The sequence below is a fragment of the Prionailurus bengalensis genome, chromosome X, assembly GCF_016509475.1.
Source record: "Prionailurus bengalensis isolate Pbe53 chromosome X, Fcat_Pben_1.1_paternal_pri, whole genome shotgun sequence".
Taxonomy (NCBI): domain Eukaryota; kingdom Metazoa; phylum Chordata; class Mammalia; order Carnivora; family Felidae; genus Prionailurus; species Prionailurus bengalensis.
The window spans coordinates 99,543,900-99,604,847 of record NC_057361.1 but is presented as its reverse complement, the minus strand read 5'-3'; the positions used below and the strand labels follow the sequence as shown (position 1 = coordinate 99,604,847).

Here is a 60,948-nt window from a genome sequence, read left to right as displayed (position 1 = left end):
ACCCCTTTTTTGCCATTTTTTGAAGTCTGTATCAAAGGTTGATGCAGACTAGGAACAGAAAATCCTTAGCATGTTCTTTCCTTTCTTTGGCATGTGTTAAATCACTTCCCTCTTGTGCCACCACTAGACAGTCTCCATATATCTATTTTTAGCACTTAGGGCAAAAGGTCAGCAATTTCTTTTTTCTGTAAAGGACTAGATAGGAAATATTTTAGGCTCTTGCTGGCTCTATGATCTGTCCCAACTACTTAACTCTTGTTTTAGCACAAAAGCAACCACCAAAAATATGTAGATGAATGCGTATGGCAGTATTCCAATAAAACTTTCTTTATAAAAATAGGCAGCTGGCTGGGTTCAGTCGACTGACTCTCCTTTCCCAAACTCTGCTCCAGTTCATCTGAATTCTTGTAGCATTGTCCAGTACTGTGGTTACATGTGCATCTGTGTTATCTCATCTCATTCTTATTACTTTATTTCCCATGCTTATCTTTCCCTGCACTCCCCCAACTTTGCGATTACTGAACCAGTGTGGCTCAAAGCAAGAATTATTATCAGTATGGGGTGCCTGGGTGGCTCAGTCGATTAAGCATCAGACTTCGGCTCAGGTCATGATCGCAGTCCATGAGTTCCAGCCCCACATCGGGCTCTGTGCTGACAGCTCAGAGCCTGGAGCCTGCTTCAGATTCTCTTTCTCTCTCTCTCTCTCTCAAAAAAATAAACATTAAAAAATTTTTTTAAATGAATTATTATCAGTAGCAATGAGAAGAAAAGCTAGTAAAAATGAGATAACAGGGACAGCCAGATGCCCGAGCCTGGATTCTCCCCTTGCATACTTTTGGCTTCTGTAATCTTGTTTGCCTCCTGTGTCCACCATCTTCCCAGTTAGCACCACTGTTAAGGGCCCTGTACCCCTTTTCTTTTGTCTCTCAACACCCTACCATCCCAGCCATAAAGGAGGCTGATGCCAAGGTTTGAGGCTCAGCCTTTGGAGGTGACTCCACTGGGCCAGCACCAGTGCTCAATAAACAATCTTTTCCTGATTCCCCAATTGCGTGTGGTTTGTCTCTCCCTGGGCACCGAGTATTTGCTGTAACATTTGGTGCTTTGGCCGGGAAACTCAATAGCTGCCTTGGCCCCTTGAGCCACCGTTGGTGGAGGCTAGTGGAGAGGCCACTCTTCAAGGGCTCTGTGACAGAAAGGAAGGTACAGCACCACTGATTTCACTGGATCCCAACCCTCACTGGGCCTGGCAATAGTTGGCCCCCGCTGTGCTCAGACAGACTCCAGTGGGAATCAGAAAATTCTGCCAGGATAGGACATCAGATCGGGTAAGTGTCCCTGGGGACCCAGAACCAAGTTCAGGCCTGCCCTAGAGGTGGAAGGGTAGTCTGATCACCTCCCAGCGACTCAGACACCACATAGGACAGGGAAGACCTGGGTGGAAGTCTGCAGTCTGAATGTGTGTGTGAGTGCCCGTGCTCCACGGTCTTGGCTACAGAGCCTGAGTGGGTCCTACCCTGCAATTCCGTGATGACCTCATATGGCTCAAGGCAGAATCAGGTCCGCACAGGCCTGATCCGAGTTAGGGGTTTATACTGACCTGCCAATGCTAAGAGGCGTCTAAATCCCCGCGAGGGGAGCGGCCAGGTGGACAAAGTGACCTCTTCCCTCGTGTTTGTCCTGTGACACCATACATTGGGAGGGATCTATCTAGGATACCAGGATGGGGAGAATTTCCTCAAAACCAACTGTTTTTGAATGTATGATTAAGAATTTTAAAAAGATGGGGCGCCTGGGTGGCTCAGTCGGTTAAGTGTCTGACTTCGGCTCAGGTCATGATCTCGTGGTCCTTGAGTTCAAGCCCAGCATCAGGCTCTGTGCTGACAGCTCAGAGCCCGGAGCCTGTTTCGGATTCTGTGTCTCCCTCTCTCTCTGACCCTCCCCCGTTCATGCTCTGTCTCTCTCTGTCTCAAAAATAAATAAATGTAAAAAAAAAAAAGTTAAAAAAAAAGAACAGAAATAATTTTAAAAAAAGAATTTTAAAAAGAGATTTTCAGGTGACTATGGGGTCAAATTGACCCCCGGGAAGTTACACACCCTCTGTGAATTAGAATGGCCCATGTTTGGTATAGGCTGGCCCCCAGAGGGCACCCTAGATGTCCCCAAAGTCTAAGCTATTTATAAAGTAGTTAGTGGAGACCCTGGCCTCCCAGGTCAATTCCCATACGTTGATCAATGGCTGGAAATAGCCCAAATCAAGTCTTCTTGGGTCCAGTTCTGTGTTAATAATAAGGGACGATGTAGGGTCTTAGTGGCACAGGCCAAGAAGACTTCACAGCAGAAAAAACTGTCCCCCGTTCTCCCAAGAAACATCAGAAGTCCCTCCATTTCAGCCCCATATGCCCCAACATCCCATCAATTGAGGGAGGGGAACCTCGCCTGCCTGATAGTCCACCTCCGTCGGTCACGCCTCTGCCAGCAGCCAGCCCGCCCCAACTTGGGACACCTGAACTGGTAGGGAGATGTCTTAGGTCTGTGGCTCAAGGTCCAAGGCCCCCAACGGCAATGCAGATGCCACTGTGGGAGACTAGGGGTCCCCAGAGAATAGGCCCCGATGGGACCCTACAAGAGGGGGATTGGTTTTCTACTACCAACCATTCCCCACTACTGACCTCCTCAACTGGAAACGCCACATGCCACCCTACTCTGAGAAGCCACAGGTGATGATAGATCTCCTAGAATCCATAATCCAGACTCACTGCCCTGCCTGGGTCGGCTGTAAGCAGCTTCTGCTTACCCTTTTCAACACGGAAGAGCACTGACGAATTGTCACTGAAGCCAGAAAATGGCTCCAGACTCAGGCACCAGATGGGAATCTAGAAGTTGAGGCTTGAGTATGGGAAGGTATGCCCGAAGAGGAGCCCTGCTGGGACCCTAACACAGAGGTGGGAAGGGCCAGATTAGGAAGATACTGACCCGCCTTCCTCCAGGAGTAGAAGCAGGGGCCAAAAAGCCCACCAAAATGGCAAAGGTATCTGAGGTCCTACAAAAGCCTTCAGAAGAGAGTCCAGCTGATTTCTATGAAAGATTATGTGAAGCCTTCAGAATTTACACTCCATTCGACCTAGAAGCATCAGCGCATAGTCAATGCTGCCTTTGTGGGACAGGCCCAAAGTGACATTAGACAGAAGCGCAAAAAAATTGGAAGGATTCCCTGGAAAAAATCCCACCGAATTATTGGAAAGTGCCAATAAGATTTCTGTAAACTAGGATCAAGGTGCCAGAAAGGAGGCAGACTGAAGAATGAAACAAAAGGCAGCTCTTCTGGCTGTGGCCTTGAGGCAACCACCCCCTCCAGAAGGGCCTCCACAGAAACCATGAGGGATGCAAGAACAAAAAAGTAGGGCCCCACAGGGACGGGATCAAGGAATGTGGACACTGGAAAAATGAATGTCCAACCGCCAAAAAGGGAAACCAAAAACCTCTTCACTCAGATGCTACCAACCAGAACCACCTAAGGCTGACCTGATCGGACTGACAGGAGTGGACTCTTACTAGGAAAGACTGAACTCTAGCTAACTAGGCCCCCATGAGCCCATGGTCAAAATGAAGGTGGGGGACCAAATAATAGACTTCGTGGTCGACACTGGGGCTGAACACTCTGTGGTGGCACAAGGTGGCACCTCTGTCAGGTTGAGAAGTCACCATTGTAGGAGCCACAGATTTGCCAACAGGAAGTTAAATATTTGGGCTTCACAATTACCCAAGGCAAACAGAAGTTGGGAGCCGGAAGGTAACAGGCAATCTGTGCCATTCGGGTTCCCGCTACCCATTGGCAGATCCGAGAGTTCCTGGGAGCAGCAGGATTTTGTTGAATATGGATCCCAGGTTTCTCAGAGTTGGCCAGACCTCTATATGAGGCGCTAAAGAGGGAAGAGAGAGCACCCCTTTTCTGCGGCCCTAATAATAAAAGGCTTTCATAAAGACCATAAAAACAAAACTCACGGAGGCACCAGCCTTGGGACTCCCAGATCACGAGATTTCAACCTGTTGGTACATGAGAATAATGGGGTGGCCCTGGAGGTTCTCACTGGGGAATTTGGACCTTGGCAAAGACCAGTGGCATACCTTTCAAAGCAGATTGACTCAGTTGCGGCAGGGTGGCCTCCCTGTCTGAGGGCCCTGGTAGCCACCACACTTTTAATCAAGGAAGCAGACAAACTCATGTTGGGGCAAACCTAAATGTTAAGGTTCCCCATTCTGTTATTACCTTGATGGATGCCAGAGGGCGACACTGGCTAATGCATGCTCAGATGACACAATATCAGGGACTGCTATGTGAGAACCCATGAATAAGATTGGGAGCCATAACATTTATCCAAGGGATATAGGTGTGCTGTTTCAAAGGGACACATGCACCCCCATGTTTATAGCAGCACTATCAACAATAGCCAAAGTATGGAAAGAGCCCAAATGTCCATCGATGGATGAATGGATAAAGAAGATGTGGTATATATATGCAATGGAGTATTACTTGGCCATCAAAAAGAACAAAATCTTGCCATTTGCAACTATGTGGATGGAACTGGAGGGTATAATGCTAAGTGAAATTAGAGAAAGACAAAAATCATATGACTTCACTCATATGAGGACTTTAAGAGACTAAACAGATGAATATAAGGGAAGGGAAACAAAAATAATATAAAAACAGGGAGGGGGACAAAACATAAGAGACTCAGAAATATGGAGAACAAAATGAGGGTTACTGGAGGGATTGAGGGAAGGGGATGGGCTAAATGGGTAAGGGGGCACTAAGGAATCTACTCCTGATATCATTGTTGCACTATATGCTAACTAATTTGGATGTAAATCTAAAAAAAAAAAAAAAGATTGGGAGCCATAACAACTATAAACCGTGCCACTTCCTTGCTCACAGCAGCAGGGACCCCAGAGCATGATCTTCTAGAGGTACTTGATGAAGTCTATTCTAGCTGACCCGACCTATTAGGCTCTTACAAACCCTGACCTCATCCTGTACACCGACGGCAGCAGCTTCATGAACGAAGACAAAAGATATGCTGGTTATGCAGTAGTCTCTGATTTTGAGGTCATAGAAGCAAAGGCCCTTCCACAAGGATGGTCAGCCCAAAGAGCAGAACTGTAGGCCCTAATAAGAGCACTAGAACTCTGCAAAGACAAACAGGCCAACGTATACGTGGACTTGAGCTATGCCTTTGCCACTCTACATGTACGTGGGGCTCTATACAAGGAGAGAAGACTTTTGAGTGCAGGAGGAAGAGAAATAAAAAATCGGGAAGAAATCATAAAACTATTAAGGGCAGTCTGGAAACCAAGTCATCCACTGCAAGGGACACCAAAGAGGAAAGGACTCAGTGTCGGAACGTAACAGACGAGCTGATGCTGCAGCTAACCAAGCAGCAGGAAAACAACACCCTCAAAAATCATGCTGGCCCCGGAACTGCCCGCTTCCCCAAGGCACACAATCCAAGAAACAAAATGGGCACAGCAGGAAAAAGGAGGCCAGACAAAAGAAGGGTGGTGGGTACTTCCAGACCAAAGAGTCTATATCACCAGAGCAGCGAGCCCACTAGGTGGTTCTCCAGCAGCCTGAGCTTGCCCACCTAGGAAAAACCGCCCTTGAAACCTTACTGAGCCCTTACTATGTAATTGCTCGACTCCCATCACTCTGTGCCTCAGTCTCTCAACACTGCCTCCTCTGTGCTCAGAATAATTCCAAACAAGGCCCCAGTGGGCCCATGGGAATCCAATGCTGTGGTCAGGCACCCTTCGAAGATTTAGAGGTAGACTTTACCAAAATAAGACCCAGCGGATGATACAAATATCTTTTGGTATTTATCTGCACGTTTTCGGGCTGGGTTGAAGCCTATCCCACACACACCAAAAAGGCAAGAGAAGTAACCAAGGCCTTGCCAAGGGGTATCATTCTCAGTTAACCAGAGGCTCAGACAATGGCCCAGCTTTCATGGCTGAGGTGGCACAACAAATAGCCAAAACCCTAGGTATCCGATGGAACTTACAGCCTACCAGCCCCAGAGTTCAGGGAAAGTGGAACGTATGAACGGGACCCTTAAATCAGCCATGGCAAAACTATGTCAGGAAACTAACTCGCCCTGGCCAGATACACTACCCCAGCTCTTCTGTGAATACACTGCACACCCTGGGGAAAAAACAGAGGATTCTCCCCATTCGAGATCCTACATGGAAGACCCCCTCCACTAGTCAAATTCAAGGGGGACCTGAAAGCTAGGGAATTGAGAAATACAAAAACGACTAAACGGACTAGGGAAAACTGTATTTGAGATACACAGATGGGTGACAGACAGGATGTCTATTTCCCTAGGAATAACTGTACACCCCCACAAACCTGGGGATCAGGTTTGGATAAAAGATTGGAAAAAGGAACTGCTTAAACCTACCTGGAAGGGACCTTCTTGTGCTAACCACACCCACAGCTCTCAAGGTGCAGGACTAACCTGGATCCACCATTCTGGAGTAAAGGCAGCCCACCTGTCACCTGACAACCACTTGGAATGAAAAGTAACTGCTAACAGAATGATCCTCTACAGACCACCCTTAAGGAGACAACAGACTATACGTGGCTGGCAGCCAACACCTGAGAACTCTCTCTGTAACCAGAAGCTTGAAGAAATCACCACGCAACTTAAGTGAACTATACCAAATCGTTCTGTCTCAGATTTCATTGTCATCCCCACCTATTTCTCTTTCCATACTCATTGCTATACTCTTTGCTGTAGGGCTGGACCTGCTAACTGCCCAAAGGAGAGGACTGTGTCTCTTCCGAAATGAAGGTTGTTGCTTCTGTGTCATCCAATCAGGGAAAGTCTGAGGTACAGTCCAGCAGTTAAAGGAGTGAATCAACAAAGGAAGACAGGAACTAGCAGATTCATGGAACTCTTGGAGCACCATATGGATGCTCCAGTTGGACTATTCTAGCTGTCGCTACTCTCCTTTGTATGATGAAGAACCCTAGCTGCCTCACCCCTTCCTTTGACGTCCCTGTCCAACAGGAGGAAGCCAGAATGGTCTTCGCCCCTCCTTTCATTCCCTGGGCCCCACAAACTGATTTTCTCTAAGTGCTACCGCAGCTGGAGAATCAAGAGGGGGGAATGAAAAGAAAAGCTTGCTAGTAAAAACAAGATAAAAGGGTCCAGCCAGATGCCCGAGGCTGGATTCTCCCCTTGCATACTTTTGGCTTCTGTAATCTTGTTTGCCTCCTGTGTCCACCAACTGCCCAGTTAGCACCACTGATAAGGGCCCCTTCCCCTTTTTCTTTTGTCTCTCAACCCCCTACCATCCCAGCCATAAAGGAGGCTGATGCCAAGGTTTGGGGCTCAGGCTTTGGAGGTGACTCCACTGGGCCGGCACCGGTGCTCAGTAAACTGTCTTTTCTGATTCCTCAAGTGCCTGTGGCTTGTCTCTTCCTGGGCGCCAAGTATATGCTGTAACAGCCACAGCTCCAAGTAGGGGATACGAGTAAGGCCTGGTGCTAAGAAGCCTAGGAATTACTGTACCATAAATGAGACTGGGATGTTGCCTTAATTCCCCTCCATAGCACTCCAGGGGGATCAGTTAGGACAAACTAAACTATTCACTGACAACTAGTTTACTTGCTGATCCTGAATATGTCTTAGTCTTTCTCACCTTTAGGATTTAAACATGCACCCTAGTTTCCTTCTCTGTGCCCCTTGCCTCCTCCCATTCTCCTTGCCGGGTTAATTCCCACTTACCCTCATGGATTTAAATTGAATTATTTTCGGGGCACCTGGGTGGCTCAGTTGGTTGAGCTTCCGACTTTGGCTCAGGCCATGATCTTGCAATTCATGAGTTCCAGTTCTGCGTCAGGCTCTGTCCTGACAGTTCAGAGCCTGGAGCCTACTTCAGATTCTGTGTCTCTCTCTCTGCCCTTCCCCTGCTCATGGTCTCACTCAAAAAATGAAATAAAATGTTAAAAAATTTTAATTAAATTACTTTCTTTGGAAGCTATTTGTAACTCCTCACGCCCACCTTTTCTCTACCCCACCCCACCCCACCTTCCTAGGCTGTGCAGGTGTCTCTCTTTTGTGCTCCTAAAGCAGCTTTTATCACTCTGTTCTCTAATTATCTGCCTCACCCACTAGGCCAATTGAGAACTGTTTGAGGGCAAGGGTTGTCTTTGTATACTCCGTGACAGGTCCTTAGGCAAGGCTTGTTCAGTGTTTGTCTAGATTTGGCTAGGAGAAGGAACTGGTTTCTACCTCTAGTGAAGATCAGCCATTGGGCTGAGGGTCCAGCCAAAGAATGGACTGATTCTCTAGAACCAAATTGCTACTGTCTCCTTAAATGTGCATTGCTTGCTGCTGGATCCTGCCTGAACCGAATCCAAGCTTGGTCTCCTATTGGGCTCTGTGATTTGGCTCATCTCAATAAAGGAGTTATTTTTTATTCCTCACTTTTTTTTCTTCTGGTGAGTGGGACCCTGAACGTCTTTTCCTAACTTGTCTATTACTTGAGACAATTTTATGGCATGTCTCCTTACTAAACTAGAAATTACAGGAAGTACCTTATTTGGGTTTGGAGAAAAAGTGTGTTTGGTTTACGTCTGTGTGCTTCGTGTCCTTGGCAAGTCATTTAAACCTCCTTCTCTGAGTCTGTTTCTCATCTGTAAAATGGGGATGGCACCTGACCTATCTCACAGTGTGGTTATGAGGATAAAATAAGATTGTGTGTGAAAGTGCTTTGAAAAACTGTAAAATCAACCACAAATGGAATTTCGTATTAGTTCTGTATTCCCTTATGACATCTAGCACCATGCCTTGCCCAGAGTAGTTGCTCAATACATTTTTGTTGAATGACCAAATGAATTGGCAAGAAAAATAATGCTATTGGTGGGAATAAAGGACATTTAATGGAATCAGGAAAAACAGATCACTTGGCAATAGAAACATCCATATGGTGAATAATTCAGAGTTGGGCATTTATAGATAGTCCCAAATCTACATTCTCAATGTCTGGTCTTTGTTTTGTTTATAAAAAATATTTAAATTTCTTTGAATAAGCTTTTGGCAGCTGAGATAAACTTGACTAGATCTTAAATATGCAGTCATCACAAAGCAGGATTGGCCCCAGGCAATACTGTGAGGTCAGCAAAATGTACTCTCAGAAATCTTTCCTCCCCTGCTGGTAACTTTACCCCCCCCCCCCAAATCCCCCATTGCAATGCCTCGTCCTTGTTCTGTTTACCTCCAGGCATTTAGGACTTTTGTATTATCCTTTGTTCCCCAGAACCATTCACCTTAAAGGGTCAGGAACTGAGTCTCCCTGGCAAATTTGCATTTGAAAAAAGGATTCTTAGAGAAGGAGACTATTTTTATCAAAAGGAATGAATAAATAATTGTGAAATTTCGGGCATTAAAGAGTACAAAGGCTTATCAGCTTCATTCAAATCATGATGGTACTTAGTTCATCTACAGCTGTGGTCTCAATCTTGGAGGTATGTAGATTCACCCTGAGAACTTCTTAGAAATAATGATAGTTGAGGCCCTACTCACAGAGATTCTAATTCAGTTGGACTGGTTTCAAACCTGGGCAAAGGTGTGTTGTTTTTTTTTTAAGTCCCCAGGCAATTCTGTTGTTTACTTGGAGTTGGGAACCACTGGTTTAAACCTAAATTGGCCTTGCTGTGGAGAAAAAGAAAAGCCAAATGCTATTGGAATATCAAACCTTGAAGCGGGACGGGGTGGGGGGGGGCGGGGACTATGATAGTCATTGATAAAGTGAAGGGAAAGTTAAAAATAGGCCCAGCAACTCCACAATAAGCAAGTGCATGGCAGCACCAAAGAAAAAAGTCATCTGTGGTTGATCCAGTCCCCTACCCCAAACCCACAGGGAAAATGGCCTGGCCCTAACTTTCAGTCCTGAAATCTGCTTTCCAGATGGTTCACGGTAGGACTATAGGTAAAATCTCTGTGCTAAGGGGCTAAGTCCTCAAATGTTTGATGTACCCAAGTCAGTAAGTCTTAAGTTGATGAGATAATTTTACATAGAAGATAAATGATTTTGTTAAAAATATGAGATCTGTGTTATATTTATTTACATTGCACTGAGCACCACAGGTTTAGCATTTTTTATCAAGTTTCTTGCTTTATAAAGCAGCTCTAGGAGGCGTGCCTGAGTGGCTCAGTCGATTAAGTGTCTGACTTTATTTTTTAATTTTTTTAACGTTTATTTTTTTAAATTTTTTTTTTTTAATTTTTTTTTCAACGTTTTTTAATTTATTTTTGGGACAGAGAGAGACAGAGCATGAACGGGGGAGGGTCAGAGAGAGGGAGACCCAGAATCTGAAACAGGCTCCAGGCTCTGAGCTGTCAGCACAGAGCCTGACGCGGGGCTCGAACTCACGGACCACGAGATCATGACCTGAGCCGGAGTCGGCCGCTTACCGACTGAGCCACCCAGGCGCCCCAAGCGTCTGACTTTGGCTCAGGTCCTGATCCCATGGTTCGTGGGTTTGAGCCCTACGGCAGGCTCTGCTGCCAGCTCAGAGCCTAGAGCCTGCTTCTGATTCTTTGTCTCCCTCTCTCTCTGTTCCTCCCCTGCTCACGCTCTCTCTCTCTCAAAAATAAACATTAAAAAAAAAGCAACTCTAGGATGGGCAAAGGGTGTAGTTGGATCATCTTTGCTTAAGCTTTGACCTCCCCAGTCGTCTCCTAGCAGCCCCTTGCTGTTGAGAGCATCACAGAGCCCTTATTATGACATCATGTTGACTACCTCACCACTGCCTGGTTTAACTTTTCTGTACTTCCCTGCTTCAAAGATGGTCCTTCAGAAAGGCCGATAGGCAGCATGGACTACGTTTTACCCACCAGTTGTCTTTTCTAGACACATTCTTAAACAATGCTTGCTGCAGAAATATCTTTAGTATTCTCCTGAGCAATCACTATCTCCTATTTAAGGAAGATTCCACCTGTGGACAACAAGGCTTCCATGGGTGTCTATCACTGACAAATCGCTGCTCTGAGATGTCTGGAGAAGACACAAAACAAAGTAACTTGGGGAATTCCCATGATCAAAAAAGGGAATCAGGTTATACTCTTTTTTAAAGTTTTTTAGAATTTTAGTTATTTTGAGACACAGAGACAGCATGAGCAGGAGAGGGGCAGAGAGAGGGAGAGAGAGAGAGAAAGAATCCCAAGCAGACTCTGCACTATCATTGCAGAGCATGATGTGGGGTTAGAACTCACGAACTGTGAGATCATGACCAGAGCCAAAACCAAGAGTCGGAGGATTAACTGACGACTGAGCCACCACAGCACACCTCTCTTTTAGAGACATGCCTGCCAAAATAGGGGAATGGACATTAGAAAAACTTGTCCTCTGTTTTTGTATATCTTTCTTTATACATGTTTACCTTTATAAGAAGCTACAGGTTTATTTATTTGCTTGATTAAAAGAATACCAGTAGTAACTATACTTCATCTGGCAGCACTGTAAAGTTTAATTAATGTTTCTAAGGTATGAGTTGAACTCACAAGATGAAAGATTCTATATATATGGAATATGTGTTAAGTGCCCAATCTGGTTTAGTCTGATAATGGCCATAATTGTATGGTGTTCTACATCGCAGTCTTGATTATTGTGGTTTCAGTGAGTTCAACCTTGAGAAATGTATTTTAATGTTGAGAATGTGTTTAACAACGGTTGGCAAATGTTTGGGTGTACTTGATTCTTGATGTAAAAGATGTTTTACAAAGAAATATGGAAGGTTTTTCTTTTTAAATTGGTTCAAGGGTCCAAGAAGACACAAAATTCTGGTCCTCACACATCATATAGTAATATCTAAGTTGGTTTGTGCCACAAAATCTAAATGCTAAATAAAAAAAAATCATTATTATTATTTTTTTTTAATTTTTTTTCAACGTTTATTTATTTTTGGGACAGAGAGAGACAGAGCATGAACGGGCGAGGGGCAGAGAGAGAGGGAGACACAGAATCGGAAACAGGCTCCAGGCTCTGAGCCATCAAGCCCAGAGCCCGACGCGGGGCTCGAACTCACGGACCGCGAGATCGTGACCTGGCTGAAGTCGGACGCTCAACCGACTGCGCCACCCAGGCGCCCCCCAAAAAAATCATTATTAAAATTACATCTCCATATTAAGATATGCTAAATATGTGAGGATTGAGCTGGCACAAAATAAGGTTGTTAAGATATCAAAAGGAAGATTCGTGTTAATCACCAAGATAAAAAAGAAAAATATTTTTCCACAAAACTCATTTAAGGATATTTCATGGAAAACTTAAATAGTAGGTAGGACTGCTGGGTCATTCAAAGTGAGCTAGTGCTCAAGAGCCAAGGATCTGTGCTTTTAGAGCTAACATGTAACTTGGAAAACCGAAGGGCTTAGATAATCTTGTCAGATTGGGAGCTATTATTACCAGAGTATAGTTGAATATTAACAAGACTCAGCTATGCTTTATGTTAGTATAAAAGTTTATCTTTGTATGGCAAAAGCAGTTTTCTACCTTTATGTCCATTCCCTTTCTGTTGTACTAATATTTGTAATTTTAAAAATAGCCAGCACTTCCATATACCCTTTAGGAAATATAATTACATGAATTAAAACAAGGCCCATTTTTTTGGTCTTGAAAAGTACTTGGTTAAAATGCAAATCCTTCTAGAAAATGTATCAATTTGGGCCATTATCAGCTGGCCCATCCACACACCCTTCTAAGAAATTATAACTACACAAATTGGAACAACCTTGTTCATTAAATCCGGAAAATTAGCTAATCTTCCCTTGTAAAGATGTAAAGACACGGCATTATTTTCTCATTCAATGAAATTTTCAGTATTTACTTTGCATTTACAGTTGTTCAGCATCATGTGAAATATGAGACACACTAAAGGAAGGTTTAATGCTTTAGGATACCTTTCCTGGCTTTAAGAGTTGACAGTCATTTTAGGCAGTCAGAACAGAATGGTACATTCAAAACAGATAGGAATCCATTCCCCCTCTTTTTGGCCTCCATCTCTGTTCTCTATGGTCCTAGGGCCTAAGTTCCATTAGAGCCTTGCTCTCAGCCAATTGTCATCAAACAGCATAAAGCTGATAGTGGTTCCAGGTGGTACCTCTTCTAGAAGGATTTGCATTTTAACTAGACTTATGAAGATCTAAATTTATTAAATAAATAAATAAATAAAGTGGGCTTGTATGACAGCTAGAAAATTGATTCATTCTTAGAGTTCTGATTTGTCTCTCTAAAACTATTCAGTACAAACTGCTTTTACTCCACCCACAGTCATGTTACTCCCCTGCTTTTAAAAGCCTAGCTTGCTCCCTCCTTTCCTTGCTGTCTAACCTAGCCCACAGAGTAGACCAGATTTTTGGCTTTGTGTGCCAGAGGAGGGAAGGAAACATTCTTCCTCTACCCTTCAAGGTCTTCCAGCTGGATTAAGAATTAAATTCACAGGAGACAGATTAATAGGAGGAAAAAAACCCCAAAGTTTTATTACGTGGGCACAGAGATCTCGAGAAATGACCAAGGCAGGCAGTTCTTAATACATTTTAGACAATGAGACAGTAAATTTGTGAGGAATTGAAGGGATAAAGAAAACAGGTGTTTGAGAGCTTTAATTAAATTACGGAATTCTAAGCGGAATTTAGGTTGAGGTAGATTAGAAAAACGTTGGTTTCTGCAGCTTTCTCAGCTTTACTGGTGATAAGGATGTCTTTTTCTTAGTACAGGGAGCATATTTGCCTTATGGGAGATTTGTTTCTTGCTTTCAGGGGGACAGAACAGGGTCTGCGTGTTCTTGTGCCAGTGGTTTCCCAAGTAGCTTCAATTCAAAATAATCAATATGCCATTGTGTTACATTTTGGGTGGACTGCTCTTGGCCTCTACCCAGGCACTCTTGAGCCTCATTTTCCTTACTTCTAAGGACATCTTACTTGGTAGCTTCATTGCACTTTCCGTATTTCCATAAATAGGCCAGGCCCTTTCACAACTCCCTGCTTTGCCCATTTGCACTGCCCAGAATGCCTTTGACCTTCCCCCTCTCTGTCTTTTTGGCAGTTCCCACTCTGACACCCAGCATAAACAATTCCTATGTGAAACCGATTATTCCAAAATTCTTCCGAATTTCTTGATTCACATGTTTCTGGAGCACTTTGTACATATGTTATACAACTGTTAGGGAAATTAGTTTTGTAACCCTTTTCCCCTACTGGCTTCTCAATGGTAGGAACCTGATAACATGTGTGGCATAAAGTCTTTCAGTTGGATGTTTCTGCAATTAGAATGATCAACAGGTTGGCAGATTGAGTTTTATTTGACATTGTGCCCCACCCCCCCATGCCCTCAGGTTAAACAAAAACTCTCAGCAGGAAATTTACAAGGTTAGTGCTGCTAATTTAACCACATTTAGAGGTTTGTTCTTAAGAGTAATCTATTTTGGAATTGGGGCTTGTGGAATATATTGGTAGAAAACATTGATTTTTGCCAATATCATTCTTCCAAAATGTATTCTTTGAAACAGTTCTGAATTGAGATTTGGTAAAAGTCGCTTTGTTTGGTCTGTAAATTATTGGATTAATGACTGAGGAGGTCGTTGTGTATTGTGTGTGTGTGGGGGGGGGTGTTAGTTACCTGCTTGTTTCTTGGACCTTAGAATGCACCCTAACTCTGGCCAGCCATCTTAGAAAATGCTCCTGGTAGGAAGGTAAAAAGATTTTACAGCTACGTTACTGAAAAAGGTATCAAAATTCAGGCCCTATTCAGTGTTGGGTCAGCAGTGTCCTTGACATAAGAGAAACAATTTATAGCTCAATCGAAGCAAAAACTCATTTTCTTTGTATCTAACATCTTTTTCCTTTCCTATTTTAACGTCAGGACATTCCTTCTTAGCAGCAGGCATAATGCCATGATCATATTTTCCTTCATTTCGGGTTACTCCCCATGCCTTACAACCCCTCCTTATTCCTTTATCTCTTTCAAAGTTTCCATTCTCGGTTCCCTTACTTTTTACTCCCTCCCTTCCTGTCTTCCTCCTCCTCTTTTTTCCCAGCTAGCTCACCCCGCCCCTCACCGTCACCACCTTCCCTCCCCTTCAGGCTCCTTCCCGCTGCTTCTCCCGCCACCTTCCCCCTACCCCGCCCGCCTCGCGTTCAGAAAGCTCCAATCAGGAGCTCGGGAGGTGTCTGGAAAGCCCGCCCCCTCCTCCCTTTCCTCTTCTCTTACCCCCCTTTTCTCCCTCCCCCACCCCCCCCACTCAAGTCCTGCGGACCTGGGGGCTTCGGGATCTGGGCGCTATGAAAAGTGTCTGCCCAGTCACTTCCGGTAAGGGCGCTGCAGCGCGAAGCTTCCCGCGGGACCGTTAAGGAGGGGGTGGGAGTTACCGGCGGACCGGGGGAGGAGAGTGCTGCCAAGGAAGGGGAGCGGGAGAGGGAGGGGGAGGAACAGCGAGAGCTAGGGAAGGAGCACGAGCGTCTTGGGCGCCTTAGCTGCCGCTTTCCCGCCGCCTCCCCAGGAGCCAGCACCCCCGCCCCTCGGGCGCCTTGCAGTGCTTCTCTCCACCCCCCACTCCCGAGGACAGACGCCGCCCCTCCCTCGCCGCCGCGTGACCGGAAGTGGCGCCATCTTTAGCCTCTTGTGCTATTGACAATAACAAGCCTTGGTTCTCTCCCCCTCCCCCCTCCCCCCAACCACGGCATCTCCCCTCCCAGAGAGAGGGAGAACAGGAGGAGGAGCTGCAGCCTCACAGACTCACTGAGTCGCTCCAGCAGAAAGGGGGGAGAGAGACCGAAAAGCAGGGGAGGGGGACGGCACCGCCGTTTACCTGTCTGCCGCCTCGTTCGCTCTCCCCCCTCGTTCTGCTCACTCCTGGTGTCAGCCTATCCGCCTTCCCAAACCCTCCCATTCCCCCGGTGTAGCCCCCCCTTCACTTTCCTTCTCGTCCTCTGTGTTTCTCCTCTCTTTCTTCCCTTCCCCCTCTAGCATTGCCACCTTCTCTCCTACACGCACGCAGGCATATAAACGTAGGTTTTTGATGCTCCTCTGCCTGTTGACCCCGCTATTTTCATGTTTCCAACAGGTTTTTCTTCCCCCAATCCCTCAGCTGCTGCTGCTGCTCAGGAGGTCAGATCTGCCACTGATGGTAATACCAGCACCACTCCGCCCACCTCTGCCAAGAAGAGAAAGTTAAACAGCAGCAGCAGTAGCGGCAGTAATAGTAGTAACGAGAGAGAAGACTTTGATTCCACCTCTTCCTCTTCCACTCCTCCTTTACAACCCAGGGATTCGGCATCCCCTTCAACCTCGTCCTTCTGCCTGGGGGTTTCAGTGGCTACTTCCAGCCACGTACCGATACAGAAGAAGCTGCGTTTTGAAGACACCCTGGAGTTTGTAGGGTTTGATGCGAAGATGGCTGAGGAATCCTCCTCTTCTTCCTCCTCATCTTCACCAACTGCTGCAACATCTCAGCAGCAGCAACTTAAAAATAAGAGTATATTAATCTCTTCTGTGGCTTCGGTGCATCATGCAAACGGCCTAGCCAAATCTTCTACCACCACTTCTAGCTTTGCTAACAGCAAGCCTGGCTCTGCTAAGAAGTTAGTGATCAAGAACTTTAAAGGTAACCAAGGCCAAAATCCATAATCACCTACTAAGGATTTGACACTTGAGCGGTCACGTGCTCTGTTTATGTTAATATATTAAACAGTATAGAGGTGGCCTAATGTTTTATGCATAATCAATGAGGTGGAGGGAGGTCCTTTTTTGGGTGGAGGGTTCATTTTCCGGGGGTGGTTAGTATCCTTGTGCTGAAGCATACACCGAGTGTTTCTGGGCAGTATTTTGAGGTCTGGCTCAGCTTCTTCTATCTACTGTTACTCATTACAATACTGAGAATCGGTATGATTGATCCGGATTTTACAGGTGAGAAATTTGTATTCTAAAGAGGTTTATTTATTTCAGGTGCATAGTGAGCTTTCGTACTGGTGATTTTTATTTTTATGCTTCAGTAGGCCACATTTTCTAGTCCCTAGAAATGCAGGTAGCAATGGTGATCTTTTCATGCTCAGTGAAGATTTATAGTTAGATTTGTAATATTGAACATTATATTCTTGAAACCCTTTGTGGAAGCAGTATTTGGAGAAAAATATTTATGATCTCTGCATTTCTTTCCAAAGGTAGGGTTTGGAAGTCAAAAACACTGTGTATACAGATAAGTAGTAACTCTGTACCACTAGTTTAAAGATGGGAACAATTACTACATCTTTTTTTTTTTCACTAAAATGGGTTTTAAAGTACTGACCTGCAGTTCAAATTTAGGAAAATTTGTTCATTTTACATTTGAGATATGTGATTGAGAGTATTATGGATGCACTGATGTATATAAAATCAACCTATTTTGAGCTGAATTACTTTTTTCTGTTAACTGTGTTTCTAGTTTTCTGACTTAGTTTTTCAACACCCTTAACTGGCAGGTAATAGCTGCTAAGAGGTTTATTAAATGGAGAAGTAAATGAATGAACTTAAGTAATATTTACCAGATAAGTGCCTTGTGGGTAAATATTAGTATTCAGAAAATTAGCTTCTTGGTGCTTGTGTTTTCAACATTAGTGTGAAAATCAAGAATATGCTCTATTTTGTCTAAAGCAGAGGGTTATAGTGTTTATTTTTAACCTTCTCTTTTTTTTTCTGTCATTCCTCTCCCATCCCCAGGTTCTCAAGAGTGTTGTAATCTTTCTGGTTTAATAGTATACTTTTCTGAAGTGAATGTGAATTGTAATTGACTAATGTGTTCACTGTTCCACTCCAAGTATATGGATGTAATAGCCAAGGATTTTTAAAGAGATGAGCTTTATCCCTAATTTCATTTGCATACTGGTTTCAGAGATTTTGTTTGGGTTTTTTCTCTCCCTCTTAAACTAAAAACACATTAAGACATTTGAATGTTTTAATTAAAAAAATATTCCTTGTTGGTCAATGAAGTTTAAATTAAGGCCCGGGTTAAGATATTCCTTTCCACTCTGAAAATGCTACATAGGTTTTGGAGTCATTTGGATGTTTTAATTTTTAAAAATTTTACTCTGCTCATAGATGGAATTTAAATTAAAACCTGAGTTAAGATGTTTCTTTTCATTTGTAGATGCTGCATAAATTTATGTGAGAGTCAAACAGACTTGGATTAGAATTCCAGTTTTGCCATTGATTAGCTATGATGACCTTGGGCAAGCCTTACTAAATCGAGTCTTCTGGCCTCAGTTTCCTCTGTTGCAAAATAGGGGTGATAATACCTTCCTTAGAGCGTTGTTAGGAAGATTAAGAGATTTATAAAGTACTTGTACATAGTAGACATTCAGTATTTCAAATCTCAGGTACAAAATGCATGTCAACTGACTTGCTAGGTTTTACATGTCCTCGAATAAGATCAGGATTGTTATTTTTTTATCTGTGATTCTTGAATTTTTATTTTTTGAAGCAATACAGTCAATAGAAAAAAAAAACTTCACCTAAAGGTGAATTCTAATAGGTGAGTCAAAATGACGAACAATATTCTGGCATTTCAAATTTTATTCTTTATGCTAAGCTTAAATACAGTAGTTACTTTATTTTTTATTTTTTTATGTTTATTTATTTTTGAGAGACAGAGCGTGACTGGGGGAAGGGCAGAGAGAGAGGGAGACACAGAATCCGAAGCAGGATCCAGGCTCTGAGCTGTCAGCACAGAGCCCAACACGGGGCTCGAACTCATGAACTACAAGATATGACCTGAGCCGAAGTCGGATGTTTAACCTTCTGAGCCACCCAGGCGCCTCCAGTAGTTACTTTAATATTTAGATGTAATAATTATAAAAATCAAAATTTACTCTTAAAAAGCAGTAATACTATTATTGCACTTTTAATGGATCCTTTCGTTACCATATACTATATATTCTGACATCAACTTTCTACATATTATCTAGATAAGCCTAAATTACCGGAGAACTACACAGATGAAACATGGCAGAAACTGAAAGAAGCGGTGGAAGCTATCCAGAATAGTACTTCGATTAAGTACAATTTAGAAGAACTCTATCAGGTACGTGTTAATGTGGATAGCCAGACTTGGCTAGCATATATTGAGGTGGGATGTATATGGATTTTACTTTGAAATGAGTCCTTCTGTAGACTTTTGGTTCTCTTCTAATTACAATTTCTTGATTAACTTACGCATTCTTTTATAATCAAACCACATACTCTGACATACTCTGACATTCTGACATAAACTATGAGTACAGTCATATTGGTATATTTCGGGTTTATTTTGGACCCTTCCGATTAGGATTTACAGTAAGGAGTACCTTGGTATAATCAAGGTTTTACCTATAATGGAATCCTATAGTCTAGATCCCAAAGATGATATCTGGTAACATCATTCTGTTGTGGCACTTCTTGCTAAGTGGTGTTATTTGCCTATAGGAAGGGCCTCAAGAAATGCAGATACTCTGTATTTTATCCTTCTTCCTTTGTAGTAGTAGACTTTTGCCATTTCTTTTTCTTTTGAGAGAGAGAGACAGAATGCGAGAGGGGGAGGGCAGAGAGAGAGGGAGACACAGAATCAGAAGGGGGCTTCAGGCTCTGAGGTGTCAGCACAGAGCCTGATATGGGGCTTGAACTCCAGAGCCGTGAGATCATGACCTGAGCCGAAGTCAGATGCTCAACTGACTGAGCCACCCAGGCGCCCCGCCATTTCTTTTTCTTGCTCTTTACGTTTGTCTTATCTTCTGGACTGCAAGACCATCCTTAGCCAAAAAAATGAGCAGCTGATTGTAGTCCAGTGACTTCCTCTGAGGTTCAGGTTTGTTTCTTTTGCTTAACAGATGGGTCTGTATTTGAAGTGTTTGGTTTAAATATACTATTAAGGGCAATTACTGATTTAGACTTCTTACTACTAAGATATTTTTCCCTACTGTATTTTTGACACAACCACTTCAAGAAGTTATTTTCCATTATAGCGTCAGCAGTTGCATATAAAAAAATATTTCAGAATCTAGTAGCTTGAATTGTTTTTTTTATTTTTAATTTTTTTAAGTTTATTTATTTTGAGAGAGCACGCACACACAGGGATGTGGTGAGAGACAGGGAGAAAGAGAATCCCAAGCAGTTTCTCTGCTGTCAGCGTTTAGCCTAACTTGGGGCTCAAACTCACAAACCATGAGATCATGACCTGAGTTGAAACCAAGAGTCGGGAGCTTATCCAAATGAGCCACCCAAGCACTCTTAGAGTCTTTTATATTGATAAATACCTTGTAAGAAGTTAAGTTGGTTCAACTCATCAGAATTTGTAGTTTTCATCTATTGACTTTAGTTGCAGAGGCTGTGTAGTAATGGACAAACACTGGGTTAGGAGTCAGGAGACAGATTTGGGATCTGGTTTTGGCTGCTATCACCTTTGTGATCTTGAGCAAGAAATTAGACCTCTCTCGACTTCAGTTTGCTTCTCTGTAAAATAAGGGAAAGAAGAACTGTCCTATCTACCTCATGGAGCTACTTGTAAGAATCCAGTAAGATGTGAGAAACACCTCAAAGCACTATGATCTAGAAATATAAGATGATACCACTAGTACAGCTTTTTCATAAGTCACAGTGTGCCTTTTTCACTTGTAATAAGCCAATTAAGATCACCAGTTTCTGTTGCTTTGAAAATTGAATGAGTCAGTGCATGCAAAACACTCAGAACAACGTCCGAACCATAGTAATAATGTTATACAGTATTCTAATCCTTATAAAGCTATGGAAGTATCAGATAGTGGTGGTAGTAGTAGTAAGTTATTACTTAAGAATGAGCCCACCTTACTTGGCTTTGTTGGTATATTGCACATGTGGCTCCTGAGTTGTACAATATTAAAAGTAGAATTACGGAATTGGAGTTGGAAGGGCTTTAAGAGATCAGATCATGTAGTCCAATAGCTTTTTTCATATAGTGCAGGTGTCAGTCTACAAAGCAGGTGCATCTTTTATTATTTCATTTAAGCATTATAGAAGAAACCTTTTGTGAAGTGGATAAGGGAGTGCTTATTATTCCTCTGTTGATGAGGAAACTTGAGTCTCAGGGAAGTTAAATAATGAGATGCCTAAGTTTCAAGTCCAGTGCATTTTTACTACTATGCTGCTTCACTAATACACCACAGCTCTTTGAATACCTCTGTAGTGCAGTGTTTGAGGCAAATAAATACTTCACTTTAGGGAAAAAACTTTGTCATCAAAGAAGGTAATTTTTTCATTCGTGTACGTATATGGTGTTTATTTGGATATGCTGGTGTACAGCATCTTTAGTTTCAATAATGTTATTTTATATATTTTGTATTTATGGCAGATTGTGATTGCTAATGAAGCCTATTTACTTTACCTTGAATATTTTTCTAGAGTTTTGGGGTTCAAAAATATTTCTCCTGGGGCGTCTGGGTGGCTCAGTTAAGCGTCTGACTTTGGCTCAGGTCACGATCTCAAGGTTGGTGGGTTCGAGCTCTGTGTTGGGCTCTGCGCTGAGCCTGCTTTGGGTTCTGTCTCCCTCTCTCTCTCTGCCCCTCCCCTGCTAGCACAGGCGTGTTCTCCCTCTCTCTCTCTCTCTCTCTCTCTCTCAAAATTAAAGAAACATTAAAAAATTTTTCCTGATAAATTGATTCTGTTAAATGTCTTTGTTTCAGGAGCTCATAGCTTACATTTTTTCTGTTTTTCCTTTCCTGTATTTCAGAATTATTACATGCTATTGTTCAATTGCATTTTTTTAGCCTAAAATCAGTGATACAGCTTTTTAACTCTTTGCATTTTTCATAGTTCTTTACTATTTCTGCTTTAATAAATTGAAAAGCATTTGTTTATAACTGTTTTTGTTTTTGACTTTAATTTTATAAATGCTCGTTTGGATCATTCTCAGAAAGTTTATTTTGAGATGTTCAAGTTCACAAAAAGATAAAAAGATAAAGGGAGTAAAGTTCATACCATCTGGATTTCAGGTGCTTGTTTAATTTTGACTGGTTGAAATGTAAATTAAAAGTACTCTCCTAAAAAAAAAAGTACTCTCCTAAAATTGAAACCGTAGAAGTATGTAGTATTACACCAAGCAAAAGTTCACCAAACCTCTCAGTCCCCCATGCTATCCTTTGTATCTGAAGTAAACACTTATTTGGCATATATCTATGCAGAACTTTTTTCTCTGCACGCAAACGGTTTTAAAGCTTAATCATAGAAGTCCCTAGTATGGATGGCATGTACTGCCTCCCTGAGTTTTTAGTTTCTAGAACAGAATATGTGGTTCTGAGTGCATTTGCAAGAAACAAATGTCTTTTAAGGGTGATTTTAAATGAGAATTGTACTTGAGTTTAAAAATATCTTTCCTCGACAACCTTGAAATCCTGGTGTGAGGCAGTGGTTGGTTAATGTTATTTTAGTTTGGGGGATTTTTTTTCTTGTTTGCTTATTTTTGATTGACTACAGATAGGAGTATGGTTAAGTGCAGTGACTTTTGAGTTGATCAGCCTGATTTAGATTAGAGATCTGCCACTCATGATAACTTTGGGCAAGTTACTTCTCTAAGCCTTGTTTTCCTCATTTGCAAAATGGAAGAGTAACATTATCTTTGTGTTAGGGTTGTTTAGTTGTAAACAAAATACTGCAGAAAAACTGCTTGTTACAATGTCTACTGTTTGTTGGTGTCATCATTGATAATGATGATAATAAATGAGTCTTTTAAAAAGATATCTTTATTTTTAGATTACCCTTTACTGTACAGCTCTAAAGCCACATGTTATAAAATTCTAAATCCACACTGACTCAGAACAGCTGGCTGATAAATAGATTACATTCCAGATACGTGTCAGTAGACATCATTAGCCAAATTGAAAGAATAATAAAGAGAGGAACTCTCTAGGAACAAGTATTTTTTACTTCTCAAGAATATGTCTTGTTTTTTACATGTGGTATCTTATAATAGTTGGAATTTTGGGTGTTTTAAATAATGGGATTATTTTTATTACGTACTCAGCCTTGTATAAGTAGCTGTATAGTCTTTTAAAATCAGCTACCTTTTTTGGAGCTGGCTGGTAGTTTATATATGAAAATATAACATTTATTCTTAATATAAATGTTTATTTTATTTGAAGGCAAGTCTAGGCCATACTTCAATTCTGATGGAAATAATTTTATGTATTATTAATAATAGTGCGGGGGGGGGACGCCTGGATAGCTCAGTTGGTTAAGCGTACCACTCTTGATTTTGGCTCAGGTCATGATCTCAAGGTTTGTGGATTCAAGCCCCATGTCTGGCCCACTGCGGACAGTGAGGTGCCTGCTTCAGATTCACATCCTCTGTCTCCCTCTCTCTGTGCCCCTCCCCTCCTCATGCTCTCTCTCAAAAATAAACTTTTTTTCTAAAGTGCGACTACAAATTCTTAGTCCTTGATAATTTTAGTCTTATTTAAATCCTTTTTTATTAGCTGTAAAAAGAAAAATAATTTAGGTTTCATGTCTGGTTTCCTTTCTGTAAGTTCTTAGTTTTTGATGTATTTTGAGTATCTTATTGTAGCCATTTTTCCTAAATGTAAAAAGATAAATTAGATTTTATTGCTGTATCGTTTGTTGAAAACTAGGTGGTGTGTTTTCCTTTCTTTAAATATATGGTTTAGGGGCGCCTGGGTGGCGCAGTCGGTTAAGCGTCCGACTTCAGCCAGGTCACGATCTCGCGGTCCGGGAGTTCGAGCCCCACGTCGGGCTCTGGGCTTGATGGCTCAGAGCCTGGAGCCTGTTTCCGATTCTGTGTCTCCCTCTCTCTCTGCCCCTCGCCCGTTCATGCTCTGTCTCTCTCTGTCCCAAAAATAAATAAACGTTGAAAAAAAAATTAAATATATGGTTTGAAAAATAACACCCAACCCATTAGGCCGACGACCAGAGTTCAGCACCCTGTGGGAATTTAATATCTTTCTTGGTGTCTATCGTTGTTAAATGAGAAAAATTTCTAGATTTCCTCCCTTACTGTGTTTATTTTTGTAGTTTTTGTATTTTTTATTCTTATTTTAGTCCTCTTCATTTTTTTATTCTAGTCTTACTACTTACCTTCATTTCTGTTCCTTCTCTTGCCCCTTGTGCAATCTTATGTGCCTTTGCTGTCTTAAATCCTGTATTCCCCAAAGCATCAAATTTCAGGAACTATAGTTTTACATTTTGTTTGCTACATGTTTACATTTCTTTGGAGTGTGTGGTTTTGTTTGTTTCAGACAAACACTTTTTTTTCAGACAAACATGTTTTTGATGTGATATGTATGGATTTTGGAGGGGAGGGGCTGAGGTTTTGGGGAATAAAGGTTAGAAACTTGTTAGAATGTTCTATTTTATATCTGACTACATTGAAAAAGAATTAAAAAAAAATTTTTTTTTAACGTTTATTTATTTTTGAGACAGAGAGAGACAGAGCATGAACGGGGGAGGGTCAGAGAGAGAGGGAGACACAGAATCTGAAACAGGCTCCAGGCTCTGAGCTGTCAGCACAGAGCCCCGACGCGGGGCTCGAACTCACGGACCGCGAGATCGTGACCTGAGCCGAAGTCGGACGCCCAACCGACTGAGCCACCCAGGCACCCCTGAAAAAGAATTTTTAAGGCAGCATATTTACCAGTAATGATTAGGAGCTTAAGTAAAAAGATAATTTTATTTAAGAGACTTTTAAAATGATCTAGAATCTGCTTGATATAAATAGTTGCATGTGAAATGAGATAAAATAATACTAAATACATTTGTAATAGTTCATTTCAAAGATCTGGAATAAAATAGAGCTTATCCCAAACTTTAAGTAGTTATTTAACATTTTCCTATTCATGTTTCTATCCCAGTACTTAATAGGGTACAGAACACTTAGTTAAATAGTTCTTGTTGAATTAGTTACTGCTTACTGTGTGCAAAGCTGGACAGATGCCATGGACATAAAAAGATTACTTAGGCCTTTTTCCTAAGGTGCTTATATTTAAGTAGCTTCATGAAATGAGTAGTTTGTGACCAGCATTTAAAAACATTTTTTTAATGTTTATTTTTAAGAGATAGATACAGCATGAGCGGGGAAGGGGCAGAGAGAGAGGGAGACACAGAATCTGAAACAGGTTCCAGGCACTGAGCTTGTCTACACAGAGCCCGACACGGGGCTGGAACTCATGGACTGGATGGTGAGATCATGACCTGACCTGAAGTTGGATGCTTAACCGACTGAGCCATCCAGCACCCCCCCCCCCCCGGCCATGACCAGCATTTTTTAAAAGACATGAAATAGAAAATAATCAAAGAACATCACACATAGTAACAATAAGTGTAGTTTCATGAAAATTTTGTTTAAGTTACATAAATTTATGTATAATGGATTGTGACATACAATATGTTTCTTAACTGTGGCTTGTCAAAAATTTTTGGAAGTCCCTATTTTAGGCACACGTGATTGCTCCAAACAAACCTTGCTTTAAAAAGTAAGGAAAGCAGAGTGTTTAGATGATAGTATGTGTGGAAGATCATAAACAGACATGAGACTAAAATGGTAAAATTGAGCCTTGAATGCCATGCTGAAAAGTGGTAGTGGGGAAGATAGGGTTTATTGGGTAAGGCAAATATTTTAAATTTTTTGAGGACTTAATGTATTCATCTAGTTCAGAATCCAAAAAATAATACAGAACATACAGTGAAAAGTTTCACTTCCACCCTATCCTCTACCCACCCCCCCAACTCAGTTAGTTCCTCTCTCCACAAACACTATTAGTTTGGGGAGTATCTTTCCAGCAGTGTCTCATGTATGTAAAAACAACTGTGTGTGTGTTTTATTTGTTTTGTCTTTTTTACGTAAATGGTAGACCATGAACCACATGGTTTAGTCCTTTGTATATTTTTTTAAAGATTAAAAAAATTTTTTTAGTTTAGAGAGAGAGCGTGCAAGGGGGGAGAGAGGCAGAGGGAGAGAGGGGGGAGAATCTTAAGCAGGGATCATGACCTGAGCTGAAATCAACCGACTGAGCCACTGCGGTGCCCCAAAGATAGATAGATTGTTTGTTTGTTTGTTTGTTTATTATTTCAATGTTTATTTTGGGGAGAGAGAGAGAGAGAGAGAGAGCGCGCGCGCGCGCATGCATGAGCGGGGGAGGGGCAGAGAGAGAGGGAGACACAGAATCTGAAGTAGCCTCCAGGCTCCAAGTTGTCAGCACAGAGCCCGACACGGGGCTCGAATCCAAAGACTGAGATCTTGACCTGAACTAAGTCAGACGCTCAACCGACTGAGCCACCCAGGTGCCCTGCACCAAAGATTTTTTAAAGTAGGCTCCATGCCCAATGTGGGGCTTGAACTCATGACCCCGAGATCAAGAATCACAGTCTTCTTCCAACTGAGCCAGCCAGGTGCCCCTAAAGTTTTTTTTTTTTTTAAGAATTTATTTTTAAGTAATCTCTGCACCCAACATGGGACTTGAACTCACAACCCTGAGATCAAGAGTCACATACTCCACTGACTGAACCAACCAAGCACCCCAGCCCTTTGTATTTTTATACCTATTATGGGATTTCTTTAGAACAGTACTAGAGCTTGATGAAAGGTTGTCAGGGAAGGGAAATGACTAGATCTGGTCTATATATGTTGAACAGTCAAAGTTAACTAAATTAGAGAAGCAGAGTGTTCTCTTCAATTTGACCTTCAGGACTCACCTTAGATCCTTAGATGCTCCCTTTCCTGCCTTTTTTATTTTTGCCTCTTAACATTTTAAGTTACTTTTCAACTAAACATGGGGGAGATGGTAAAGCCCGGCTAAATTCTCTATTTCTCGCTATTCCCACTAGCTCTTCATTTTCTTTTGGTCTTTGGGATTCCACCTCTTTATCTCTTAGGAAGGCTTTTCTGACTTGCCCCTATCCTAAGGAGACTGGGTTAGGGCCTTGCCTCTGTGCTTATCCTTACCATAGCACCTAACAGTGTTTTGTAATTATATGTTTTCTGGTCAGTTTTCTCCTTATGCTATAAGCCCCTTCTATGTGCAAGACACATTGCTAGTTGTAAGTATGTTGGTTTTTGAATATTTACTGTATTGCCTGGTTCAGAGCCCCCAAAACATTAATAGAATATGTGGATACATAAGCACATGATCTCTTTTTCTCATTAGGGAGAATTAGGGGATAGATATACTTGAAAAGGTAAAGTATTGACTCAGTGACAGATCACTGTGTTATGATTGGTGACAGTGCCAGGTGAGGCAGTTAGGGAAAGCTTATTGGAAGAGGTGGGACCTAGTAAGTCATAAGGGAATATGATATCTTGTGTGAGAAATACAGCAGGAGGGAATGGGAGAAGGAGGAGTCGGAGAAGTACTGGAAATGGGAAATGTGCATAAGATGAAGTACAAAGAATCTAAGCAGGGAAATAAATGCTGACAAAATGAGTCATTCAAGAGGAATACCAGATACAATGAGATTACTAAAGGAGGAAGGGGGAGAATCCATAGAGAACCAATGTGAACAGAAAGGCTCATGAAATAAGCATAAATACACCCTTTAGGTATTTGTGGCCTACCCCAAGGCCACTTGGAAAGTGGCCAGGGGAGACTGAGGCTTCTTATTCAGCCGTAGCTACTGGATCTAATTGGCCTGCTGTTTCCTGGTGAGGTGCCGTGACTTTCCTCCAATGAAATAAGTGGTTTTCTTTAAGGTTTCTTTTCATTTACTAATTTATTTACTGGACCTGCATGCTGGGAATGTGACTTAAAACTACATATTTATAAAATTCCACTCCAACCAACAGAACTTGGAGTCAATTTTAATGGATTTTCTGCCTTTTGTTGTGGTGAGGAAGGAATCTTGGTGTTATGTTTAAGTTATTACTAGTTGGAATTGTAGATTATATCAGAGTTCATCCTGAGAGTTTTTACCATGCCTGTTGTTTTAAATTTGAAAGCCTTTGATACACATAACAAGAAACTCATTGAAATCTGAAGTTTGTCCTTTTGGGATCTGAGTAAAAAAGGAAGACCAATTCAACTATTAGAATGAAGAAAAATACAGTCATTTTGGTTATAATTAATGTTTATTCAGTTGTGCAAATTAAAAAAAAATTCTGTATTTAAATATTCTTAGACTTAAATATTGGAGAAAAGTATTTGGTATTTACCTCATACTCTTATAATACTGCTAGCAGTAATGTTTCTGTTGTTCTGCTTAGGATGACTTTCAAAGAAAGTACAATTAAGTTTTAATTCATTGGTGGTCAAAGTGCCCAACTCATCTGATAAACAACTGGTGAAATTTGTTTTTAAAACTCAAAATGGAGGGCACCTTGGTGGCTCAGTCATTTAAGTGTCCAACTTCGGCTCAGGTCATGATCTCAAGGTTCGTGAGTTTGAGCCCTGCATCAGGCTCCGTGCTGACAGCTCAGAGCCTGGAGCCTGCTTCAGATTCTGTGTCTCCCTCTCTCTCTGTCCATCCGTCACTTGTACTCTGTCTCTCTCGCTCAAAAATAAAATTTTTTTTTAAAATCTCAAAATGGGATTCTGCTTATGAAAACAATGAGCATTTTAAACAAGAAAGCATTTATATATAGTAGTTGTTACAAATTGGATGTCTCCGTAGGGGGAGAACTTGACTTGATTCCCTGTGTCCTTAACCTGAACAGTATATAATATAATAAATATACTGGTGGGGATTTTTTTGGGGGGGGAGGGTGGTACGTTGGTTATGAAAAAGTTCACCTGCATTCATATTTTATTTTACTTTATTTTTTTAATCTTTATTTTTGAGAGAGAAGGAGAGACAGTGTAAGCGGGGGATGAACAGAGAGAGAGGGGGAGACACAAAATCCAAAGCAGCCACCGGGCTTTGAGCTGTCAGCATAGAGCCCAACATGGGGCTCGAACTCACGAACCCAACTCATGAACTGAGAGTTCATGACCTGAGCTGAAGTCAGACACTTAACCCACTGAGCCACCCAGGCCTCTTCCTTTGTGTTTTAAATGGATGAATATGGGGTGCCTGGGTAGCTCAGTCGGTTAAGCGTCTGACTTCAGCTCAGACTTCAGCTCAGGTCATGATTTCATGGTTCGTGGGCCCCGCTTTGGGCTCTGTGCTGACAGTGCAGAGCCTAGAGCCTGCTTCAGATTCTGTGTCTCCCTCTGTCTCTCTGCCCCTCCCCTGCTCATGCTCTGTTTATCTCTCTTTCTCAAAAAGTAAATAAACATTAAATTTTTTTAATGGATGAATAAACTTTTTAAAATAAATTGATGTAAAAATATTAAAATAGTAAGAATTTGAGGGTTTCCTGGGTGGCTCAATCAATTAACTGACTCTTGACTTCAGCTCAGGTCATGAATTCATGGTTCATGAGTTCAAGCCTCACATGGGGCTCGTGCTGGCTGTAGGAGCCTGCTTGGGATTCTCTCTCCCCTCCCACCCCTCACCCATTCACACATGCTCTTTTTCAAAATGAAAAAAAAATAAAAAAAACTTTAAAAAAAAGTTCAGAATTTGATGTAAGTAATCGAGAAATCCCTACCCCATTTTTCTCCTTAAACAAGTATGTGTTTAATCTTGCAGGCTGTGGAAAATCTCTGTTCCTACAAGATTTCTGCAAACTTGTACAAACAGCTGAGACAGATTTGTGAAGATCACATCAAAGCACAAATTCATCAGTTCAGAGAATATCCTTTTAAAAACCAAAAATACTGTTTTTTTACCTTTGACCTCTTTTCCTATCCCTCACTATTTAACCCAACTTGAAGTGGAATGCCTGTGTTTTATAGATTTGTTAATTTCATTTCTAGAGAAAGAAGAAACAAGTTTTTGACTTTTCAGCTTTAATTAGGTTCCAAATTTACATTGTAGTATAAGTTTACTCTTGTCCTAACAAATTTCCATTTTAAGAAAAAATAATCTGAGGGAAATCATAAACAACACAATGCTCACTTATATGTAAGACTTGTTCTAAAAGGTATTTTTTTAGTGGGATCTAAAACTTTTTTACAGTTTAATAGCATTTTCTATAATAAGACAAATGTGCTCTTCTATTGCTTATTACTTGTACTAAGCACTTAAAAATATCCTTGACATATTTCATGGATTCATTGGATAGTGTTCTTTTTCTAAAGAAGATTGATAGATGCTGGCAAAACCACTGCAGACAAATGGTAAGCTGGAAAAATATTGTAGTTAAATACATTTTTTCAAATACATGGATGTTTTAAAAGCTTTGCAATGTTTGGGGGATAGCCTCAGTATCTGCTCTTGTTCTGAATTGAAAACAGATTTTGTTTGAGTTTTCTACTTTAAAACTGCTAGTTATAGGAAGACCACAAGTTTAGAATGATTTGCACCTTAGGATCATTTTTATTTTTGTCGTGCGTAAACTAAAAGTATTTGTATGACTAAAAAAAAGTAACATTTTTGTCTGTTAGTCTTTTTTTTTTTAATTTTTTTTTTCAACGTTAATTTATTTTTGGGACAGAGAGAGACAGAGCATGAACGGGGGAGGGGCAGAGAGAGAGGGAGACACAGAATTGGAAACTGGCTCCAGGCTCTGAGCCATCAGCCCAGAGCCTGACGCGGGGCTCGAACTCCCGGACCTCGAGATCGTGACCTGGCTGAAGTCGGACGCTTAACCGACTGCGCCACCCAGGCGCCCCTGTCTGTTAGTCTTGATGGATATCTCACCCACCTACTCGATTACCTGTGAAGGTGCCTGATGCATTTTAGTTTATTCAGATCAGAACTTTTTCCTTTTCCCTAATCGTATTTATTTTATACCTTTTAATCGCAAATTAAAAATTTTAAAATCCCCATACCCAAAACCCACATGTGCAATTTAAGGCAGTTTCACTCTGAATGGGCACTATTACTGAAGAAGAATTGCATGTGTGTCTCTTTGATTCTGTTTTTATTTTTGGTTACTTCTCAAGTTGCAGAGAGGTCATAGGACCATTCTAAGTGTCCCTTTTCTAGAAATTACAACAAGGATTAAGACAATAGAATAGTTTAACAAAAATGGCATGGGCATATTCTCAGGTAGATTTCTTTATCTGTGTGTTTGATTCTAGTAGTTTATGTATAAAAGTGAACCCTGCAATTTTATTCTTATTTTATCAAGAGCAAATATTTCAGCTTAACAAAATATAAAAATTGGTTTTCTTTTTCATTGGCAGATCATGATTAGAAGCATTTTTTTGTTTCTGGATAGAACTTACGTTCTTCAGAATTCAATGCTACCCTCGATTTGGTAAGAATGCCAGAAAAAAATTACGAAAAGATTTGTTACAAATGATAGTTAAATCTTAATTACACTAATGGAAAGAGAGTAAGTGATTCTGTGAACATTCTCCTAAAAATTCACATTTGGCTTCTAGACTTGTATTTATAGCAGTTTTACCTTCTTAATTAGTTTTGCCTATGTTGGAGATAGCTCGCATTCCTTGAGCATATGATACTTTATAAAGTTTTTTTGTTAGCCAAGGGATTAAAGTTTGCTCTGGACTGTCTTATGAGTGTGCATTATTTTGTTGCTTATCAAGAGTTTGCTCATTATCTTTTAACTTTGTTATGGAAAATTCCATATATGAAAATAGAATAGTATAACGAGCTCTTTCCCCCACCATGTGCCTAGTATCTGCCTGCAGTAATTATCTGGAGAGTTTACTGATTTTTGAGTACTGAAGCTAGATTACAAATGACCAATTAGCCTTCATTACCAGTACAGTGAAAACCATTTTATATCTTTGAACTAATTTTGTCTCTTGATTTGACCAAGGAAGAAATCCACCAAAGGAAATAATACAACCAAACTTAGTTACGGAGGAAGACAGGAATTTAGCTTCAATTCTCATTAAAGGCAATGATTTTCCTGTATACATTAATTCTAATAATGTTATGTAAAATTAAATGTGTGGATTTTATCTTTTCACAATTGCTGCTTCAAATCTGGGGCCCTCATTAACATGTGGTGAGAAGTTAAGCAGGTTTCTCTAGAAGTGGTATCGTTGTCAATTAATTATATATGTTTTTTATTTTAGGGACATGGGACTAGAGTTATTTAGGGCTCATATTATAAGTGATCAGAAAGTCCAGAATAAGACAATTGATGGCATTCTTCTCTTGATTGAGAGGGAAAGGAATGGTGAAGCAATTGATAGAAGTTTACTCCGAAGCCTTTTGAGCATGCTGTCTGACTTGCAAGTAAGTTAACTTACTTCACTTACAGAGCTGATTGCTATTCCTAGTTTGATGTTTGAAAACCAGATTCATGGTGCTATTCACATAGAGGACATTTAATAAGTATTGAATAAATGAACTCGTTTGTTTTGATTCCCCCCCACTCCCAGATTTATCAGGATTCTTTTGAACAACGGTTTTTGGAAGAAACTAACCGGCTCTATGCAGCTGAAGGCCAAAAATTAATGCAGGAAAGAGAGGTACTTAAAAATCATGATTAATAAATCCACTGTGTCTCATAATAGACCTTACTTTATAGAGCATAAGCTGCCTTTTGCATTTATCTTCTGAACATTGTGACGCTTTTCTCTCACTTGGGTTCTCCTTTCTTTTCTCTCTCCTTAAAGGCCAGAATTCTGGATCGTAAACTACCTATAATTTTACATGTTTCAGTCCTGTCATTCAGGGCTGTCCCCAGGGTATTTTGGATTTGACATTTTCTGAATGATTTATGGGGAGGAAAACAATAATATGAAAAACTGTCTTTGTAGGTTCCTGAATATCTTCATCATGTTAACAAACGTCTAGAAGAAGAAGCAGACAGACTTATTACTTACTTAGATCAGACCACCCAGTAAGTATTATATGCTCAGTCTAATAGACTTTAACCAGTGTTGTTGAATCACTTAAGGCACTAAGCATCCCCAAACCTGTTAGTACCCATTTTCAGGTGTGATTTGAGATTTTTAACAATTGTTTTCTTAATGTAAACTTCAAGTTATTTTTCTCTAGTTAATTAGATTTAATCAAGGGTTGTCTGCATGTGTTAAGGATGTAATTTAAAAATAGTATTAGAGAGGTGCCTGGCTGGCTCAGTTGGTAGAGCATTCAACTCTTGATCTCAGGGTCATAAGTTTCAAGCCCCACATTGGACGTAGAACTTACTATTTTTTTTAACGAAAAAAATACTAGGCTGATTAAAATTCAGTAGGTATGGGGCATATGGGTGGCTCCATTGGTTAAGCTTCCAACTTAAGCTCAGGTCATGATTTCATGGTTGGTGAATTCAAGCCCCGCGTCGGACTCTCTGCTGTCAGTGGGCTCTCTGCTGTCAGCGCAGAGCCCGCTTGGGATCCTCTGTCCCTACCCCTCTCTGCCGCTCACGTGCGCATGCTCTGTCTCGCTCTCTCTCTGTCAAACATAAACTTTAAAAAAATCAGTAGGTGTTTGGAGGAGAAACTGTTTCTGTGCTTTCCTAAATATTAACCACCAAGGAGTTCCTGTAAACAGCATGGATAACTACCTTCCTAATAAAAGCAGAGAAACTTGGAAAAAGCCAGCCACGGCAAGACCATGGAAATACTTATTTAGTGATGTAAATCAAATTCTGAAATAATGCACTTTTTCTTCTTGCATAAGTAGAGTGCCTCTGAGCACCAATAAATGTAAATGTAGGATAGGAATATTAAAATTATCATAAAATAAGCTATATGTGATTTTTCCACCCAAAGAAAGGTTTTAAATTTTCAGGAAAGTCCATTGGCGGTAATTCTAAACTTTTTCTTTCTTGTAGGAAGTCATTAATTGCTACTGTAGAAAAACAACTTCTAGGTGAACACTTAACAGCAATTCTTCAGAAAGGTAATTGACAATTTATAAATAAAGAGATTACATTTTAAATGGTAGAAGCAGACAAGTAAAAAATTTTTAAGGATTACCCTTTTAAAAGCTTGATGCTGTGTGGCTGCTTTTCTGAGGATGGACAAACCCCTTTTCCCTATTCATCATTGTAAACTTTCAGGAGGTGCTTCTTGCCTTAATTTAAAGATACAGGAACTGAGGAGGCGCCTGGGTAGCTTAGTTAAGCAGCTGACCTCGGCTCAGGTCACGATCTCACGACTCACGAGCTCATGGGTTCCAGCCCTGTGTTAGGCTCTGTGCTGCAGCTCAGGGCCTGGAGCCTGCTTTGGATTCTGTGCTCTCCACCACTCCCCAACTCATGCTTGCTCTCTCTGTCTCTCTCAAAAATAAACAAACATTAAAAAAAGATACAGGAATTGAGAATGAGAGGGGTCCACTAACACCAGCAAAAAAAAAAAAAAAAAAAAAAAGGCAGTGGGAATTCTTGACTTAATTTGTAAGACTATGGTAAGATTCCTTTTTACACTCAGGTGTTTTTATTCATAGCATATAAAACCAAGCACTTCTAATCCCAGGTGATCTTGAGGGTATACCCTGAATTTTATTTTGACAGTGCCAGGAATACACAGGTCTTACCTTTCTCTCCCAACTACCTTTTGTATAAAATGGATATATTTTAGAACTTCAAAGCAGTTACATATTAGTTCATTCTGAAAATCAAATACAGAACCTCATTTAAACTTGGCCTATTAGGGGCGCCTGGGTAGCTTAGTTGGTTAAGCATCCAACTTTGGCTCAGGTCAAGATACCATGGTCTGGGAGTTCGAGTCCCGTGTCGGGCTCTGTGCTGACAGCTTAGAGCCTGGAGCTGGCTTCAGATTCTGTGTCTCCCTTTCTCTCTCTGCCCTCCCCTGCTCGCATTCTGTCTCTCTCTCTTTCAAAAATAAATAAACATTAAAAAAACACTTAAGCTTGGCCTATTAATGCATGGTTTTTAAAACACCACAGACTGTATCCAGTACTCTGAAAAATATGTATACTAATTAGTGCCAGATATAATATGGCTTCCACACACATGTGTGAGTTATATTTAAGTAAATTTAAGTATATTTAAGTAAATTTAAGTAAATCACTTAAGTATATTTAAGTATACTTAAGTAAATCACTTATTACAAATTGGTTTATACCTCTGATCTATGCTAAATGGAACAAACTGTTGCATAATTATTTTTGTTTTTATATAGACTAAAGCTCCCTGTATTTAGTTTTCATTTGGAAAGGTGATTTATCTATTTGGATTGACTAGAAAACAAGTGTCCGTTAAAATTCATAGACTGGTGATAGTTTAGACCACTATTACATTAATAATTTAACTTAATTTTCATTAAAATGTCTGACATTTTTGGTAACTATTTTTAATGCCAAAATATTTGAAATTCCAGGTTTAAATAACCTCCTTGATGAAAACCGAATTCAAGATTTATCTCTCCTGTATCAGCTCTTTAGTAGAGTTCGAGGTGGAGTTCAGGTTCTCTTGCAACAGTGGATTGAATACATTAAGGTATTAACAATTAACCTGTGTTTTTTTCAGCTATTATAATCTATGCAAAATGCATATCAGCAAGTATTTCTTGTTAGATCCAATTTTTTTTAAGTAATGGGAATTTTGAAGGCGGTAAACCTGAGAATGATAGCTGTGTAACAGATCAGCAATAAAAGTTATCTTCCTGATGTCTGATATGATTTTTAGCTTCAGTACTTAGAATAGTGAATGTGGGGAGTGGGGGCAGGCAAGAGGATTTTTGTTTGGGTCCAAAATTTCTTTCCTTTCTTCAATTTTACACTGAAGCCAGATTGCTATTTTTTAAAAAAATTCAAACCTGACTTTAAAAGTAGGAACAAAAGCCCAGAGACTTACAATAATACTCCATTATGATACCATATACCCAGTAAGTCATTTCTTATTTTGTGACTGTAGATGAATTGTATCAGTCTGCATGTTTTATCACTTTAGTTTTTTCTTTTCCTGACCTCAAAAACAGCTTTACTTTAATATTTTGATATTTAAAAATGTGTGTACTTACTTAAAATATGATTTGTGGATTGTTTTCATCAGATAATTCTGCTAAAAAGTGGTCATTTTTATTTTTAGGCATTTGGCAGCACTATTGTAATTAATCCTGAAAAAGATAAAACCATGGTTCAAGAATTACTGGATTTTAAAGATAAGGTTGACCATATAATTGATATTTGTTTTCTGAAAAATGAAAAATTCATCAATGCCATGAAAGAAGCATTTGAGACATTCATTAACAAAAGACCAAACAAACCTGCTGAACTTATAGGTATTTTCCAGTATTTTTTTTCTGTCTGTTTAATGTTCTTTTATTCATAAAATTTCAATTAATTTGAAACTTTGACAAGGTTGTAGTTGATTCAACACCTCATTTATTTGGGGTTGATTAGGTGGCAGTTTCTAAGAACCTTATTCTAAGGAATAAGTCCTTCGAGGTAAAGAACATAAGTCACATGTCAAACATGATGTTCTGTCTTGGTAAGATCGTACATTGGACCCTATTTACTTTTATTTACACTAAGCTTGATACCTGTTTTTTAATCCTGTAGCAATTTAGAGGTGGGACAGGGTGCTACTTCTAGAGGCCCACACTTAGGGCTACAATAAAGTCTAGCAAGAAATTATAGTTGCTGGTGAGAAAGGAAAATGTCCAGGACAGGGGCACCTGGGCGGCTCAGTTGGTTAACATCCAGCTCTTGATTTTGGTTCAGGTCATGATCTCATGCTTCCTGAAATTGAGCCCTGTGTCAGGATCTGTGCTGACAGTGTGGAGCTTGCTTGAGATGCTCTCTATCCCTTTCTCTCTGCCCCTATCCCATTCATGCGGGCACTCTCTCTCAAACTTAGAAAAAACGCCCAGGACAAAAATAATCTGGTCATCTGGGTCCATTTAGTGTAAGGATATGATATATGGCAGTGTTTCTCAGGTTTTCCTACCAAACTACCCTTTAGTGTCAGGAGAGGTACTCTCTGAAGGTTTAGGGTCCTCTGCCAAAGGGATGAAATTTCGTTGATCTACTACTTACCTTTAAATTTTTTGGCAGATTTTGCCTTTTACTCTGTGTCTGGTTTGTTTTCATAAGTAGCATTTAAGATTGCTTGACATCAGTATAAAATGGACACTCAGAAGATGTGCCAGGTCTTTCAGTGGCTTTTTTTGGAGATGTAATTGCCATATGTTCTATTAGTTTCAGATGTACAGCATAGTGATTCAACATTTGTATGCATTGTGAAATGGTCACCACGATAAGCCTAGTTACCATCTGTCCCCTTGTGAAGTCAATACAGTATTTATGGACATTATTTATATTCCCATGACTTTTTTAATAACTGAATCTGTGTTTCTTTATCCCCTTTACTCATTTTGACACCCCCAACCGCCCTTCCTCTGGCCACCACCAACCTGTTCTCGTATTTGAGTCTGAATTTTGTTTTGTTTTTTAGATTCCACATATAAGTGAAATCCCATGGTATGTGTCTTATTTCTGTGTCTTAATTTCACTTAGTGTACAGCCCTCAAGATCTGTTATGCAAATGGAAGAGTTCATTCATTTTTATGGCTGAATAGTATTCCATCACACACACACACACACACACACTCTCTCTCTCTCTCTCTCACTCTCTCACTCTCGCTCTCTCTCTCTCTCAACCTTCTGTATCCATTTATCCATTGATAGGATATTTAGATTGTTTCCCTATCTTGGCTGTTGTAAATATGCTGCAATGAACATAGGGGTACATGAATGTTTTTGAATTAGTGTGTTCATTTTCTTCATGGTGGGATTGCTGGATCATATGGTAGCTCTATTAATTTTTTGAGGAACCTCCATAATATTTTCCATGGTGGCTGCACTGGTTTACATTCCCACCAATAATGCCCGAGGGTTACCTTTTCTCCAAATCCTCACCAACACATTTTTTTGTCTTTTTGATACTAGCTATTCTGACAGATAAAAGGTGATATCCCATTATGATTTTGATTTGCATTTCCCTGATGATTAGTGATATTGAGCATCTTTTCATGTGCTTTTTGGCCATCTGTATGTCTTTGGAAAAATATCTATTTAGGTCCTCTGCCAATTTTTTAATTGGATTTTTTTTGTTAACTGGGTTGTAGGAGTTCTTTATCTATTTTGGATATTAACCCCTTGTTGGAAATTGGTTTTTCTGTATGGTGTAAATCATGGTCCAATTTCATTCTTTTGCATGTGGCTGTCCAGTTTTCCTAATACCATTTATTAAAGAGACTGTCCTTTTTTCCCATTGTATGTCCTTGCCGCCTTCGGCATGGATTAATTGACCACATAAGCATGGGTTCATTTCTGGGCTATTTATTCTATCCCATTGATACGTGTGTTTGTTTTTATGTCCACATGATACTGTTTTGATGAGGGATTCTTTTGGTTTGTTTTTTTAAATATGGAACGCTTCACGAATTTGCGTGCCATACTTGGGCCATGCTGATCTCTGTATCCTTCTGATTTTAGTATATGTGCTGCTGAAGTGAGCATTGATTACTGTAGTTTTTTTTAATGTTTATTTTTTAAAAGAGAGAATGTACGGGCATATGCGTGTGGTGGAGGGGCAGAGAGAGACAGAATCCAAAGCAGGTTGTGCACTGACAGCTGGATGTGGGGCTCGAACTCATGAGCCGTGAGATCATGACCTGAGCTGAAGTTGGTTGCTTAACTGAGCCACCCAGGCGCCCCTGATTAATGGTTTTGCAGTACAGTTTAAAATCAGGAAGCATGATGATACCCGTGGCTTTGTTGTTCTTTCTCTAGATTAGCTATTTGAGATCTTTAGTGGTCCCATACAAATTTTTAAATTATTTGTTCTAGTTCTGTGAAAAATGCCATTGGAATTTTGGTAGGGATTACATTGAGTCTGTAGATTACTTTGGGTAGTATGGATGTTTTAACAATAGTAATTCTTCCAATCCATGAGCACAATATATTTTTCCATTTATTTGTATCGTCTTCAGTTTCTTTCATCAGTATCTTACAGTTTTCCACATACAGGTCTTTCACCTCTTTTTTTTTCAACGTTTATTTATTTTTGGGACAGAGAGAGACAGAGCATGAACAGGGGAGGGGCAGAGAGAGAGGGAGACAAGATCGGAAACAGGCTCCAGGCTCTGAGCCATCAGCCCAGAGCCCGACGCGGGGCTCGAACTCACGGACCGTGAGATCGTGACCTGGCTGAAGTCGGACGCTTGTCACCTCTTTGGTTAAATTTATTTTTAGGTATTTTATTCTTTTTGTTACAGTTGTAAATGGGATTGTTTTCTTGAGTTCTCTTTCTGATAGTTTAGTATTAGTGTATGGAAACACGAGACTTTTCTATATTTTGTGTCCTGCAACTTTACTGAATTCATTTGTTTTAATAGCTTTGTGGTGGAGTCTTCAGGGTTTTCTATATACAGTGTCATGTACAGACAGTGACCATTTTACTTCTTCCTTTCCACTTGTATGCCTTTTATTTATTTTCCTTGCCTAATTGCTGTGACCAGACTTCCAATATGATGTTGAATGAGACTGGGAATAGTGGGCATCTTTGTCTTGTTCCTGATCTCAGAGGAAAAGCTTTCAGCATTTCACTGTTGGGTATGATACTAGCTGTGGGTATGTCCTATATGGCCTTTATTTTGTTGAAGTACATCCCCCTACACCCACTTAGTTGAGAGTTTCTGTTGTAAATGGCTATTGAATTTTGTCAAATGCTTTTTCTACATCTAATGATGATCATATTATTTCTCCTTTCATTTTGTTAATGTGAGTGTATCATGTTGATTGGTTTGTGGATGTTGAACCGTCCTTTCATCCCTGAAATAAATCCCACTTGATCACTGTGTATGATCCTTTCAGTGTATTGTTTTTTTTTTTTTTTATTTTAACAGTTTTTATTTTTTTAATGTTTATTTTTTGAGAGAGCGCAAGTGGGGGAGGGACGGAGAGAGAGAGAATCTGAAGCGGGCTTCAGGCTTTGAGCTGTCAGCACAGAGCCCGACATGGGGCTCAAACTCACAAACCATGAGATCATGACCTGAGCCAAAGTCGAGACTCTTAACTGACTGAGCCACCCAGGCACCCTTCAGTGTATTGTTGAATTCAGTTAACACATGCAAGCTCATCTACCTGTACTAGTGAGCTATGTGGAAAGTGCAGTGATGATTCTAGCACCTTGATCTTCAGGGAGTATATTACCTGTATCTCTTTGCCCCCAGATCAGCAGACATATCTTCCACGTATAGTCTAGGTGCTTTTCAAAAGGCTGTTTTTTCATTGGGTCTTGAGGTGAGCCAGGCTACAAGGAGCCCTCCAAGAGGGGAATCCCCATTTCCTAGAGTACTTTGGGATCCCTGGAAATCACGTCTGTTGGTTATTTAATAATTTTTTAAAATGTTTATTTTTGAAAGAGAGACAGAGCACAAGCGAGGGAGGGGTAGAGGGAGAGAGAGACAGGATCTGAAGCAGGCTCTAGGCTCTGAGCCGTCAGCACAGATCCCAACGTGTGGCTCGAAGCCACAAACCGTGAGATCATGACCTGAGCCGAAGTCAGTCGCTTAACCCAACTGAGCCACCCAGGTGCCACAAAATCTGTTGGTTTTTTAAGTCAGATGTTCCCGGGGCTCATCTCTCTGCTGCAAATCACTGAGGCCAGGGTGCCCGAAGTAAGGCACCAATCCCTTGTTCCTCCAAGAGAAGCACCTGACTGGTGAAATCTTTCCCTATTGTGTGTTACAATATCGTGTCTCTGCCTCTCCTACCCATCTTGCTGTGATCCTTTTATCCTTTGTTGTAGAGAGCAGTTCATCCAGTTTTCAGATGTTTTTCAAAACAAAACGCTCCACGGAGCTGTAGCTGGGGTCTGTTCATGGGAGGAAGTGAGTTTAGGCTGTTATGCTGCCATCTTGGACCCCCCCCCCTCATCGTCAATGGTTTTGATGACTCCAGCATGGTACTGTATACACTACCTCCCCCAGGATACATACACCCCATTTTACTAACCATCAGGATAGTGGAAAGTACATGAGATATGGAGCCAGAAAACTTGGGTTTGAGTTCAGGCTCTGGTATTTATTAGCTCTGTGATGTTGAATAAGTCACCTGATGTCCCTGACTTTGGAGACTTTAGAAATGCATGTATATCTCTGAAGCATTGAAAAATTCAGTGTATCATATTCCTATTTGGGTGTATATAGTGCCTAGTATCTTACGGATACTAATGATCACTAAACAAACTTTCCCCCCATTTTAGCTAAGTATGTAGATTCAAAGCTTCGCGCAGGCAACAAAGAAGCTACAGATGAAGAACTTGAAAAAATGTTGGATAAAATTATGATCATATTTAGATTTATCTATGGTAAGTGTTTTTGCCTTAAAATTTATCTTTTAGAACAGAGCACTCAACCTGGAGGGAGTATTTATTTGGGAGTTAGATATTTAAATTTGTATTAGATTTGTTGCATTTAATTCATTGGGGTACTTGTGGAATATTACTTAATTGCCTTGTGCTTTGACTTTTCCACTTATTAAGAGCCTTGATTTTTGCTACTTTTTTTAATCTGTTAATGCCAAAGCCACCAGTCGACTAAAACTTTTTTAAAGAAAAGTTAATGTAGTCTTCTTTACAGCAAAGAACATTTGAAATGTCCAGCATAAATATCTACCTCTAATGTCTGTTGCATTTAACGAACTTGGGTAAAATGTATAAATTTAAATAACCTGGAGTAATGGTATGATTTATTAAGCACTTGGGAGCAATTGTGTCAGAACTTTTTATTGGCAACTTAGCTGTATTTTATTTTTTTAACATAGGTAAGGATGTTTTTGAGGCCTTCTATAAGAAAGATTTAGCCAAGCGCCTGTTAGTTGGGAAAAGTGCATCTGTAGATGCTGAAAAATCAATGTTGTCCAAACTTAAACATGGTATGATTGTCATTCTTTATATTCCTTTTCTTTGATTTCTGAGGGACAATGCTACCTTAATTTTTATTTAATTACTTGCCTCTTTCGTTAATCATTATTCAGATGATGAAAATGTAAATTGAGTTAAGTTTATGAGGTTTCCATCCTATTGTACATATCCAAAGCGGTTGCAGTTTTTTAGAAAATAAAGCATTGTTCTTGTTTTTATTATTTGTATAAATATTTTCCATTTATCTTATGCCTAAATAGTAGATAAGGTTACTACAGGATTAAAGAGTTTGGCTCTGAATTAGTGGGGCATACACTTTGGGGTAAGGATTTTTTCATTCTTATGAACAGTTACAGATCATATTTCATGCTAAAATACATTTTACATTTCATGTTTTCAATTGTTTGTTTTCACCACTTTAAAATATTATAAATGTATAAACATCTTTAATAGAATGTGGAGCTGCTTTCACCAGCAAACTTGAAGGAATGTTTAAAGACATGGAACTTTCTAAAGACATCATGATTCAGTTCAAACAGGTAAAAGTGAGTTAAACTCTTACTTAATTTCTCAAACTTAAGTGTATTTAGTTATTTCCTTTCTGTGGTTTGCACTGAAGAGGATAAATAGGAACCTACATTTGTTGTAAATACATCATAGCAGCTTAGATGATGTTCACATTAGAGAAATCACCAATGGAATATATTTGACCTACTTCAGAATTTATTCCCAGTATACACCCAGGGTAACACAAAAGCAAATAAAATGCATCGAACTGAAGTGGGGACAAGAAAAACTGTAGCTAGATCGTGAGAATGGGGCTTTCTCTAACATCCAGTCACTGTTAGTGATTTATATGTTCAAAGCTCGCAATGGGGAGAGAGGAGATTCAATAAAATGGTTGTAAAAGGCCTTTGGAGCCATTGGGAATGAAAAGCTTAGATCCACGGTTTTGTAGATGTTGGTTAGGATGATTTTGAAACATTTAAGAGCATAGGTAATAGTGATAGCAAATTAAATTTTCCTCTCAGGGTTTTTGTAATGGCTTCTTTACCACTATATTGCTATGGTGGGAAATGATAGTGGACAACGCAAGAGAAAGAGCAGCAGGATCACATTCCCATAGTAGTGGCAGAATAGGGTTTATTTGCTTTGCTCTTTCCCCTTCCTCTTCCTTCACTACTTCAGGTTACCCCCTGCAAGCAGGCAGTGGAGCACGTGAAAAAGTGGATACTTGGGCTGGCTGGTGGGGTGAGGAATGGGGGTTGCTACAAGTTGCTCAGGTCACATTAGGCGTCTCCAAAGGTGGGGACTGCAGGTGGTAGGGGGAAAAGAATGGACATGAAATTCTACCTATAACAGCCTAGCCATAAGTGAGAGATTATTGAAGTCGATAATGCCTCTAACGAGGTCACATGATCCTTGTGTGCCTTTGTAATAAAATGTTAGCTAATGCATTTGATAGAGGCTTCGTTTATAGTCCTTTTATAACAGTTCCCTTTTATTTTAAAGATGGTCAGTGTTGGCATGTAATTTTATAATGGGGAACTTCTTGAATGGGCTATTATTATGACATGAAATGTATGCACTTTTTTAAAGACCTCATTGTGTGTGTTGATCTTATTGTAGTATATGCAAAACCAGAATGTACCTGGGAATATTGAATTAACTGTGAATATCCTGACAATGGGTTATTGGCCAACATATGTGCCTATGGAAGTCCACTTACCACCAGAGGTAAGAGTTGCTGTTCAGGACTTGTGTTATAAGCACAGAAATACATAACACTTCTATTTTGTTTGTCATTGAAAAATAGATACTTTTTAAAGGTTTGTGTCAGCATGCCAACACAAAATGCCAACTGTTTTAATATTTTGCTCTTCCTTTTATTATTCTTGTACTTACATCGTTAGAGCATAGTTAATGATGTCAAGTTTCTGGGTCCAGAGCCAATTTTCATGACTCTCTTTTTCAGTTTTCCAGATTGCACCCATCTTTCTGCCCAGCTCTCAAAAATTCTTGCCCATATATCACCTGGGGGTTGGATTGCTGAGTCAATGGGCTTGAGTAAATCCATCCTAAATTCTGGGGAAATGTCTTAACTCAGGACTGAAGCTTAGAAGCGGGGTTAAAGCTAGAGATAGATATTGAGAATCCTTCATGGAGATGATCATGGAAGCCAAGGGGGTCGAGGTCTCCCTCATTAAGAGGAAAAGAATGTAGAAATAGAAAAAAATAGGGCTGAGACAGAACATTGGAAAAGGTTCACATCTGGCAGGTGGTAGGAAGAGGAAGAAACCAACAAAAAAGCAGTCATGAGGTAAAGGAAGCAGCATGATATGGAGGCACAAAGCCACTGGAGGGGAATGTTGCAAAAGAGGGGGTGTTTAAATGTTGCAAAGAGATCGAAGCATATAAAGGCTGATGAATGCTATTAGATTTGGTAGTTGGCAGATCATTACTTTACATCAAAGTGATCAGTGGCTACCAGGTATAAAAACTGATACTAAAAGCTTCCAGAAATTATTATACATGAGGTGAATAGAAAGAATGGTGAAAGCGATACTGGATACAGAGCTTAAATAAAGCTGTATTTTATTTACTGTAGATGGTAAAACTTCAGGAGATTTTCAAGACATTTTACCTAGGCAAACATAGCGGCAGGAAACTTCAGTGGCAGTCAACCCTAGGACACTGTGTGCTAAAGGCAGAATTTAAAGAGGTAAGTAGATGTTCCCATAACTTAGTGTTCATTTTTGTTGTTGAGGTCATCCTTTTTTCTCCTTTAAACACTTTTTATTTGAGTATAGTTGACACACGATGTTACATTAGTTTCAGGTGTACAACATAGTGATTTAACTTCTCTATACATTATACTATGCTCACCACAGAGGTCATTCCTTTTAACTTGACGATTTGTTTTACAAGTTTATCCTAAATATATAACAGTGACTGCTTTGTGTATATTATTAAGAATGTGGTCTTCGTGGTTGAATTAGCTCTGCTGCAAAACCACAAACAGTAACCCTTTTGTTGCCATCCTTTCCCCACCTGTGGATACAGGATTCCCATTTCCACTTCTTGACAGGAACCTTCTTGTTGCTGGGAGCTAGGGAATAGAGTGGATGTAAAGGAGAATAGTTCCCGTATCTAATTTCAAAAAATTCCTGCAACTTTTCATGACTAACTTGAATCTAACAAGTTGAAAATGCATTTGAAATAGTGATTTCTTGCTGCTTGTGAAAAAAATCTGTAGTGATGCAATAAGGCCAAGTTATTAATGTTTGTTTTTTTTTTTTTGAGAGATAGGGACAGAGTGCGAGCAGGGGAAGGGGAGAGAGAGGGAGACGCAGAATGTGAAACAGGCTTCAGGCTCTGAGCTGTCAGTACACAGCCTGACGTGGGGCTCAAACTCGGGAATGGTGAGACTGTGACCTAGACCGAAGTTGGATGCTTAACTGACTGAGCCACCCAGGCAATAAGGCCAAGTTATTAATTTTCATTACTTTGTTGTTCTGTTTTAATTACAAGACACTTTAAAAAAGACCCATAGAAAGGTCACCCAATCCTTCTTTTCTATTTCAGGTAGGATCACACCTAAACCCTACACTGAACGTACTGGCTTTTCTGTATAATGTTAATCCACGTTTCTAAATCCACTGAAGGAAAAATGCTTTTCCTGTTAAAAGATTATTGATGATTTGATTAATTTTCATGTGTTTTTTAAAAAATGATGGCTAAACTCTGCTGTTTCTCCAACAGGGTAAAAAAGAACTCCAGGTCTCTCTCTTTCAAACCCTGGTGCTGCTAATGTTTAATGAGGGAGAGGAGTTCAGTTTAGAAGAGATCAAGCAGGCTACTGGAATAGGTTTGTGTTGAGTCAATCAATTAGCAAGCATTATTCAGTGTCTGCTGTGTGCATTCCACTGAGGTTAAGAGCTCTGGGGGGATACAAAGGAATAATCCCTCTTAGCACTCATAATCATGGGGAAAGGGAAAAATGACATTTGTAATAATTTCACAGCCAATAAGTATCAATCTGTGGGGCTGACTAGGACTGTGTTAAGAGTTTAGTGAAGCAAGAAACGTCTGTGGGCTGGCATAATTGGGAAATCCATCATGAAGGAGGTGATATTTGAGGTGGCCTTCAAGTTTTAGTTAGGGAGGTGGCATATGCTGCCAGGGGAGATAGTGTGAGAAAAGTCTTGGTAAGAATGAGCACAGCGTGGGCAGGATTCATGAAGAATGTAACTGCAGCATCGAATAGTGAGATAAGGGTAGGTAAGATGAATAGAGCCTGATCATGGAGAGCCTTGAAGATCTAGCAAATGAAACCTGCATTGTAGGGTCTCAAGCATGAGACATCATGAAAGTGGCTTATTTACACAACTTACCTGGGATCAACAGACAATAGGGCAGCTTGGAGGATGAAGAGATGCCAGTCCAGAAACTAGTCAGGGTAATTCAGGCTTAAACCGATAAGGGGCTTCGATTTGAATGAGGCCAACGAGAATGGAGAAGAGGCATCTATCTCTAAGGAAGCAGCTACTAGGTACATGAAGGAAAAAGGGGAAGGACAGTTAAAAGATGATGCCAGGGTTTCTCACCAGAGTGGATTGGTAGTTTCAGGACTAACAATTAGAAAGAATATACAGTTTTATGGGGAAGATTATGAATAAAATTTTAGACATATTGGAGTTGATGATAGTTAAACAGCGAAGTGGAGGTGTCTTTTGAATGTGGGACTAGAAGGAAGTGAGATGTCATTTCTGAAGATTTGGTAGTTATTCACGTGGAATAATTGGAGCCTTTAGAGAACCACAGGAAAAAGGCCATTGGATAGGGCAAAGAGGAAGACCTTGACCTTGGGGAAAAAAGGAAACAGTTTTAATCGAGGGATGGGGTAGAAGCTAGATTGAGATGAACGTAGCTGTTTATGTTGATGAGCTAGTAACAAATAATCCACTATTTCTTCTTCAGAGGATGGAGAATTAAGGAGAACACTGCAGTCATTGGCCTGTGGCAAAGCTAGAGTTTTGGCAAAAAATCCAAAGGGCAAAGATATTGAAGATGGTGACAAGTTCATTTGTAATGATGATTTCAAACACAAACTTTTCAGGATAAAGATCAATCAAATCCAGATGAAAGAAACGGTATCTCTTTTGCATTCTCCTTGTCCTGATGCACTGGAATTACATGTATTCATAATAAAAATGTATAAAGAAGGTTTCATACCTGTACTATTGGCACTAACGTTTTCTGTGCTTATATTTAGCTCAGTATATTTCAGTACTTGATCTTGCAGTTTTTTGGGGTGGGGGGGGGAAGTACACACAACTGGGCCTGATACTCAAGATAGTTCTGTATTCTGCTTTTTTTGCTTAACATTAAGTCTTTAGAATATTCTATGCCCTTAAATATCTTCATAAAATGTCAAGTGGCTACACAGTGTTCTTTTACATGGCCATTATAATTTATTCAACCAATGCCTGCTGGACGATTAAATTCTTAATTTCTTAGTGCTGTAAACAAAACTGCCAGAAATATCTTTGTACTTTAATCTCTCTGAGACTTCCTTTATGATAAATTCATGGAGGTACATATTTTTTGGGGTTAAAGAGTACGAACAGTTTAAGAATCTTAAAACTGATGTTGTATTGTGTTCTAGAAAGACTGGACTAATTTATACTCTGTCTAGCAACAAGAATGCCTGTCTTACTGGTGCCCTCACCAGCAGCACTACAGATTGTTTTACTTTTTAAATCTGCACCAATTTGCTGGGTGAAAACTCTGGATGATTTAGTTAGTATTTCTTTGATTAACAGTGAAGTTTTTGTTTCTGCTATTTGAATTTGTAAGGGACTTGTATTGTGGAAACAAACAACTCCGGCATTTCCTGACATCATTTGGTTTCAGTTCCAAAGGTTTAATGCAGTACATGAGTAAAAATTTTAATGTGAGACAGAGGGCAGTATCTCAGACAAGTTCCTGTTTTATACACATTCACATCAAAGGTGTCATATTCCCTTAGAAGATTACTGTGTCCTTTTACAGCATTTATGCTGTATCAGAAAGAAATGGGCTGCAAAAAGCCCAAACTCTTAGGTGCTAAAGATGAACATTTTTGCCTTAGCATTAAAATTGATAAACTGACTCATAAACAACCTAAATTTCTGGTGGTTTTGAACACTATAATAACTTAACACTGCATTTCTGATTTATGTATTATAAAATAATTTTTAAAAAGTTTGACTCCAGTTAGTACTATACTTTAAGTCAGAGATCAGAGTCCATCACTTCTACGGAAAAGCTAATGTCATACAGAAATCTGGTCAATAACCCCTTATGACACATTAACCAATATTGGCATTACTTCATTGGTACAGGACAATATAATTAGGACAGAAAGGTATTGTTTTGACTGTCATCGTCTGTATTTATAAGCATTCTGTAAATAATTAAATATATTTAAATCATTAATTAACAGTATGTCATGGCCCTAAAATTTTCAGTTTGTGTAAGCAAATTTCACTTCAGGTGTAGTTCCTAAGTTTGAAAAAATTTTGTTGTTAGGTTGAAGAACAAGCAAGCACTACAGAAAGAGTATTTCAGGACAGACAGTACCAAATTGATGCTGCAATTGTTCGAATCATGAAGATGAGAAAGACGCTTAGCCACAATCTTCTTGTTTCAGAAGTGTACAACCAGTTGAAATTTCCAGTAAAGGTAGGTACTTGTATATTTTTGTATTGAGCTTGTTACATAAAAAGAACATGTTAGATTTTCAGACACGAATCTTTTAAGTTATTTATTTTGAGAGAGGGAGAGAGAATCCTAAGCAGACTCCGCGCTGTCAGTGTGGAGCCCAGCGTGGGGCTCAAACTAACAGAGATCGTGACCTGAGCTGAAACCCAAGAGTTGGACGCTTAACCAACTGAGCCACCTAGGCGTCCCCAGACATGAATCTTAAAAACATAGATTGATTTCTCCTGCTCATATATCTGTGATTCCCCCCCACAAAAAAACACTTTGTTATCATATGTGGATAGCTGTGACAACAGGGAAAACTATTTATAAGAGCTCTTCTTATACCTGAAAGTTTAGCTGCTAAATGCAAAATTTTCAGGTTCATTCACATTATTTCTTTTGATCTTGTTTTATTTTTGTTTATATTTTCTTTTTGAACTACTTTGATATTTTGACAGATTTGGTTATTTTCAGTTATAGCTTGTTTTATTTAGCTTATGTAAGTGTCCATTAAAAACTATTGAGACAGGGGTTCCTGGGCGGCTCAGTCAGTTGAGTGCCTGGCTTCAGTTCAAGTCATGATCTCACTGTTCATGAGTTCAAGCCTCGCATTGGGCTCTGTGCTAACAGTGGGGAGCATACTTGGGATTCTCTCTCCCTCTTGTCTGCCCCTTCCCACCTCAAAATTAATAAACTTTAAAGAAAAAATTCTATACAGATAACTAGCCATCATTAGGCATCTTTTTGAAAAGTTTAGCAGTTCTGGCAACCTGAAATTGGTCATTAAATGGACATGTTCCAGTGTAGATGTTCAATATTAAAGAGGCTTAGACAATGTGGTGTTTTACTGGCCTATTTTTCAAATTTTTTTTTGAGAAGATTTCCAAACCTTTGTTATGATAAAGACTTCATAGAGTTTGGATAAACTCTTGGCTCTTGAGGTTCTCATGACCTTTAGGCTTAGGTAAATCACTTCGTCTTGTTTTGTAAAATGGGGATAATCTATTTAAATCGTAGGTTTAGGGGCGCCCGAGTGGCTCAGTCGGTTGGGCGTCCGACTTCGGCTCAGGTCAGGATCTCGTGGTCCGTGAGTTTGAGCCCCACGTCGGGCTCTGTGCTGACCACTCAGAGCCTGGAGCCTGTTTCGGGTTCTGTGTCTCCTTCTCTCTCTGACCCTCCCCCATTCATGCTCTGTCTCTCTCTGTCTCAAAAATAAATAAATGTTAAAAAAAAATTAAAAAAAAATCGTAGGTTTATTGTGAGGCTTAAATGAGGTATGATATATGTACAAAACTTATTAGCTTTGGGCCTGGCATGTAGTAAGTGCTCATTAGCAATTAATGTTAATAAGACAGGCTTTCTCTCTTCTCCAAATCTAATACTGCCTTCTCGTTACCACACTCTTACCCGTATGCTCTGCCTTACAACCATTTCACCTCCAGCCAAAGAGATCACTGGTGCTACGGCAATTAAAGGATTTCTGTAATACTGTTTTTTGGCTTCCCCATCAGACCACTTTCCTTCTTCAGCCTTCTCAAGTGGCCATTTTATGCAATCTGAAAAACAATTAGCAAGATTACATTTTTTTTAATAGGCTAGATACAAAAGACAATGAGATTTTGTCATCCAAGAGCTAAGAATGCAAACATGAGAACAAGTTATAAGCTTTCTTGATTTTTCAACCATAGGTAGAGTTCAGACATCCAAATTGTTTATAGTAGATAACAGGTAAATCTTAAACCTGAAATACAGAGACCTGAATAATGAAATGGAAATTCACTTATCAGACCATTTGTTGTAGTATTTTTGTAAATAGTGTTTTCTGCAGTACATTTTTAAAATCTTAATTTATAAAAATACAACCTGACTTTGAGAACTACCTTTTGCCCAAATTTAAGGTCTACTTAGTCTTTTCAGACTCTCTTAGCAAAACTAAATAGCATTCTGGTTTCCTAAACTGTAACGTATTCCTCCTGTGAAGTTACGATAAGTTAGTCTTTTGTATTTGTGCACAGCATAGCTGGTTCTTTTTTTTTTTTTTTAATGTTTTATTTATTTAGAGAGAATGCAAGCAGGGGAGGGGCAGAGAAGGGAGAGAGAATCCCAAACCCGTGCTGACAGTGCAGAGCCTGATGCAGGGCTTGAACTCATGAACCGTGAAATCATGACCTGAGCCAAAATCAAGAGTTGGACACTTAACCAATTGAGCCACCCAGGCTCCCTGAAAATAGCTGGTTCTTAAAAGACTTCCTTTGGGTTGCCTGGGTAGCTCAGTCTGACTCCAGCTCAGGTCATGATCTCATAGTTTTTGGGCCCCATGTCAGGCTCTGTGCTAACAGTTCAGAGCCTGGATCCTGCTTCAGATTCTGTGTTTCCCTTTCTGTCTCTGCCCCTCCCCCACTCGTGTTCTAGCTCTTTTTCTCAAAAAATTAAAAATAAACATTAAAAAAAAATTTAAAGCTATCTTTAAAATAGAAAAGTAACAGTATTGTATAATGATATGACAAGATGTGACAGTATATGTATAGTATAAAAACATTTCTTAATCTGGTTTTATTTTCATTATATTTTTTCTCTTTAAAAAAGTAAGGAGATAAAATACATTAAATTAGTCAGCCAAAAAAAATTTTTAATGGGGTGTTGGTACATGGGCTTGAGCCAATGATGATGAGGTTTGCACTGAAAATTTGCCTTCTTTTACAGCCTGCTGATCTTAAGAAGAGAATAGAATCCTTAATTGATCGGGATTACATGGAAAGAGATAAAGAAAATCCAAACCAATACAATTATATTGCATAAACATTGGCCTCTGAGTATTTGGTATCATATACAGTAGCAGTGGATAAACTAACCTGTTGATCCTGTATTATTTGACTTCTTTTATACTACCAATGACCAAATGAAGCAGTGTAATGGAAATAGTTGAGTCGACTTTTTCAGTGGTTAACATGCCCATTTAAAGAGTTAATACTTAACCTTTAAGAAGAATGTTGTTGAACTCTTTGCATGTTATTTAGTATGATGTGCAGAAAATTCTTAAGAAAGTACCTGGTCTTCATGATTCCTCTTTGGAACTGGGGAAGAGGTCCCTAAGGCTATTAAAAAAAAAGAGGGGGGGGTTCTTATACACCATTAATTATGAAGCAAAAGGTTTATTTGCTTAAAATGTCATTTAAAGATACTTAAACTGCATGCAAACTTTATTTACTGTACAGAGTTCTGGATGTATTTATCAAATAGAAAAACCACCCTGGACTTGGTTGTTCACATGTTTTGTGATTTCCCTTGAAAAGAAAAATAAGTTGTCGTAGCTATTGATATTTTACTAAGTAATGTTCTGTTACACTGAAAGGGATGTTTAAAAAAAACTTATTTGGAAACAGGTTTTCAAGTAGAGGGACAGTTGCTTATGTAATCTCTTGTATATACACATCCTAAGGTGTTCCATCTATGACTGTGGGATGTGTGTATATGGCTTAGCCCTGAGTTTACTGTTCTGATTAACAGGTACTTATAAAAATAGATGAAATAGAAAATTGCTGATCAGCTGTACTGGAAGATATGGTAAGAGAGAAAAAAAATCCAACTCGTCATATGAAAAGTGAATACAATATGAACATTGCAAAAGAGACCAAAACCCATGCGTTTTGTAAATTTTTACAGAAGCAAAAATCATCAACTAGTTTCCAACTTCCTTTAGACTTTAATGTTGTTTGGACAGTTTTATCTTTAACTTGGACCAATTGTTAGATTGTTACAGGCTTCCTAGGATTTAGCATTCCTATTTTCTCTACCAAAGTTTTTTTGGGAAGCACCCCAACTCCTTTTTGTTGCTAAATAAACCTTTCATCCTTCTTCTGACTTCCTAAAGACCTAGATATAAAGGTCCTCTCCCTTTGTTTTCCCTATATACCTCCTAGTCAGGAATTCCAAAATCTGTATTATGTTCATCTTACTCCTTTCAAAATTTCTTGAAGAGTTCTCATAGCCAGCCACTGGACATCTACTTTTCAGGGGAATGTCCTAGGATTGTTCATACATAGAAAATAGCAAAAGTATTGTTATTCAAATTGGTAATGTGAGTAAAAAGGCTTCTCTGTAGCATCGGTTGGTTTTTTTTTGTTTTTGTTTTTGTTTTTGTTTTTTTGCTTGTTGGTTTTTCCTTGAGAATTGATCTTGGAGGAGAAGCAGAAAATTTGGGTTTTTAAAAATCAGAATTGCTTTGATGTTTTTGGCAACAGTAGATTTCCTTGACTATTTGGAGCCATTAGAAAAAATACCTAGATCCTAACCATCAACTGAGGAGACGTTTGGCTCTTGTGTCTACTATTGTTTTCTTGAGTTCTCAAGACCTGTGACCAGCTGTTATTAAAAAGTTGCCTGTTTCTCTGATTGCATCAACTTGCACACTGTTAACAATATGTGGTATTTAGAATGCCTTCCTGATTATTTTTGAGTGTGGCCATTGTCTATATTTTCTCAGCTTCTCCCTGGTTTCCTTGCATGAGCTCATCTGACAAGGAAATGCAGTTATTTTGTTTGTCCTCTCTCCACACTGGACCATCTCTGTCAGTGTTCTAACTCATCCCAGGTGGTCTCTGAGATATACAGACTATCCCACAAGACTCAATAGTTACTCTTAGGGAATTTCTAGGTAGAATTGGTTCCTGTTAGGAGGAGACTCTTGGTGTCACTTTTGTTATCTTGAAAGCTGGTCCCTTCCCTGAGGCTCTTAATTTTTTGAAAACTTGATGCTGTTTCAACTGAAAAATTGGCAGGACTATTAAAAAAAAAGTTGAAGGGAGCTGTTTAAGAAATTGACAAGTAATTGCAAAAAACATTGGGTAATTGTGACTTTCAGTTGTTCTGTATCAGTTAAATTTTTGTGCTCTTTTCCCTGTGTACGTGGTGGTTCTATTTTTCTCCAATAAAACTTTTATTTAAAAAAAGTTTCTGGAGAAGATCTTTAAAACTGAAGTATTGTAAGAAAGTTATGAAACCACAGAACTTTGCATCTTCCTAATGACTTCATGCATTCATATTTGTCAATTTTGTTATTTAAAATTTTCTCTCTTTTATGTTTGTGGTGGTTTGGTGATAATGCTATAGGAATGTGAAGGAGGGTGAGTCAAATTCTCAGGAATTCTCAAGGTGAGTATTTATTCTTAAGTGTCAGTATTGTAGAAAAATCAAGTGCAAGTATAAACACGGTTTCATTCAAATTCTCAAAAGTTTTATAGTTTCATAAAGTCACCATGAAACTAGATTTACATTGAGGGAAGAATAAAAGATAAAATACTTTCGTTTTTAGTAACGGCACTTGATCTACCTTTTCTATTCATATGAATTCTAGGTCATATACTCTCACTGTTAAGATGCTCCTCGAGAACCTTACCAAGCCAGGAATCAGGAAGCTTTTTTGAACCCAGTTTGTGAGTCTGCTGAACAGTCTTAACATGAGGTCTTGCCATACTCTTGAAAATTCTTATCTTTGTACATGTGTGTACAGTTCAGGAAACTAGTTGATGCTGTTTAGGCAACTGTGTCTCAAGATTTTCAAAAGCTTGTTTTTTAATCTTAGTATCCATACATCTTTTTTTACATTAGCTTTTTTTTTTTTTTTATTTTAGTGACCATTCTGATTTATGCTGTGAATGGCAGGACGTGTTATAAATGTGTTCTGTTCCATCATCTACATAAAATTGCCAAAGTAAATTGCCCATTAAAAAGAAAAGAGCAGGGGTGCCTGGGTGGCTCATTTGGTTGTGTCTGACTCTTGATTTTGGCTCAGGTCATGATCTCACGGTTCGTGAGGTCAAACCCCTTATTGGCCTCTATGGTGGCAGCGTGAAAGCTGCTTGGGATTCTCTCCCCCCACTTCTCTCTGCCCTTCCCTCACGCTTGCGCTAGCATGCTCTCTATCAGGATAAACGAACATTAAAACGTATTTCTATGTATTTTGTTCTTTTTTTGATGCTCTTGCAAATTGAATTGTTTTCTTTATTTTTCAGATTGTTCATTGCTAGCACATACAATTTTTTTAAATCTTATTTTTAAGTAATTTCTACACCCAACATGGGACTCAAACTCACAACCCTGAGATCAAAAGTTGCATGCTCTACTGACTGAGCCAGCCAGGTGACCCATACACAATTTTTTTGTGTGTTTATCTTACACCCTATAACTTTGCTGAATTTGATTATTGGGTCTAATATATTTTTGTGGATTTTTAAGGATTTTCTATTGTCTGTGAATAGAGTTAAGTTTTTGCTTTTTCCTTTCCAATGTGGGTGTGTTTTATTTCTTTTACTTGCCTACCTACTATCTCTGTCTGGAGCTCCCAATATGATGTTGAATAGAAGTGGCTAAAGCAGGCATCCTTGTCTTGTTCATCATCTTAGGGGGAAAGCTTTCAGTCTTTTGCTGTTAAGTATGATGTTAGCTGTGGGTGCTCCACAAATGCTCTTTATCGTCTTTTATTCTTAGGTTTCTGAGTTCCTATCACTAAAGACTGTTGAGATTTGTCCAATGCTTTTTCTGCATCAACTCAGACAATTGTGATTTTTTCCCTTTGTTCTATTAAATTGGTGTATTACGTCTATTGGTTTTCATATGTTGAACCACCTTTGCATGCCTGACATAAATCCCACTTCATCATGGTGTATAATCTTTTTAATATGTTGTCATTTTGGGTTGCTAGTATTTTGATGAGGATTTTTGCGTTATATATTCATAAGGGATATTGATTGGTCTGTAGTAATCTTGTGTCTTTGACTTTGCTATCAGTTGAAATAGTTACACAGTGTTATTTCCTCTTCTGTTTTTTGACAACTTTGAGAAGGGTTGGTGTTAATTCTTTAAATATTTGCACCAGTGGAGACATCTGGTTCTGGGCTTTTCTCTGGAGAAATTTTTAATTCATTCAGTCTCTTTGCTCATAGATCTGTTCAGGTTTTCTGTTTCTTCTTGAGTCAGATACAGTGTTTTGTCTCTAGGAGTTTGTTGATTTCATTTTGGTTATCCAATTTGTTGGTGTACAGTTCACAGTGGTTTTTAAAAACTTTTTTTTAACATTCATTTATTTTTGAGAGGTAGAGTGTGAGCAGGGAAGGGGCAGAGAGAGAGGGAGATAAAGAATCTGAAGCAGCTTCCAGGCTCTGAGCTGTCAGCACAGAGCCCAGCACGGGGCTTGAACTCACATACTGTGAGATCGTGACCTGAGCCGAAGTTGGTGCTTAACCCACTGAGCCACCCAGGCACCCCTGATGATTCTTTTTGATATATCGACCTTTAATATATATTATCGTTCCTTGTCTCTTGCACAGTTTTTTACTTAAGAGTTCATTTTGTCTGATAGTAATAGAGCCACTCTAGCTCTCTCTTGGTTACTGTTTGCATACAATATCTTTTTCCATTCTTTCTCACAACCTTTTTTGTGTTTGGGGTCTAAAGTGAGTCTCTTGTAGACAGCCTGTAGTTAATGTGTTTTTAATCCATTCTTCCAGTCTCTGCCTTTTTAAATTGGAGACTTTAAGCCATTTATACTTAAAATAATGACTGATAGGACACCTGGGTGGCTCAATCATTAAGCATCTGACTCAGCTCAGGTCATGATCTCATGGTTCCTGAGTTTGAGCCCTGCACCAAGCTCTGCTGACAGCCTGGAGCCTGATTTGGATTATGTGTGTCTCTCTCTGCTACTCCCATGTTCACACTCTTGTCTGTTTCTTTCAAAAGTAAATAAAACAGGGGCGCCTGGGTGGCGCAGTCGGTTAAGCGTCCGACTTCAGCCAGGTCACGATCTCGCGGTCCGTGAGTTCGAGCCCCGCGTCAGGCTCTGGGCTGATGGCTCGGAGCCTGGAGCCTGTTTCCGATTCTGTGTCTCCCTCTCTCTCTGCCCCTCCCCCGTTCATGCTCTGTCTCTCTCTGTCCCAAAAATAAATAAATGTTGAAAAAAAAGTAAATAAAACATTAAAAATTTTTTTAGGGGTGCCTGGGTGGCTCGGTCAGTTAAGCTTCCAACTTCAGCTCAGGTCATAATCTCACAGTTTGTGAGTTCCAGCCCCCATAGGGGTCTCTGCTGTCAGCGCAGAGCCCGCTTTGGATTCCTCTCTCTCTCTCTCTCTCTCTCTCTCCACTCACTCACTCTTCTTCCTCTCTCCTGATCACGCTCTCCCTCTCTCTCAAAAATAAACATTAAAAAATTTAAAAAAAAATTTTTTACATGACTGATAAAACTGCCATTTTGCTGTTTGCTATATATCTTATACTTCTGTCAACACCTTTATTACTGTTTTTTGTGTTTGGTTTTTTTTTTTTTTTGTAGTATACTGGATCGATTCCCTTCTCATTCCTTTTCTCCGTCATTCTAGTTATTTTCTTGGTGGTTAGGGGTTTGCAATTGACATCTTAAATTTACGACAGTCTAGTGTGAATTAATACAAACTTAGCTGCAATAGTATACAAAAACTGTATACAACTCTGCCCTCCTCCTTTGTGTAGTTATTGTCACAAATTATATCTTTATATGTTGTACGTCCACTAACATAGAGGTAAAATCCTTTTCATGTTTCTTAAATCAGTCTTAAGTAGCCAGTTAGGCATGAAGTTGAAAATAATTATCAAGGAGTGAGTTGTTTCACGTATTTAAGTATTTTGTGATAATTAAAAGTCCCTGGGGGAAAAAAAAAATTAAAAAAAAAAAATGGGGCACCTGGGTGGCGCAGTCGGTTAAGCGTCCGACTTCAGCCAGGTCACGATCTTGCGGTCCGTGAGTTCGAGCCCCGCGTCGGGCTCTGGGCTGATGGCTCAGAGCCTGGAGCCTGTTTCCGATTCTGTGTCTCCCTCTCTCTCTGCCCCTCCCCCGTTCATGCTCTGTCTCTCTCTGTCCCAAAATTAAATAAACGTTGAAAAAAAAAAAAATTAAAAAAAAAGTCCCTGCTGTACATAACAGTATTTTCTTGCTGTTAATTACTATGTAATAGAAGTTATTTTTTAAGACATTTTCCAGACAATTTTTAATATTATGTATATCTATTTCATTGTTTGTTTATTTTTTATTTATTGTCAAGCTAGCTAATGAGTGTAGTCTTGGCTTCAGGAGTAGATTCCCATGATTCATCCCTTCCATATGCTACCCAATGCTCATCCCAACAAGTGTCCTCCTCAATGCCCATCACCCATTTTCCCCATCCCCCCAACCCCCACTCCCATCAACCCTCAGTTCTCTGTATTTAAGAATCTATTATGGTTTGCCTCCCTCTTTGTATCTTATTTTTCCTTCGCTTCCCTTGTGGTCATCTGTTAAGTTTCTCAAATTCCACATTGAGTGAAATTATATGATACCTGTCTTTCTCCGCCTGACTTATTTCGCTTAGCATAATAACCCTCCAGTTCTATCCACATTGTTAGATAAAGATTTCATTCTTTATCGTCGCTGAGTTTTCCATTGTGTATATGTAGCACATCTTTATCCATTCATCAGTTGATGGACATTTGGCCCCTTCCTAATTTGGCTATTGTTGATAACGCTGCTATAAACATTGGGGTGCATGTGTCCCTTGGAATCAGCACTCCTGTTATGCTTTGGATAAATTCCTAGTAGTGCGATGGCTGGGTCACAGGGTTATTCTATTTTTAGTTTTTTGAGGAACCTCCACACTGTTTTCCAGAATGACTGCACCAGTTTGCATTCCACCAACAGTGCAAGAGGGTTCCCATTTCTCCACATCCACGCCAGCATCTGTTGTTTCCTGAGTTGTTAATTTTAGCTGCTCTGACTGGTGTGAGGTGGTATCTTCATGTGGTTTTGATTTGTATTTCCCTGATGATGAGCAATGTTGGGCATTTTTTCATGTGTCTGTTAGCCATCTGGATACCTTTTTTAGAAGAAGTTTAGTAAGTTCTTTATAGATTTTGGATACTAACCCTTTATCTGATATGTCATTTGCAAATATCTTCTCCCATTCCATTGATTGCCTTTTAATTTTGTTGACTGTTTCCTTCACTGTGCAGAAGCTTTTTATCTTGATGAGGTCCCAATAGTTCATTTTTGCTTTTATTTCCCTTGCCTTTGGTGACATGTCAAGTAAGAAGCTGCTGTAGCAAGGTTAAAGAGGTTGCTGCCTGTTTTCTCCTGTAGGATTTGATGGTTTCCTATCTCACATTGAGGTCTTTAATCCATCTTGGATTTATTTTTGTGTGGTGTAAGAAAGTGGTCCAGTTCATACTTCTGCATGTTGCTGTCCAGTTCTCCCAGCACCATTTGCTAGAGACTGTCTTTTTTCATTGGATACTCTTCCATGGTTTGTTGAAGATTAGTTGGCCATACATTTGTGAGTCCATTTCTGGAATCTCTATTCTATTCCATTGGTCTATGTGTCTGTTTTTGTGCCAATACCATACTGTCTTGACGATTACAGCTTCCTGGTAGAGGCTAAAGTCTGGGATTGTGATGACTCTTGCTTTGGTTTTCTTCAACGTTACTTCAGCTATTCATGGTCTTCTGTGGTTCCATACAAATTTTAGGATTGTTTGTTCTAGCTCTGTGAAGAATGCTGGTGTTATGTTGATTGGGGTTGCACTGAATATGTAGATTGCTTTGTGTAGTATTGACATTTTAACAATATTTGTTCTTCCAATCCATGAGCATGGGATGTTTCTCCATTTCTTTGGGTTGTCTTCACGTTCTTAAGCTTTCTATAGTTTTCAGCATACAGATGTTTTACCTCTTTGGTAAGGTATATTCTTAGGTATTTTATGGTTCTTGGGGAAATTGTAAATGGGATCAATTCCTTTCTATCTCTTTGTATTGCTTCATTATTGGTATATAGAAATGCAGTCGATTTCTGTACTTTGATTTTATATCCTGCGACATTGCTGAATTCATGTATCAGCTCTGGCAGTTTTTTGGTGGAGTCTTTTGGGTTCTGCATGTAGAGTATCACGTCATCTGCGAAGAGTGAAAGTTTGACTACTTGTTTGCCAATTTTGATGCCTTTTATTTCATTTTGTTGTCTGATTGCTGATGCCAGGACTTCTAACACTGTGTTAAACAACAGTGGTGAGAGCAGACATCCCTGTCATGTTCCTGATCTCAGGGGGAATGCTCTCAGTTTTTCCCCATTCAGGAGGATATTAGCCATGGGCCTTTCATATATGGCTTTTATGATGTTAAAGTATGTTCCTTCTATCCTGGCTTTCTTGAGGGTTTGTATTAAGAAAGGATGCTGTGGGGCACCTAGGTGGCTCAGTCGGTTAAGCGTCCGACTTCAGCTCAGGTCACGATCTCGCGGTCCGTGGGTTCGAGCCCCACGTCGGGCTCTGGGCTGATGGCTCAGAGCCTGGAGCCTGCTTCTGATTCTGTGTCTCCCTCTCTCTCTGCCCCTCCCCTGTTCATGCTCTGTCTCTCTCTGTCTCAAAAATAAATAAACGTTAAAAAAAAATTATTTTTAAAAAAAAAAGAAAGGATGCTGTATTTTGTCAGATGCTTTTTCTGTATCTGTTGACAAGATCATATGATTCTTACCCTTTTTTTTTTATTAACGTGATGTATCACATTGATTGATTTGAGAATATTGAACTAGCCCTGCAGCCCAGGAATGAATCCCACTTGAGCATAGTGAAAAATTCTTTTAATATACTGTTGAATTTGATTTGCTAGTATCTTGTTGAGGATTTTTGCATCCATAATCATCAGGGATATTGGCCTGAATTCTCCTTTTAATGGGGTCTCTGTGTTGTTTGGGAATCAAGGTAATGCTGGCTTCACAGAATGAGTCTGGGAGCTTTCCTTCTGTTTTTAGGAACAGCTTCAGAGTAGGTATTAACTCTGCTTATATGATAGAATTCCCCTGGGAAGCCATCTGGCTCATGACTTTTACTTGTTGGGAGATTTTTGATAACGGATTCAATTTCTTCACTGTTTACGGGTCTGTCCAAATTTTCTGTTTCTTCCTGTTTGAGTTTTGGTAGTGTGTGTCCAGGAATTTGTCCATTTCTTCCAGATTGTCCAGTTTGTTAGCATATAATTTTTCATAGCATTCTCTAATTGTATTTCTGTGGTGTTGGTTGTGATCTCTCCTCTTTCATTCATGATCTTATCTTTTGGGTCCTCTCTTTTCTTTTTGAGAAGTCTGGCTGGGAGTTAATCAATTTTGTTTATTCTTTCAAAAAATAGCTCTTAGACTCCTTGATCTGTTCCGGTTTTTTATTGTATATTGCTTATTTCTACTCTATTATTTCTTTTTCTGCTAGCTTTGGGCTTTCTTTGCTGTTGCCTTTTAGTTCCTTTAGGTGTGAGGTTAGGTTATGAATTTGGGACCTTTCTTGCTTCTTGAGATAGA

The 60,948-nt window shown here is 39.7% G+C and overlaps 1 protein-coding gene and 1 pseudogene across 5 annotated transcripts; one reads left to right on the top strand and one right to left on the bottom strand.

Moving 5' to 3' along the window:
* Positions 1 to 10,883: 10,883 nt before the first annotated feature.
* Positions 10,884 to 51,404, top strand: CUL4B (cullin 4B). Of its 5 annotated transcripts, none has more exons than XM_043571289.1 (21): positions 10,884 to 11,124; positions 16,130 to 16,669; positions 19,005 to 19,120; positions 29,617 to 29,720; positions 30,137 to 30,206; positions 31,218 to 31,291; positions 32,082 to 32,244; positions 32,391 to 32,480; positions 32,772 to 32,854; positions 33,794 to 33,861; positions 35,304 to 35,422; positions 36,014 to 36,206; positions 41,198 to 41,302; positions 41,758 to 41,868; positions 42,311 to 42,402; positions 43,487 to 43,594; positions 44,466 to 44,579; positions 45,620 to 45,725; positions 46,838 to 47,010; positions 48,431 to 48,583; positions 51,308 to 51,404. In XM_043571289.1, the coding sequence occupies exons 1-21, from the start codon at positions 11,061 to 11,063 to the stop codon at positions 51,401 to 51,403; spliced, it is 2,742 nt and encodes a 913-aa protein (XP_043427224.1). In that variant the 5' UTR covers positions 10,884 to 11,060; the 3' UTR covers position 51,404. The 5 variants fall into 5 exon arrangements, with proteins under 5 accessions (XP_043427224.1, XP_043427225.1, XP_043427226.1 ...); XM_043571290.1 differs by having other exon boundaries at positions 10,886 to 11,124; positions 42,311 to 42,396; XM_043571291.1 differs by lacking the exon at positions 10,884 to 11,124 and adding an exon at positions 15,142 to 15,375.
* Positions 38,351 to 38,448, bottom strand: LOC122478110 (annotated as a pseudogene).
* Positions 51,405 to 60,948: the final 9,544 nt, after the last annotated feature.

Bases quoted from the DNA above. Each gene is read 5' to 3' on its own strand.
- CUL4B (XM_043571289.1), top strand. From the start codon at position 11,061: ATGTCTGGAGAAGACACAAAACAAAGTAACTTGGGGAATTCCCATGAT. The intron at 16,670-19,004 runs GTAACCAAGGCC...CATATTATCTAG, and splicing joins AGTGATCAAGAACTTTAAAG to ATAAGCCTAAATTACCGGAG. The intron at 48,584-51,307 runs GTAGGTACTTGT...CTTCTTTTACAG, and splicing joins AGTTGAAATTTCCAGTAAAG to CCTGCTGATCTTAAGAAGAG.